The sequence below is a fragment of the Gossypium raimondii genome, chromosome 12 (assembly GCF_025698545.1).
Source record: "Gossypium raimondii isolate GPD5lz chromosome 12, ASM2569854v1, whole genome shotgun sequence".
NCBI lineage: Eukaryota > Viridiplantae > Streptophyta > Magnoliopsida > Malvales > Malvaceae > Gossypium > Gossypium raimondii.
In genome coordinates, this window is record NC_068576.1 from 8153699 (window position 1) to 8225787 (window position 72089).

General features: G+C 31.8%; 4 protein-coding genes and 2 long non-coding RNA genes across 11 annotated transcripts; 3 read left to right on the top strand and 3 right to left on the bottom strand.

The window, feature by feature from the left end:
• The first annotated feature begins 6289 nt into the window (after positions 1 to 6289).
• LOC105763135 (WAT1-related protein At3g02690, chloroplastic) lies at positions 6290 to 13479 on the top strand. 2 transcript variants are annotated; one of them, XR_008191952.1, is made up of 7 exons: positions 6290 to 6864; positions 6965 to 7012; positions 7091 to 7213; positions 11174 to 11323; positions 12402 to 12573; positions 12716 to 12864; positions 13004 to 13479. XR_008191952.1 is itself a non-coding variant. In XM_012581231.2 (7 exons), exons 1-7 carry the CDS (start codon positions 6328 to 6330, stop codon positions 13104 to 13106), a joined length of 1194 nt encoding a protein of 397 aa, XP_012436685.1. In that variant the 5' UTR covers positions 6290 to 6327; the 3' UTR covers positions 13107 to 13479. The 2 variants fall into 2 exon arrangements, 1 of the variants encoding a protein (XP_012436685.1); XM_012581231.2 differs by having other exon boundaries at positions 12716 to 12776.
• A 1037-nt stretch (positions 13480 to 14516) lies between these two features.
• On the bottom strand, positions 14517 to 15903 carry LOC128035589 (uncharacterized). The gene is made up of 2 exons (XR_008192073.1): positions 15317 to 15903; positions 14517 to 15104 (listed from the first exon to the last, which is right to left on the bottom strand). It is a non-coding gene; the product is annotated as an uncharacterized LOC128035589 (long non-coding RNA).
• A 4011-nt stretch (positions 15904 to 19914) lies between these two features.
• On the bottom strand, positions 19915 to 22528 carry LOC105763136 (pentatricopeptide repeat-containing protein At3g12770). The gene has a single exon (XM_012581232.2). It carries the CDS (start codon positions 22368 to 22370, stop codon positions 20172 to 20174), a length of 2199 nt encoding a protein of 732 aa, XP_012436686.1. The 5' UTR covers positions 22371 to 22528; the 3' UTR covers positions 19915 to 20171.
• A 993-nt stretch (positions 22529 to 23521) lies between these two features.
• LOC105763137 (elongator complex protein 5) lies at positions 23522 to 30960 on the bottom strand. 5 transcript variants are annotated; one of them, XM_052625066.1, is made up of 11 exons: positions 30679 to 30959; positions 30493 to 30585; positions 30180 to 30352; positions 30010 to 30056; positions 28470 to 28539; positions 27970 to 28196; positions 27799 to 27885; positions 27157 to 27232; positions 26779 to 27022; positions 25389 to 25525; positions 23522 to 24172 (listed from the first exon to the last, which is right to left on the bottom strand). In XM_052625066.1, the coding sequence occupies exons 1-9, from the start codon at positions 30843 to 30845 to the stop codon at positions 26829 to 26831; spliced, it is 1134 nt and encodes a 377-aa protein (XP_052481026.1). In that variant the 5' UTR covers positions 30846 to 30959; the 3' UTR covers positions 23522 to 24172; positions 25389 to 25525; positions 26779 to 26828. The 5 variants fall into 5 exon arrangements, with proteins under 5 accessions (XP_052481026.1, XP_052481028.1, XP_012436696.1 ...); XM_052625068.1 differs by lacking the exon at positions 23522 to 24172 and adding an exon at positions 24270 to 24576 and having other exon boundaries at positions 25389 to 26263; positions 30679 to 30960; XM_012581242.2 differs by lacking the exon at positions 23522 to 24172 and adding an exon at positions 24270 to 25034 and having other exon boundaries at positions 25389 to 26263; positions 30679 to 30960.
• A 7263-nt stretch (positions 30961 to 38223) lies between these two features.
• Positions 38224 to 42414, top strand: LOC128035632 (uncharacterized). The gene is made up of 4 exons (XR_008192183.1): positions 38224 to 38277; positions 38758 to 38840; positions 39547 to 39614; positions 42021 to 42414. It is a non-coding gene; the product is annotated as an uncharacterized LOC128035632 (long non-coding RNA).
• Positions 42415 to 52504: 10090 nt separating this feature from the next.
• LOC105763139 (mannose-6-phosphate isomerase 2) lies at positions 52505 to 56962 on the top strand. Its single transcript, XM_012581245.2, has 5 exons — positions 52505 to 53145; positions 53719 to 53886; positions 54602 to 54811; positions 55493 to 55759; positions 56404 to 56962. The coding sequence occupies exons 1-5, from the start codon at positions 52834 to 52836 to the stop codon at positions 56719 to 56721; spliced, it is 1275 nt and encodes a 424-aa protein (XP_012436699.1). The 5' UTR covers positions 52505 to 52833; the 3' UTR covers positions 56722 to 56962.
• Positions 56963 to 72089: the final 15127 nt, after the last annotated feature.

A 72089-nucleotide genomic window follows, 5' to 3' on the forward strand; every position in this document is an offset into this window, starting at 1 on the left:
GCCAATAAACCAAATTAAATGAGATATTGGAACTATGTAAGACATGCCACTGAATTGAAATTAAAATGGAAGCATGTAAAGCATGCCACCATATATAAATTGTAATGAAAGCATGTACTTAAGGTCATTATATGTCATAATGCATGTGCATGGGGTGGGATATTATGGATGACGGAGGAGTTCCGTAGAGTTCTGTGTTTTGGTTCAATTACTTCGAGCCCACACTCGAAGTAGTTCGTGATACGAGAATAGCAGGGAAAATCGTTTGGTTGAAAGCTAAAAAATATCAAGGATCCACTTATCAAAAAACACGGGTGCGTATTCGATTAAGGTTTATTGCTATAAATATGATAAAATCAGGTCAGTTTTTAAAATTTTAATTTTTCGTTGTCCAAGAAAACCATTTTCAAATCGATTTTTTTTCCAACATGCTCTCCTAGCCTTATTCTGAAGTTTTTGGAAATAACATTTAGTGTGGCTAGGCTCATGGCAATAGTAACATACTACTTCCCATGCCTCGTGATTATCACCACTTTTTTCACGACTAGTTGATCCCCGTGTCTTATTACCACGGCTCACCAATGTGTTACTCTAAGTTTGAGCAAAATAAGTGTTTTCAGTTTGCAGTATTCTCGTAAAAGCATCTTGTAGAAATGAAATTTCAAAACCCAAAAGAATCAGAGATTTGGCAGCCTTAAATTCCAGAGGAAAACTAGAAAAAAAAACTAATGATTGACATTTGTTCCCGCTGATATTGTTGCACTTTAACATTTGAACTGAATGGAAACAATACATTGAGTTCTTCATACACTTCTTGAAATCCATGAAGTATGACGTGAAGGATTTATCATGCTCATCTGGATGATAGAACATCTGGCACACTTCATACATGCGAGAAAAATTGTCTTTCCCAAGGCACAAAAAGTCCAAATACTCCATTAGTTCTTTAACAAATTCACAACGATTGATCAAGGAAGTTACCTCACTATTAATAGAATTGCGAATTTGCAAAAATAGTCTGACATCCTCCTTTAGCCATGTCTGTTTTTTAATCAATAGGTAGATCATCGGTCAAGTGATCGTCTTTGTCAATGCTCCTTTTATAGATCCAAACCATCTTACTCCAATCAAAATAATTGGTTCCATTAAGCTTATGTTTCGTAATTTTAGACATTATGAGAATTATCTCACTCACCATAACTTTTATCTCTGCCATTATATTTCTCAAACCAAATTGAACAATCCAAATCAAGCCAAAGGCTAGTAAAAACAACCTTGATACAAAAACAAAAAATAAATTGTATTGAAACAGTGTAAAAACTTTAAAAATCAACAAACGACATACAAACCTTCCACCGATCGAACACTCAACCACTAAGAAATGTTTAGAACAGAGAGATGACACATGCGACGAAAGTCGATAGAAAGAAAATATATCACGTGCCTACACATGTCGGTGCATGAAAGTTGGTTGGTTCCTTTTTGGCGACGCGTAAGTTCTACACGCAGTGTCTCTGATGGTCGAAACTTGCAGATCAACCGTGGAGATGGCAACACACCTCCCTATGTTGATGATGAACCCCAAAAATACTTTTAACAAGTGACCCACAAAAGTCCCAAATTATTTGCAATTAAAACAATAAAACAAGAATCCACTAATTGAGCCAAGAGGCTCTAATACCATGTATGAAATACTAAAAGATAAATAACAAGGCACAAGGAGAAAGAGAGAATGAAATTTTATATCTCATACACCATCAAATGATATGTATATATATACATACATGTGAGGATCTACTCTATAAGAAAAGTTGTAATAGTCTGTTTTTAGTGAAATCGGAATAGTGGTTTCAGAACTACAAATTTGAGGCCAAAAGAAAATTTATTTTAATATTATTTTATAGTCTGCAGTATGATAGAAATATCGTATAAAAATTTTGTTAAGAAATTTTTTCCGATTTCATGTTTAATTTGATAAAAGGACCAAATTGCATAGAGTGCAAAAGTTGAATTCTAGTAGCTAAAGGTACCAAATAGCTATGCAATTCAAAATTTGAGGTCCTTATATAGCAAATAGACCATTTAGAGGAGTTAGTAGATAAGGATGATTATTCATTATTGAAAATTTAAGAAAAGTAAATGGTTAAATTGGAAATATGATAAAATAATGATGATAAAAGAAATAAATAATTAAATTAAGTCATTTTCATCATCTTTCCTAAATCAAAATACATGAAAACCCTAGTTATAAAGCTTGAAGATAGACAAGCTTATTTTGCTTAATTAGGTGAGTAATCTTATCCCTTTTTTAATGATTTTTATGTTTCCGAGATCGTAATAGCTTAATCTAGCTATCTTAGGGATTAATTTGTAAAACTATCAAAGTATTAAGGCTTTTCCATGGATGAGTATGTATGAAATTTGAAGTTTTATGGTAGAAAATGAAAGGTTGATGATAGATAGACAACTTTTGTAAAGAGAATTTGGATGAAATTGTGATTTGGGGACTAAATTGAAAAGATGGAAAATTCAAAAAAATTCTGAATTTTATGAAATACATGGGCTGCTATTGTGACACATGAAAATCGGTTAAGCTTGGAATGAGGAATAAATTGTATGAATTTTATTTTCCGAGCCTAGGGTCAAAATTATAATTAATTAAAAGTATAGGGGAAAAATAGTAATTTTTCCAAAGATGTGTATTTGACTGAATTGAATATGAATTTTATTAAATTGAGTTAAATTCATTCGTATAGATCCGGATAGACACAATACGAAGTTAGATCGAGGAAAAGAGAAAGTATCAGATTAGTAGCTTTTGTGTATACGAACACTTGTCGAGGTAAGTTCGTGTAACTAAATTATATGTTTATATGTTAAATTAAATGTTATGTTTGTGAAAGGTATAATTATTGATCACATATCCAAAGATATCCGACAAGTATCGAATCACGTTTGAACCTTAGAAATTCGATGGATACAAATGACATTGTCACTAAGGGTTCCCAATTGGTTGTGGTCCTGCATGTGTTGCGGACGCACCACAGCTCGCAAGAGCGTCCCGTTATTTATCTCTTACGAGCATCCCGTTACATGACTCTCACGAGCTTCCTGATATGGCTTACATGAGCTTCCCGATTACGGTTCTTATGAATTTCCCCATTAATGGCTCTCCGGAGCTTCCCAATATTTGGCTCTCTTGTGCTTCCCATTTATGGCTCGTATGAGCCTCTCGATAATTAGCTCGCAAGAGCTTCCCGTTATATGACTCACATGAGGTTCCCGTTACATGGGTCGAAAGAGCTTCCTAATTACATGCTTGTATGGGCATACCTGTATATAAATTAACGGATTATAGATTTGTACACTTCATGTGTACTACCCGTGTATCCATCGATATTGTGAATGATTCAACGGACAAAGTTTTGACATGAGACAATCTGGATTAGAGACGAATTATTACAGAAATATACTTGAAATACATGGATATAATTGTACATGTTATATGGACACATGATAAGGAAAGTGTATGTATATGAAAATTTGATTATTGTTGAGTTTATACATGTTCCTTGATATTCATATGAAATACATATCTAACATGGTTGATGATGATATGTGCTAGGGCTTTTGGCCAATTTGCTTTGAGTATGCCTTGAATGTTTACTTTAATGTGATTAAATGGTAAGTAAAATTCCATGTTATACAAACTTACTAAGCATTAAATGCTTACTCTATTTTATTTTTCCTGTTTTATAGTACCTTTTCGGTATTTATATAGCAAACTAATTTTGGTTATAATAGCATGTATAGGTTAATTTGGCCAATGATGGCATGTAAATGTTTGGTTGAAACTAGTCATTGGTATGGCTTATGATTGGTGTATTTTAGTATGCATATATATATATGGCCTTGTTATGGTTGATATGTGTAAATAAGGTTAAATGATGATAAATTTATAGGTATGTGATGATAGGTTATGTTTAAGACACGATCATGGCTTATTTTAATTGCTTTGTTGTGGACTATTGATATGTTAAAGTGTTAATGTAGGTGGAAGACAAATTGGATCAGAAATGTGGCTAGAAAAATAGCCTATTTCATCCACAATGGTAGAGACACGGGCGTGTGTCTTAGCCGTGTGTGACACACGGCCAGGTAACACGGCCGTGTGTCCCTGTATTTAAAAATTTGCACAAGTCAATATACTTAAAATTGATCACACGGCCTAGCACACGGGTGTGTGGTTTGGCTGTGTGTCCCCTGCATCTTTTAAATTGTAAAACAGAATACTCAAATTATTCACACGGCCTAGCACAGGGGCGTGTGGCTTGGCCGTGTGACCCCTGCACCTTATTAAAACAAGTCAGTATGCTCACATGGCCTAGCACAGGGGCGTGTGGCTTGGCCGTGTGACCCAAGTCAAAGAGCTCCCAAGTTTGGACATGGGCTGGGACACGGCCCTGTGTCTCTATTTCGAAAGTCCACACAGCCTGAGACACGGGCATGTCTTTTGACCATGTGAGACACACGGCCTGGCCACAAGGACGTGTGTCCCCTGCACTTTTGAGAAATTTTAATATTTTTCGAAAAATTCTCTAAGAACCCGGTTTAGTCCCGACTTGTTCTTAATGTGTATTTTAGGCCTTAAGGGTTCATATAAGGGACATAAAAGACATCATGATTGATTTCAGATATAAATGCCATATGATATGATTTATCTGTTTATTTGATCTGTAAATTTCGGTAATACTCTGTAACCCTGTTCCGACAACAGATACGGGTTAGAGGTGTTACAAAAGTAAATAAAAACAAACCCTAGTAATCAACCATATCCCTGGTAAGTAGCTAATTACATATTTACATTTCTTAACAATTGAAAAGTAAAAATTGTCTGTTAATTGATGAATGATTTGTTAAAAAAATGTTTAATTTATTCAAAATATTATTATTTTATTTGTGATAAATATATGTTATAAAAATGTTTTAATGAGAGGAAAGCTATTTTGTACAAAAAGAATTTTGTTAGCTAATCAAAATAATTTAAAATAAAATCAGTTTTGCACATGTCAAAAATTAGGCCATCAATGTGTCAATAATTAATTAAAGATGTGATTTTTATACTAAAATTGTTATTAGATCAATTAAAGATATGCTACTTCAAGATTCTGTTAGCCATTTAAAGGCCAGGTGAGAGAAAATAACAATTTTCAAAACGAGTGAATTGTAAACTTTTTAATTGATTATGACCAGAATTTATCCCTAATTAATTGAATATTGGTGTAATGATGTACTTCAAAATTTACACAAGATTAGGTGATTTGAATTCATATCAATTGAGTGTTTGAGACAACTTTAACCACAACTCTAAATTTTTCCATAATATTTTTATGGCTAAACTATTAAAATAGTCATTTTTTTTACCTTAGGTTACATTTTAGTCGCTTATATTTGAAATGTTACGTTTTAGTCACTAACGTTATCGTGTTGTAACATTTTAGTCACTAAGTCGTTAATTATCGTTAACGGTGTAACGGTAAGCTGACGTGGCACGTTAAATCATCATTTCAAACGAAAATTTTAGGTTAAATTCTACAATTGGCCCCTATCTTTTTCATTTTGAGCAATTTAATTTTTTTTTCTTTTATGTTCTTTTAACTTTCCTTTTTTTTTCTTTATTTTCCATTCTGTTCTACTCCCCCCTCTGTTTTCCTCTCTTCTTCATTTCTTTTAACATAGTTTTTCTATATTTTTCATTTGTTAAAACTAGTCCACAAGCTTGTCTCACTCAAAAAATTAAATTATTCAAAAACTAAAAATATAGGGACTAGTTTTAACAAATGACAAACATAGAAAAACTATTTTAAAAGAAATGGAGAAGGGAGGAAAATAGAGGGAGAAGTAGAAGAGAATGCAAAATAAAGAAAAAAAAAGGAAAGTTAAAAAAACATAAAAGAAAAAAAATTAAATTACTCAAAATAAAAATATGGGGACCGATTGTATAATTAACCCAAATTTTTATTTGAAATGATGATTTAACGTGCCACGTCAGCTTACCGTTACACCGTTAACGACAATTAACGGCTCAGTGACTAAAATGTTACAACGCGATAACGCAAGTGACTAAATCGTAATATTTGAAACATAAGTGACTAAAATATAAACTGAGATAAACAAAAGTGACTATTCTAGTGGTTTAACCTATTTTTATTTGGTAATTTGTTGATGATAGTTAAGAAATTGGCAGCGAGTGTAACCGTGACGTGTCAGCAGCATATTAAAGCGTGAAGGCATAGCTCTTATCAGCAAGCAAGCACCGAGAAAAAAATGAGGGGCTGCACCTGCTTCTCCTTTCCTTCATCCCCTCCAATTTTCTCCTTTTACAGTAATAGCATTAATCGTTTCTCTTCTTCTTCTTCACTGTTATTCTCATCAGCCTCTCACAACTGCTCTGTGAAACTGTCCCCTCTCCTCTTCGCCAAGTCCACGCGCTTCAGAACAAATTGCAAAGCCAAAGATCCCGAAGTTGTGGACTGCGTAGGGACGGGCCTGGACGTGGAGTGCCTCGTCTCTCAAAACGAGAAACAAGATTTGGAAATAGAAGATGTTGAAAAGGCGGAAAGCAACATTTTGTTGGAGTGGGCAGTGCTCGTTTCTCCATTCTTCTTCTGGGGCACGGCAATGGTGGCAATGAAGGAGGTTTTGCCCAAGGCAGGGCCTTTCTTTGTGGCTTCCTTTCGTTTGATTCCGGCGGGGTTGTTATTGGTGGCGTTTGCCAACTCCAAGGGCAAGCCTTTGCCCTCTGGACTCACTGCTTGGCTTTCCATTGCGCTCTTCGCTCTTGTCGACGCCGCCTGTTTCCAGGTCTTTGTTTTTTTCTTTCCCTTAATTTATTATTTTTCTTCCAAAGCAGGGAAACCATTGTACCATTCTGTATGTTAATACTTGTTGAGGGAATGTCCAGGGTTTTCTTGCTCAAGGGTTACAGAGGACATCTGCAGGTTTGGGCAGTGTATGTTCTTTTTCATTTCTTTTCTTTCCATTGATTCTAATTTGTTAGTAACGGTGACAATATGTTTGATTGATGCAGGTGATAATTGACTCTCAGCCATTGACAGTGGCTGTTCTTGCTTCCTTTTTATTCAATGAGTCCATTGGTTTAGTTGGAGCTGCTGGGCTAGTTCTTGGTGTCGTTGGCCTTCTTCTTCTCGAGGTAAACCATAAACCCCATATTTATTATCACTCGCCAAGCTATGCTTTTTCTGATATTTATTAATATTCTTGTTAGAAATATATTTCTCAATGTGTACTGACCCTGTTAACTTAAATCAACCAAAGTATGTTATCTTTCAAAAGAAAAACCAAAGTATGTTAGAGACAAAATAGCACTTGAAGGGAATTCGATTATTTTGGCTTGCTCTTGGTGTGGTGTGCTTGATTCCAATTGGTTAACCTGTTACATATGCTTGGCATGCTAAGGATTTTGATCGGCAATTGTCATAAAATATTAGGTATTAGCAATTTTGCTATGGCAATTTGAGATGGTTGGTTTTTCAAAATTAAAACAATTTTCCATGGTTTGATTAAATTATTGCCATTCTTTCTTGATTGCACTTATGTTGTTTTCTAACTTTCAGTTTTATCCACATCTCATCTGTCAACTGCATCATATTTTTCGCTTAAAAATAAAAGAAAGTACTATCAAAACAATTTGTAGTCTTTTTTGGTTTATATACCATTTGTTACTTGAGTTTGGCTTCAATGTTGAATTTGGTACCCAGACCTAATGGCATCTTGTGGCTCAACGGATATTTGACACGTGTGGTCTTGTAAAAAAACATAGGTAAGTAGTTGGGACAAAAAAACTAAATTGATCATTGAAAACAAACTCAAATGCTAAATTACACATTGAAGCCAAACTTAACTACCAAACTGAATGCTAAAGTCTTACTTAGGTACCAAATAGTATATTAACCTTTTTTATCTTACAACATGGAGGTTCAACACAAAAAGTAAAATCAAACCAAGTACCGAAGAAAATATAAAAATTGTATACCTTATGTTATGAGGTTGATGGAGATGAAAACATGAGTCCCATTTAAAGATTGAAATAGTCACAGTTTTACATATTAAAAAACATTATAAAATATAACTGAACATATTCAAAGCGCTTGGTGGCTAATCAAATTTGATACATTTCATTTTGGTTCATGCTTCATATGTCAAATTCTGTTAAAATGGTTCAAAAAACACAAAGCTCTGTTGAAATGGCTCATACTTCATTGTAGATCTGCGTTATCAAAATGTCACCAACATTCTTTATCAAATGATTTTCTTGCATACCCAGATGAATCTCAATGCTTTGTTCTTGTCATCTGATTTACCTTGTAGATTACTGTTGACAGCTTCTCTTTGTTTAGATATAGATTTATGGTCCTAAAATATGTCCTAAAAAGTCCTAAAGAAAAGGTCCAAAGTCTGGTCAATGAGTCCTTCCCAAACTAGGCAAAAATAAGAAAGTTTTCAGTATAAAAATTGCACAAACGCCTTGGTTTTAAGTTCATGAGTTTTGGATCAAGTCATTGGACGTTTTATGGAAATACTTGCTTTGATTGATGAAGCCTTACCGTTGTTACGATTCCTATCTTGTGAAGAACCTTTGATTAATAATACATCTGAAACTCATCAAAAGGAGCTCCTAACCTTGGAACTAAACAAATGGAGCTCTTAAGCTTAGACTCGTAGGGAGAGAGAGCCTTAAACTTCTATAATTGGAATGTGATTCTATCTTATGTTATTATTAAGAATTGTCCCCTAAAATAGAGATTGCATAGGGATGTATTCTTGTTCAATAGGAAACCAAAATTAAGGACTTATAATTGAAATAAAATATTGCTAAATAAATTATTCTAATTGGGAATATCACTAAAATAAAGTTAGTCTTCTTCCTCCCTTTGCGGCCTTTGTCTACTTGTCTTACCCACAAAGGTATCAGTCACATTACTCTCCTCTTGGAGACAGAGCTTCGCAGGCTTATTAATTTTGCAGGCTTCTTGTAACGAAGCTCTTAACTCTTCTTTGGCGTTGGAATTGCCTATAATATCTGACTCTGATACCAAATTGTTAAGTTCATGAGTTATGAATTGAGTCAATGGACGATTCATGAGAATACCTGCTTCAATTGATGAAACCTTACCCTTGTTGTGATTCTTATCTCATGAATAACCTATGGTTAATAATGTATAAATGGAACTTGTCGAAGGGAGTTCCTAACCTATGAAGCACCGACACGGCTATTCTGCCGTCATATCAGTGTCATACGGGTGTTCAACATGAACATGTTGTGGATACGCCCGGATATGCATGGGACACGTGGGAACATGTAGAGAGAGAGAGAGAGAGAGAGAGGGACAAGGGACATGGTCTTGACACGGGTAAGACATTGGTGTTGGAAAATGGGCACAGGTAGACATAGACGACTGGCGAGCAGATGGAGAATAGATAGCCGGTTGATGAAGATTTGAAGGGAAGAAGTTGTAGCGACTGAAAGAATTAGGTGGTTTTGGTAGAGAAGAAAGTGTAGCTAGGGTTTCTTGGGGGTTATTTTTTTATATCATGTGTTTTTTTGGGCAGTTTTTAGTTGGTTGGAATTGGACCATTGGGTTATTTTATTTGTTTTAACAAGTAATTGGGTTATACTTTGAACCATGTTATATTTGGGTTATACTTTAAATAAATATATAAATTATAGTATTTTGGGTTACACTTTGTTCCAAATTATTAGTTAATTACATTAATCATGTAAGTAAAAATAATAATTTAAATGAAGTATTTTAACATAAAAATATACAATAAAAAACATTTTCTATTACCGAGTCTTACCGTACCTGTACCCTTATTTTTTAAAAAATTGTTATATCGTTGTGTCTGTATCATATCATACTCGTATTGCATGTCTGTGTCTGTGCTTTATAGCTCCTAACCTTAGACTTGTTTGGGAGAGAGCCTTAAACTTATGTAATTGGAATAAAATTCTGTCTCATTTTAATACTAAGAATCACCCCTTAAATAAAGGTTATGTCGGGACTTATTGATGTAGAATAAGAAACTGGAATTGAAGACTTTTGATTGCAATAAAATATTTGCTAAATAAATTATTCTAATTAGGAATATTACTAAAATAAATTTACTTATCTCCTTTCCATCTTTGACACCTTTGTTTTCTTGTCTCGCCCACAAAGGCATCCATAGCACTAGGCCTCGTGCATGGGTACCTAGGTACCATTGGCTCAGAAGGTTGGAGCTGCTTGGCAACAGGTGGGGTGCCTATGCCCTCTTTGGTGTGCTGCACTGCAGCGTATTCGATCCAATACACTTTTGTCATTCATTTCACATCCGATTTGTGTGCCATTTTCCAAAAGTTCTTTAATTGAATTTGCTTCAAAAACCTTGTCGACATCGAATTAAAATGTGATTTAGAACATGCAATGATTACTTAACTGAAAGCTAAAAAGTTGACTAAAAATGAATTAACTGTAGTAGAGTTGAAGGACTTAGCTATCTTTATTACATCAAATTAGAGTAAAATGACTATTTCATAGAGTTATCAGTACTTCAATGAGTGGCTTGTGCTACTCGTTTGTCCAAGCCTTTCAGAATGGGTTTATGTGAATGAATGATATCAAATAGTCTTGATTATTACCCCTCAAAGGGTGTTATTCTGGGTTGACATGAGTGCCCGCTATTTTGACATGTGGAGATTAGAATGCTGAAACTTTCGGGAAAGAACGACTTCAAATTTTCGCCTCCTACAAAATAAAAGGTGCAGAAGTTTGTAGGACATTTTAGAACTTTTGGAAGTCTTCTTATTGCCCTAAGTAACAATTTGTTTAGAGCAAACGGCCATTTTCATTATTGCTTGTGAACCCTGATTTGTTCAATTTGTTTAGAAGGGTGAGATCCAAGTTCATTTCTTTTAACAACTATTTCCATTGTTGCATTTTAGTGCAGTTCTCATGTATATGATGTATTATGAAAGATTTATTTGTTGTTAACTGCTGTAGATTATAATTAGTTTTGATCTAAGGATAACTTTGTGGTTTGAGACTTGGGTTAAGCAAATAATATTATGCTTTTATTTTGCTGTAGTATGAAATGAGCTGTATTTTGGCAGGTCCCTGCACTTTCTTTAGATGATAGTAATTTTTCACTATGGGGAAGTGGAGAGTGGTGGATGCTCCTTGCTGCTCAGAGCATGGCAGTTGGAACAGTAATGGTCCGCTGGGTTTCCAAATACTCTGACCCTATCATGGCAACCGGATGGGTAGGCCTCCCAATTTTCTCTATAATAAGCTTGTTGCTTATATCTGATTCTTACTAATGCTTCTCAAAGAAACAGAAAATATCTATTCCCCCCCCCCCCCCAACTATGCCTTCGGTTTTTACTTATATTATTTATTTGTTGTTTTCTTTCCAACTAGATGGTTGGCAGCATACTAGGCATAAGATGAGGAAGAGAGAGAGGCCTGGGAGATAATTAGTCGTCTAGGAAATCAAATAAGCAAGTTATTATCTAGGATCTCTAGTTTTGTTTGTACAAAAATAACTCCATCAACCTCTCAGCTTGTCATGCTGGCTTTTATCATATTCACACCTTCAAAAACCTTATCCTTCTTCCTTAGGGTTGTGTACTTGAGGATCGAGTCATCCTCAGTCATCCTACACTAGGAGGATGACTAATCTGTTTGTATGCCTATCCTCATATTTATTATCCTCTCCTGTTCACCATCCTGCATTTTCGCCCATTGATATCAGTGGTGGCAGAATATGCTGTAGCCAAAAACTATCCGACCAAAGACTGAAATCTGTATTTGAATGGAAAAAGTCAAAGACCTGAAACGAACAAATTCAGAAAAAGGTCTGACCAACAATTGTCCGAACCTGAGGCAAATTCTACCATGAAGTGGACTGAAACCTAAAGTATCTCAAGTCTGTCTAATTAGCACCTCTAGTTGATACTACAAAATATCACTTTTTTTCAGCTAAAGTTTATTCAACTAACCTAGAAAAAGAAGAGTCTGCCTCTCAATAGAGGGCAAATATGCCAACTTACTGACAATGTTGCTGATTGGATGATGATGTGGCAGACCAATGCCACACATTCAAATCATGATGTTATCTGCTCAAAATCTGGCTGCCGGTACCATTAGGTTCTTGAACAAGTGACTTGTGGTGTCAAATGGAGGAGAACTTTTCAGTCCGCTGGCTGCTAGTTTAATTGATTGCTGATGTTGGATTGTTGATTGCATGACTGGACCAGGAAATTTTTTTGTGGATGATAGCTGGACAACCTCTATGATAGGTGGAAATCGAAGACTAACATTCATGTAATCTTATTGCAGCATATGATAATTGGTGGTCTTCCACTTCTTGGAATTTCTATTCTCAACCATGATCCTGTTTTTAGTGGGAGTTTTCAGGAGCTTTCTGCCAGTGATTTGTTGGCACTCTTTTATACATCAATCTTTGGAAGTGCCATAAGCTATGGTGTATTCTTCTACAGTGCAACAAAAGGTGAGGTTTCTCTCAAACCCAAACATGTACTATATCTATTGTCTGTGCCTTTGTGTTTTCGATTGGTAGGGGGAAAGTTGTCCCTTGTTTTTTAGATTTAAACTTGTATGAAATTTGATTTGAATTTACCCACGGATTTCAGGTAGCTTGACGAAGCTCAGCTCCCTCACCTTCTTGACGCCTATGTTCGCTTCAATTTTTGGGTAAGATGTTGCACTGGGCACATGGTTCACTTCGTAAATGGTCATGTAGGATTCTACTGTTAAGGGTTAATATTTCTGACCTGAAAAGGTAACCACCCATAGATGCATCTTAATCCAATCTTTAGATAAAAATGGGAGCTAATTACTTGCATATTTTCTTACATAAAACAGAATTTTATGATATTTGTAATTTGGTTCACTGCTAACGTTAAGTTTCCAAACCACAGGTTTTTGTACTTTGGCGAGACCTTCTCACCCTTGCAACTGGTTGGTGCCATTGTCACCATAGTTGCCATATACATGGTTAACTTTCGAGGCAAACCTTCATAGCAAAGAACATGCTTGATAAAGATACATACCTACCTACGTAAGACATGTCAGAAAATGAGAATGAAATTAAGCTTTGACAGAATGAAGCATGTTTTGGAGTCAGACATCCTTTTAAAAGATTGGTTATGGTTGAAGAAGCATGATGTTTGAGATCCCTGGCTAAGATATTGAAGTAATCACGATCTGTATATATATATATGTGAGCTAGAAAAGTATATACCAATGGATAAATATAGTCGTGTTTTAGAATCTTGTAAATTGCCGAAATCTAAAGATCGTTTGGATAAAAATATTTAGTCCCGGCAATGCATTTGGACAAAAAACTCTCACATTAAAGGGTTCGACTTTTTTAAATCGACATTTTTTTTTATAATATTTGCTCTTTAAGTATCATATGGAAATTAGAGATATATAATTTTATAAAATAAATATGAGAAGTATGGGAAGTTGCTCATACTTACGATGAAAGTTAATGTTTTGATAATTCAATTTTAAAAGTTATAAAATAATTATTAAATTATTCAAAAGTTTTTATTTAAGTTGTTAAGCTATTAAAATTGTCATTGTATGATTTTTGTCTTTTTTTCTTTCTTTTTGACAGTTAAGTTTTCTTTTCTTTTCTTTTTGGCAGTTCAATTTTTTTTATAAATCAGTTTTTAGATCGTGAATTTGTGAATTAAAATTTAAATAACTTTTTTTTTTATTTTCGGCACTAACCATTAAATCAACTTGGATCTATGATATGTTCTACTCACTGTGCCAATTGTTGAATCATCGTTTGAAGCTTACGAGTTAGACTTTTAAAAATAAACTTGATAGCCCAATAATTTAAATAAAAGCTTTCAATAATTTAGGGACTTAAATGAAACTTTCAATTAGTTTAGTGATTTTTTATAATTTTTTAAAATTAAATGATTAAAATGTAAATTTACTAATAATGTAATGATTTTTGATAGGAGTATATTTATAAATTTATTAGATATTAAATAAAAATAACATTTTGCCAAGTTAAAATATCATCTAAGTGGGCTAAAAAGTCCAAGTTCAACATTTAAGTCCAAACACTCTAAAAGTTGTGGCCCACTTCTCTAACATACCCAAATGGTCCAAATAAAGTTTATATATCACTTGCGTCATCAAAATATTATTTTCATCGTAAAATTCTTGAGAAAATATCAAAATACCTTTTTATGATAAAATTATTATTTTTCTCCTTTTGTCTCTTTGTACAATTTATTCATAAAAATAAGTACTTATCCAATACAGAAATCATGATTCAAAATAGGAAAAATATTCGGTAGACTGTGAGTGGAATTTTTAGACTCCACAAGCAGGGTTTGAGGTTTGACAAGTGTCTTATAGGGGTATAATAAAATATTTAAGGGTTAAATATAAAGTTGGTACATGAACTTGTCAACTTTCCCCAAATTGGTTCTTATGAATTTTTTTATTCCAGATTGGTACCCAAGTTTTTTTTTGGTCAACTAAATTGGTACCCAAATCTAACGGCGTTAAATTCAAGACACGTGGTACTCTGAAATGAAGACATATGGCAATGGTGATATCATTATGACATCATCATTTAAAAAAATTTTAAAAATTCAAAAGAAAATAATAGTATAAAAAAATAAAAATATATAAAACTAAAAAAATCTTTCAAAAAAAAATCTAAATCCAAATGAGCTCTGCTCATTATGTTCATTTGGATCATCCTCCTCTCACCTTTTCTCATATCTACATTTGAACTCCCTTTCACAAGCTCAACCTAGGTGGATTTGGGGTGGTCTACAAAGGGCTGTTGTAAGAGAATATGAAAATTGCAGTGAATTTTTTCCAAAAACATTAAGGATAAAGATGACTCCTTAGTTGAACTTACCATCATCAATCAGTTACATCTTTTCCCCTTATTATGTAACCTTTATATTTCTTGGAGGAATCAAAATATGGGAAGAAGATGAATTTTCTGATGGTGCTATTCGTCGGAGAAGATGTCACAATCTAACCATGATGATAAAAACGAAAAGTTAGGGATTTTTTTTTTTGCAAAAAAAGAGGAAAATGAAAAAATTTTGTCATACTTTTTCAATTTAATTAAATTAAAATTTTGTAAAATATTTATTTATTTGCTTTCTTCCCTATTGAGAAAATTCCTATCTCAATAGTCTTTAGATAATAAAAGGTTTGTTTCCTTTTGGTAAAACTTATCTAACCTTAAATAATCAATCCCGGCCCACTCACGGCGCATGGTGAGAAGAAAAGTAGAGAAGTATTGGAGAGATAGACCGAGTTTGAGCGTCAGCAGAACCGGGAAAGCTTGTTGATGAGGTTGGTTTGAGCGGGTAGCTTGTTGGTGTGCCAAATGCAATAGATGGCAACATGCAAGTTTTAAACCCAAAAGAATTGCAAAAAATTTACCTTGAAAAACAGCTAGCAACCTTTGCAGAAGATGGGTTTCTTGTTTGAAGGGAACTTAAAAATTGAAGTACAAAATAGGCTTAAGCAGTGATTTTTGGACTTAAAAGAGAGAATTGAAATTAGATTAATGGAAAGGTCTAGAAAAGAAAAATTGGTGGGTGGGAGTTGTTCGCAAAGATTTAAAAATAAATAAATGAAGGGAAATAAGAGGAGAAGGGGAAGGGAATCCCGTTGTCGCCACTACTGTCGTATTAGTAGAACAGGAAAGAAGAGGAGAAAGTAATCTCCACCCAACTCTGGTGTCGTTGTTGGTCAGAGAGCTCGCCGGAGGAGGCCGGATGGTGGCCTAGCAACAGTGTAGAAGCAGGGCGGCTAAGGTAAGAAAAAGAAAAAGGAAAAAATAAAGGAAAAGAGGGAAAAGAAAAATAAAAATAAAAAAAAGAGGTACAAATAGCCATCCACATGGCACCGCACGATTGGCCAATGTTGCCACATCAGCAAAAGATTAACTTCGTTAGGTTGAGATACCAATATAGTGGACAAAAAAAAGTTTGGGTACCAATCTGGGAAAAAAATCATAAGTACTAACCTGAGAGAAGTGGACAAGTTCGAATACTAATTTTATATTTAACCCAATATTTAAAAAATAGATATTTAGAAAAAAGAGACATGTCAATTTTTTAAGGTTGCTTGTGGAATAAAAAATGTAACGACCCAATTTCTAGTGGTATCAGAAATTACGGTTTCTGGATCTCGTTTCCGTAAATAGAGTCCGTAAATATTAATTAAGGACATTTATGAAGTTAATGTATAGATTAATTGAAAATTGGTTAGGCAATTTAACCAAAATTATGGTTAGTTAAGGTTTAGGGACGAAATTATAAAGTCTAACCGTTATAATTTTTAATTAAGAAATGGTTTAGGGACTTAGACAGCAATTATCCAAAGGGCCAAAATGGTTAATAAACCATTTTTAAATATATGTTAGTGGACGGTAATGATGTATGCTAATTAACTTAAGTAATTAAAGACCAATTACCTAAAACATAATTAAAATTAACACTTAATCTAGGTATATATATATGAAGTTAGTGGTAGGAGAGATGTAATTTCATCTTCTCCAACCAGCCAATGCAAAGAAACAAAAGGGGGCGCCATTTTTGGGTTTTAAGTTATTCGACCATTTAATTCAAGTAAGTCCTTAGCCATTTTTCTTTGATTTTTATAGAAATTGAATCATGGAAACTTGATTTAGCTAGCTCATGTACCAATTTGTAAAACTGTTAAAGTTTTAGGTAGTTGTCATTGTTGGTTTCTTGAAAAACTAGATGTGAAATTGATAGAAATTAAGCTTAGTTTAAGAAAATGACTAAATTGTAAAGCTTAATTGTTGATTTTGTACATTAGGGACCAAATTGAATAAAATGTAAAACCATCATAAAATTTCGATAGGAACAAAAAGTAGAAGGTCCCTAAATTATATGTGAAATTGGATTTTAATCTAAAGCTCTAGATCGAAAGTTATGTTTGTCTCAGATTTAGAAACTAAATTGAGTAACTTGCAAAATATGATTGGCTTTATATTTGAATGTGATTTTGATAGAAATTGATAGTGCATTATTGTTAAATTATTATTCATAGCTAAAGATAACGTCAAGCCGTCGAGAGGGAAAGGAAAGACGAGAGCCGATAACGAGTGATGCAAACTTTTGGTTTGTATTTCTATGATTCGGGATCAATTTAATTATTGCATATTCATGACATTTTGCATTATATGGTGTTGAGGTGAGTTGTTAATGGTTATTTGAACTGGATTGCTATGGTTGAGATTGGATATCAAGACAATGACTAAATTGAATAAAATAAAAAATAGTATGATTTGACTGATATACGATATTTGGTATGAAACTGAGTTAAGCTATATTATATGATGAATTGATGAATTGATCATAAATTGAGAATGGAATATTGTGAATTGAACTATATATAATGAATCAGAAATGGGTTACCCTACTGTTGTTCGAATTGAGTCGGTTATAGTTAGCATTTCATAGGGTCAGGATATTAATTGAAAATCACCACTGTTAGGCAACCCGGGGTGGTAGATAATATATGTAATTCATCATTTTCGAGCAACATAGGGTGACAGAATAATTAGATTGTGAAAATCATCGTTGTCGAGCAACCCGGGGTGACGGATCCGTGTATCCGTTCTGAGTTCGTGCCTGGTTAATAGGGTTATAAAAATGTGAATTGGCCAAATAATATGTGAAATGACATGTGATATATAACAGCATGTGAAAGATCATACGAAATGATTTGAAAGCAAGCCCTGGGAGTCGATTGAATATGAATGAGCTAATAGGCTCAGAAATGATGAGATGAAAATTGAATGTGTGTGTATTTATATGTATGTATACAAGTTGATGATTGTGTATGAATAAGGAAATGCTTATGAATGATAATGTGAAATGAATGAAAGATGATATGACAAGTATATATCTATATCTATATATATATGACATGGTTCAATTACATGAATTGATCATTATGTTCATGCAATTAGTTTATATGCTACAAATGAAAGAAATGATACCTGAGTAGCATGAATGTTATGTGTAGGTACTTCTGTAATGAATTGAAATGTAAAATGGATTTGTGCAAGTTATATGGTAATGGAAGTTTTGGCACGAGTATGTATATGAATTGGTCATATACATGTCTATATAAAAATGGAAGTGTTTTGACATGAAATGGCATGAGATTAGGTTATGAATTGAACTTGATTTGTAAGTACGCATTTGTTTAAGCTTGTTTTATATGGACTTGAATCATGGAAATACCACTAAGCGTCTTCGCTCAACGTACGGTTTGTTTTCTTCGTGCACAGGTATAGCTAATCCCCGAGAAAGCAAGCAGTAGATCCAACATCTAGGAAGCGATCCCCGACTCAGCAAAGTTTGTATAATTTCGTTTTGTTTAAATATGGCTTATACCTAAGTTGAGTCAATTTTGCTCAATACATGTTCAAGTTATATTAGGACTTAGATTGATGAATTAAAAATGGTTACTAGTTGAATTGTATAAATGAATTTGGCAATTATTAGCTTAATAAGAGAGGTTGAAATACTTGAATTCATACTCAATAGTATATGTTCATTTGGTAATGTTTTGAAGTTGCATAGTTGTAAATTGTGAAATTGAATAATTATGGATTACAAATGATCATACGAATGATAAATCATGTTTGAAATAGCAATTTGGTTGACATGAGAATTGGTATTGATGGAACTGAAATTTTAGGTAATGCAGGTTGGTGTCAATTTGGCCATTTTTAAATCAGACGATCACATCACGACGTCGGCTGTTTGTCGTTGCAATGAGACGAAGTCAGTATGTTGCATCACGAGCAATGAGGAATCCCCGAAGTCGCGACGTCAACCCTAGATTTTGAAAACATTACAGTTTAGTACTAATTTAACCTCAAGTTAACAATAGAGCTTTTGTAAGCTCGCATAAGACCTAGAAATGAAGATGTATCATTTTATATACTTGTTTTACTTATAATTGAATGTTTAATGGTTTAAATCGAATGTAATTTAATCATAACTGCTCCAGTAACTAATGTGGCACCTTGTAGCTCGAACCAGACGATTGGATCGGATATGGAGTGTTACAAAAAAGAAAGTACACTACCAATGTACCAAATCTCACCCTTCAAAATATCCCTTAATATAAATCCATAAATTGTGAAAACTACACTTTTACTCATTTCTCGGTAAAAATAGAAAAATTACAATTTAATCATTATACAATCAAATCTTTCCAATTTGGTCCCAAATATCATTCACATCGTACCAATACATATTTTAACTTATCCTTCTGCCTAGTAATCAATACTAACTCACTTTCATATTTTGGTCAATTTACACTTTTAGTCCTCAAACTTTTTGAAATTGTGATTGGGTCCTTTCATCACATTTTCACTCCAAAAATTATTTTCATAAATTCCCACATTTAAAATCACTTTATTTTCATAATAATTCATTTATCTCACAAAATTTTGAATTTTCTCGTAATTTTACTATGTTCGCTACGAATAATGTCACGTGTCTAATAAAAATTTTAGGGTGTTATAAAAATCATTAACGAATGGCTTAATTGATTTTTTTTAAATTTCTTCATTAATGAATGGACTTAATTAATTTTTAGTTAACAAACAAGAGCTAAATTGAGTGTGAATTATATCAAGTGACTTAATTGATTTTTAAAAATTTCTCTCAAGAGTTTTTATACATATAAGCCTTTTTTTTTGGCCAATAATAAACTTCCATATATGAAAAAGAATTACAAGAAAAAAGAGTCAAACCTAAATAAAAGTAAACAAGAGAGCTACAAACATTGATCTTATATTAATCATATATAAATTTGAATTTTCATCCTTTTACTTTCCATAATCTAAGTGTTGGTGATACTTCTTCGGTATATCTGTAAGCTTTGGTTGAATGTTGGGAGTAAAATTATGACATGAATTGGTAAACCTCCCCCCCCACCACCCCGACCTAATTCACCTCAAATCGCACCAATCTAGAAATACTTGGCGAAGAGAGAGACCAGAATGGTGTTGCTAACAGTGAACAGCTTGGATTTCTACCAATAATCTCCACAAGAACAAACTCCATCCTTAAAATGATGAAAACGGTTTGCATCCCTCACAATTATTTCTCTGTTAACAAGCTTTGAGATAAGCTTGGTGGCTGAATGACAATTAATACATGCCCGCAGATTCTTTGTAATCCTAAGTGTAGTTCCTTGTGCAGTACTTATTAGCCCAAAGGCAATTGCTAGCCTTTCACTGTGATTGCATAGGGTTTCCTCCATCTCTTCCTCGTTCAAATCATGCAAGGAAGAATTCCTATCTGGAACAAATCCAGCTTGCTTCAACCTCCTTTCTAATGACTCAAGTTCCTCAAAAATCTCCTTCGATCGCGGGTGCGACTTGTCTCCTACACGGAATGCTTCAAGTTTCCCGTTGATCTCAATTAAGCTATATCCAAGGTCCTTGCTCAGTCCCTTCTCCCTCATCAAAACTCGTATCTTGGCGACACGATCCCACATTCTGGCAGATGCGTAGAGATTGGAGAGCTGCACGTAATGCCCTGTATTATAAGATTCTAGTGAGAAAAGCCATTCTGCAGCATATTCTCCGAGTGTGACATGGCGATGAATCTTGCAAGCACTTAGAAGAGCTCCCCATACCGATACACCTGGTTCTATTGGCATGTTCATAATAAAATCATAAGCTTGATCTAGATAACCAGAACGTCCGAGAAGATCAACCAGACATGAATAATGCTGGTGACGGGGCTCGATTCCATAGTCTTTCATGCAGTGGAAAAGTTGCCATCCATCCTCCACAAGACCTGAATGGTTGCAAGCTGTGAGAAGTCCAAGAAAAGTGACAGCATTAGGGGAGACACCAGATTGCTTCATCAACTGATAAAGGTCTAAGGCTTCTCGCCCCCTACCATGCAATCCGTATCCCACAATCATGGAGCTCCACACGACAACATCTTTATCAAGTGTTCTATTGAAGACCATACGGGACATATCAACATTTCCACATTTTGCAAACATATCAATGAGAGCAGAGTTGACAAAAACATCATCTTTGTGCTCACTTTTACTGATATAATTGTCCATCCATCTAGCTAAATCAAAAGAACCAACTTGTGCACAAGCTAAAACGGCAGACCTGGCTGTTATTGAATCAGTTTTGATATTATGGGAAATCATATCACGAAAAAGTTTGACAGCTTCCTCAGCGTAACCATTCTTTGCATAACCAGAGATCATGGCATTCCACAAAATTAAATTGGGAACCTTCACTAGATTAAAGAAGGATCTTGCAACCATTACTTGCCCACATTTTGCATACATAGCAGTCAATGCAATGAGCAAGTCAGGCTCCAATTCAAGACCCATCTTAATCACACAACTATGAATCGATTTCCCATGTTCCAAATCCTCTACATCCGTATGCGCCCTAATAACGCTAACAAGAGCAATCCAATCTGGCATTACACCCGTTGACCGCATTTCATCAAAAAATCTCAAAGCCTCTATAGGCTGTCCATTCTGAGCATACCCCGAAATCATTGAAGTCCAGGAAACGACATTCCTGATCTCTAACCTATCAAAAACAACCTTGGCACTCGCAATTTTTCCACATTTTGCGTAAAATGCAACAACCCCATTTTGCACAAATACGTCCTTTTCAAACCCAAGCCTAAATATCTGCCCATGAACTTGTTGCCCCATTCTGAAACTTGGTATTCCACCACAAGCTTTAAGAACATGAGGGAGTGTATAACCATCAGGACTAACCCATAAAACTTGCATTCTGGAGTACATTTCAACAGCACTAGCAAATAAATTATACTTAGAGTAACCTCTAATGATAGCATTCCATAAAAACACATCAGGGTCGGGAAATTTATCGAACACTTTACGTGCATAGCTGATTTCCCCAAGGTTTACAGCTGCATTTACTAATTTCGAGACTAAAAACCCGTTTTGTTGTATACCAAGGAGGAGTAACTTGGCATGAACTTGTGTTATGTTTATTTTGTGGGATGAATTGTCGATTAAATTGGCATAAAAGGAATCGAAATTGAAGTTGTGAAAGATGGTGGGATTATCATTTGAAGACAAGTGTTTGACAAAATTGAATGGGGTGGAGGGAAACTTAAATGACTGTTCGGTTGCCAAGTAAAACGGTGTGATCTTTGTGGGATAAAGAGAGGAAAAAGGGTGGGATATTCTTGTAAGGAGAGGACTTGACGCCATAGGTCGTCATTCTATTTGCCGGTAGACCATCTTCCTCTTCAAATAATAGTGTTTTAAAAATTGGTATACCTTTCTCGGCCGTTTGGCTAATATATATATTTAAAATGGCTTGGCTAATCTCTTGCAAGAAGTTCAAAATGCCCTTCCACAAAATATTTGCATTTTAAGTCTTCCTATTTTCTAATTTTCAATTCCATATTTCAGCATTCTCAATTCTCCTTTTAATAAATTTAATTCCAATAACTTAATATCATGTAAAATTATCAAAATGTTTTATATGGCAAAATTATCATCTTACTCAACCTTCATCACCATTGCTCGACACTTATCACATTTAAAGTTCATAAATCATAATTACACACCTATGCCCCTTTTCAATCACAATGGAAGATTACACTGTACTTTTCTCTTTCATTCAATTTAGTTCAGAACTGAGTTTCTTCAAGCACGCACACTCTCCAAATCACACTTATATCTGATGAATACTATTTAGCTGAGTCATGTATTTTTGGGCAATTTCCACTTCTAGTCCTTTTTATCTGCATCTCGTTTTCACAACCTTCACAGTTATTTCCTCTCAAAATACTTCCAAATTTATTTTCGACTTTATCAGGATTCTACTATGTCCAATCTCAGAGCAGCACCAGCTATTATATCGAAAATTTTCGAGTGTCACATTCTAATTTTGAACTTTGTTTCTTTACTTTATGAAAATCGATAGGTCAGTCCATCTACTATAATTCGAAAAAAAAAATTAAGCCTCATACTTTAAGAAAACTGAAAACTATTCTAATTGTCTGAAAAACTAGTCTAATTGTTGATAAGTATACAAACTTGAAATATTGATTTTGCTAATTTACTATGTATAATTTTTGATTTTTTTATTCCTTACATAAATTATTAAACTGCTAAATTTAAAGACAGTTACTTAATAGCCAGAATTTAGACTAGCTTCTTAAAAGGAAATGAAATTCGTAATTAAGCCATAAACAAATAATATTCTTAAAATGACTCAGGACAACCCAATATTCAGCCTCCTTAAAGACCTAAAATTATGGTTAATTAATAAACGCCCTGAATTCCATAATATACAAAATATTTTATTTTCGCGACCGAAGTGATTGATTGTGTAACTATTCCAAACACAGATATAATAAGTACATTAAACATATTTAACTTTTCTCGCATCTTATTTATTACACATAATTTTTGTGTTTATTACTTGATGTCTTACCATTACCGAAATTATCAAGTCTAATTTTTACCAACTATTTTCGAAGAGCTTAATAAATAAAGCTTAGTGTTAATTACTCACCCATGAGCTCTTCATCATCAAATTCTTCCTGCTAATGAAGCCATGATCGCAAGTGTTACTGCAATGTGATAGCGTGATATAGGCATTGTCATTTTAGTTGTCGCATGCCAAACACGTAAGCATCTCAACTTCATGTGCCCTTATCCTCTTGACCTTGCATCCCATAATTTGTTATTTGCAAATGGTACCAAAGTTGCGATAGTCTTTACACAGGGAATTTTGGATTTTAACCCACTCAATTTTTAAAAAGCAATCAGATTTGAATTTTGATATTATTATCAAATGTTACCAAGCTGAAGAAGTCGCTAGAAGCATTGGCCACTCAAAATTTTAAAAATTCTCATTAATCACCCCCAAACATTCGAAAATTTTAATCAACCCTAAACTTAATGTTAAGGTGATATCTTCCTCGGTTCTCTACTTCTATCACATGGTTTGCAAAGAATGGATTCTTCTTTCCTAGTGTGAGGTTGGAGCACCGTTTCTCCTGGAAGATTACTTTGGCAACATTAGCAGCAATTACAAAAGAAAAAGAATAGGAAAATTTTATTAAAAAATAGGAAAAAAACTAATGAACATAAATATAGAAACATAAACATCCATTTTATAAATTATAATAAAATTAAATATTTAAACCGATTCAAACAACTTTTTAACAGACATTTTACCCAGTTCAATCCTCTGGTTTTATGGTACTGGTTCAAGCGATTAAATCATCAATTTTCGATTCAACTGGCCGGTCCAACCTGATTCTGACAACCATGGTTGCTAATGTTGCCAACTGCAATCCTTTCCATTTCCTCATGAGAGGCTCACAAAGGGGAGTTGAAAACTTTTGCCAACTTCTCTATTTCCATGGACAAGAAAGCTTTATCCCACGAGTGATCTTTGCTGAAAGATAGACCAAAACCCCATTTGTTTTTCATGTATGCTAGCTATAGACACGGTCCATTACTTTCCTTATTAAAGGCATCTATAGTTCTCAAGGATATTCCATCACTAATTAAATGTTTGAACACCCCCAATAAGAATATGGTGAACTGTAAAAGAGAACATGCAAACTTAACTATAAAGTCCGTCCTCAAACTTGGCCTCCATTGTGGATGACAGACAACCCATGGCAAGAACTCCCACCCACCTTACAACATTTCCAAACTCCACATAGATTCTTCCTCGTAATATTATTGAATTCAACCTCAAGTGTGCCTAAGGAAAACCTAGGAAGAGGTCAACATTACAAGCCTCGAGACAACAATCCTTTCATTCTAAATTGCAAAATTTTTCAAGCTCCTCCATTTAGAGACAGCACGAATGACTCTAGTTAGCTTGTGGTGATTGACATAGTAGAACTGCAATATTACAGTGTAGTTCCAATTAGTTCATATTAGTTCTCTATACACTAATTAATACTCCAATAAAATCTTTTTAACAATTTAGAATAACCTTTTATTTGAAGCTAATTTTGTAAAATATTTGAGTTTCTAAGTTATACCATAATATGAAAGGAAAGGGAAAATACAATGTAAATTTTTTGGTTTAAAAGAAACTAAGTTAATCTGAGTCATTTATCTCCCTCCGGAGGTTTCTAGTCTTTTGAGACAGGATGACCAATTCTATAATATGATTTAACAAATGCAATACTAGGTAACAGATGAAATGGTTTACAAGGGTTTTCCGTTGAGGTGGATGACAATGATACTTACTTGGCAATGGCATGTGCTAACGAGGTGGTCTCATGAAAATTTTGACTTTTGGGCTCCCTGCTCTTTTACTAAGACTAAAACAGTAATCATATTGGGAACAAATTTCTGAGCCTCTATGTACTTCCAAGGAATGTAACCTGCAGCATTGACAGTTCAAAACAAGTTACTATAGTGGCAATCCAACTGTAATTATGAAACAGAGGTAGAAAACAAGAGTCATTTATATCAATAATGATGTGGTAAAGCAGAAAAATAATTCCTTCAAACTAGGAAAAAACAAACTCATCATCTTTTCCACCCATGGTACCATCAAACATGTCATATTGTCTCATACTAAACCTCCTTCAAACTATGAAAAAACAAACTCATCATATTCTCCACCCCAAGGTACCGTCAAATATGACCCATTGACAGTTCAAAACAAGTTACTATAGTGGCAATCCAACTGTAATTATGAAACAGAGGTAGAAAACAAGAGTCATTTATATCAATAATGATGTGGTAAAGCAGAAAAATAATTCCTTCAAACTAGGAAAAAACAAACTCATCATCTTTTCCACCCATGGTACCATCAAACATGTCATATTGTCTCATACTAAACCTCCTTCAAACTATGAAAAAACAAACTCATCATATTCTCCACCCCAAGGTACCGTCAAATATGTCATACTGTCTCATACTGAACCTATTTCAATCCAGAAGTCGGAGTCGTCTATTCCCGAGCACCATGCTTCCCATTATTTTGGCTATACTTTCTATTTTCACCATTTCAAAATCCTCAAGTTCAGAGGTAAATCATTCGGTGGCTTCTATAGAGTGCTAACACTGTGGTGTGTTACCAATGCCTACCCATGTAGACCATCCGTTTTTTGCAGCTATATCAACATTAAATGTTCGTTAGTTGAGGTGGACAGAGATGCAATAAATTACTAGTAATTGACTCAGGTGATAGAGAGAGAATTCTAGAGGAGCATAAAAAATGGAGTCAAATGAGATTTGCCAAAGCCTTGAAATCAGCTGCTAAAGTCAAAAGATTTTGGTAATAGGAATAGTGAATACAGCAACAAAATTGTAAGAGTTTATTTAAAACTGCAACATGAAAAAGATATGTCTACAAGATAGGATAGTTCTATGAGCTAAAACATGGACGAGAAAAGTTTTGAAGAAGGCAACTCTATTTGATCAATAATAAGTAATGTATAGTGGGTGTCAAGTTAAAAGGAAAGAGCAAAACCAATGTTTTTTTTCAGTCAAAATGAAGTTTTCTACCCCATTCTTCTGCCTTAGCTAGTAAAAGATTTACACCTTTAAAAGAAAAATATTTCTTTATGTAGATGGTAATGCCTGAGAGATTTAACTCGTTCATAGTTAAAGGAAGAGAAAGAATTACCAATTTGCAATGCGGTGCATAAACCAAATCAGCAAATTGGACAAGCATAATCAGATATCCAAATCATCATCTGGGTCCTCATCAGAATCAGGCATCTCATCATCTGAATCACGGTAATAAATAATCTCACCACTGCCGCAGTTCTCGTTTGTCTGCACATTTTCCACTGCAGAAACTGGTCTCTCATGTTTGCTATCCACCAGAGATCTCCGGCCATCATAAATTTGTATGGGTTTACCATTACCTAAAGCAAGCAAAGTGAGCATGAGAGATTCCAATGCTATTGAAGGCATCAAATGATGTAAAATGGAACCTAAGACAAGGCAAACAAAAGCTAAAGTTTAATAGCACAAATTATAACCCCTTCATATTTTCTACCTTGGTGTTCAAAAGGAAGTACAACATTAGCCTTATCAATTCTCTCTTTCTCTGACAACTGAAGACTGAACTGGACCTGTACAAGAAACATTAATTCATCCTCAAATGACAGCTCCAGACTGAACTGGACCTATAAAATTGAAACTTGATAAATTGTGCTCTGAATTCTAGTTTTGCCAGAGCATGAAATTAGAAAATAGGTAAGCATTTTTTACTCATAAGCTTTATTTTTATTATAATATTTTATTATTTCAGTTTATTTCATAATATTTATTTTAAGTATTAGATATTTTATAGAAGGATAGGGTCCTCAGTTATCTTTAGGGTTTAAAGTTAGGGTTAGGAATAAAACTTTATTTGCAAGAAACAAATCCTATATAAATAAGTTGTAGGCTTTACAGCCATAATTATTATTCTTAATTTTTTCTTTGAATTAATATTTTCTACAGTCACCTTTCCAATTCGTTTGTTCAGTCCTAGTTCTTTTAATTGCTGCTGTTTTATTCCCCAATCCACATCAATTTTTCTTTATCGGTGTACACTAATTTTTTGAGCAAAGAAAAGATTTCTTGCAGGTAATAGTGTACTATAAGATAAAAAGAATAAGATGAAAAGGCAGAGAGAGAGAGATTAAGCTATGACCTTTGGCACAAGACCCTGATTAATTGCTCCTTCAGATGGCAAAGATGCAAAGTTGATGCCTGACTGCTCAATGTGAACTTCCTCTGACTACATATAGGTTTAAAAACTATCATGTCAGTCTGCCGCTATCTTAACCAGGAGAGAAAGAGAGAGAGAGAGAGAGAGAGTTACCATCACACGGACCCGTCCATTTCTCTTCTTAAATCTAACATGAAACTTTCCTTTCTTGGAGTTATGCTTGATCAAAGAGAAATTTTCCAAATCACCTCTCTGTCCATTTGCAAGTTGATGTGATGGTTCTAAACTTGCCACTATAGATGACAAATATTCCAGAACAGCTGTAACCCTAGCCTCATGAAGGTCTGAATGTAATAACCAAAAGATACTGGAAATCTGATCTGCAAACATCAACAAATACCACTGAGAAAGCACCCAAAAGGACTCATTACAGGTATCACTTATACCACCCATCAATTTCAGAAGTATCCACTAAAAGCCAGGAACATTCCCTTTTAAAATCAAGAAAGGAATGTGTTAAAAACATAGAATTTTGCATACAGAACTGAAACTATTCCAAGAGAACTAAAGACAAACCACGTCTATGAAAGTTGAGAAATTTCAAACCGAACAATTCCAGGGAGAAGGATTGTAGCAGAAAAGTATAAACAAACCATGGCTACGAAGATTGCTTAACAGGCGTGCAACTGATGACACAGGTGCATGTCTCAACATTTCATCGGCCTAGTAGAAATAGAAGAATGCAATACAATCAGAAAAAGAAGAATACCACATAAGGTAGAAAATTGGAGGCGGAAATTCTAATAGCATGCATTCGGCGTAAACTGGACTGAAAGCTAATTTCATAATAGTAGGTTTCTAGAGTTACAAAAATCTCTTCTATTTAACCCAGTGTAGAGGGGGGGTTAATTTCTTAACCCTTTTCTAACAAGAATTTCCATATTTAAATTTAAATTTATCATTATTAAAGACTTAAAGTCCCGTAAAGCTAGCAATTGAGCAAAGGGGAATCTTCTCAAGTAGAAAAGTTAATCAATCTTCCTATTAACAACTTTCAAGTCTACTTCAATCCAAATTGCATTCAGTGATTAAACATTTTGCACTATAATAAAAAACCATGCAAAATCAACTTAATAACAAGTATGCAGAAATAAATGAACATAGGCTTTACTATTTTTAAGCTCTGGGCCATCCTATCTGCATAAGTGGCAACTCAAAATTCAATACAATTTAGAACATAGTAATGAGCATCAACCAAGACATTGCAACCTTCAATGTCAAGGTGTATGCCTAGCAATTGCACCTTAGCGCCAAATGATAAAAGCACCCTAGAGCCTTTAGGGAAAAGTACATCCGATCACACATGCACACCTGGTGCATCTAGATACACTTTTCTGTACAGCAATAGGTGCAAAACAAAAACCCAACTAATTCAAGTTCTATTAGGTTTCTTTTTCCTTTTAATTAATGTACCTTTACTAGTAGGAGGGGATAATTTACTTCATAATATTTGAATATCCAACAACAGGCAAGAACGACATGGGATCATTCGTAAATCATGCAGATTGGTCTATTAATGAAAAAAAAAATTTTGCACGTTTTGTAGATAAGCTGGATCACAATTTAGAGTTTATTATCATAATTATATATGTTAACCTTGGTATATAAATGGATAGACACATAAATCTTGTGCCTTACTGCACTTAGGCAAACTCTTTTTTTTTTTTTTTTTTTTTGCCCCTTGCACCTCAGGAAAGAAAAGAATTTTAGCACCTAGAATGCGCCTTGTGCCCTTGACCTTACAAATTCTACCTATCAGTCATAATATTTTCTGGTACTTTGTTGTTATTAGAGGAAACTCCCTTGCACCTTCTTAAGAAATAAGACATGTTAAAAGAAATTTTCTAGACAAAATTTCGTGTTCTTGAGCATATTAGAATAGCATATTAAACAAAATCATATGAAGCTCCAAACTTCTTGATTGTACTCCATTCCAAGCTACAGACAATTCCCAGCTAGACATCCAACAAAAATATTTTGTAAGAAATATTAATCATACAACGCCAGTATGCTTACTTGGATTTTGTCTATACTTCAATATTTTTTTTCCGTCCATTGAAATTTTACTAGTTAAAAAAGTTCAAATTTCATTAAAAACAATCAAAAATTAGCAAACAGGATAGAGAGGATTACCGAGTCTATGGCAATAGAAAACCGGATTTTTCCACCTCCTACCAGTCCTACAAACAATCAAAAGCAACAATAGAAAATACCCAACAAAAACCATAAATGAATTTACTCAACAAACAATCAAAAGCTTATGTTGATCTTTCAAACTTGAAAAGGATTTGCAAAAGATTTACCTTTGCCAAGTTCAATAATTGAATTGTACAACTTATCCATATGTTTCACTTCCCTAAAAACAATAGCATTACTCGAAACCATAGCTTCATTGGAAAGAGCCGTGAAGTTTCTACTCCCTGCTAATTGATCCTTCCAACCAAGTGGATCACTGTAACAATCTAAAATTTGAATCCTGAAATGTCACCCAAAAAGATCTAATTAAAGGAAATAAAACAAAACCCGTGCAATTTTATAGCTTTAATTTATCAGGAAATTGATTAAATTTCGTTTCTTCATTTAGAAAAAAAAAATTAGAGCAAAAAGGAAGTTCACTGTTTATTCGATGAAGCGACGTCAGTTCCTTTGTTTTTCAGCAAATCCAAATAAAACGATGGGCTCCGGGAAAATGAAACCACGACAAGGCCTCTGCAACAGATGATAACTAAATATTACCCTAATTTCAAGTTAATAAAGGTTAACAAAACGGTTTTCCGAGAAGGAAATAAAAGGAAAGCGAACCGTGACTGCGATTTTCCTGCCAAAATGGAGGAGAAGAGCTGAGAAATCACGTGAGAAAACACTTGTAAGGCAAAGGGAGAAGCGACGGAGTCCTTGATGGTGAGAGCAGGCGCCAGCTCGCCTTCTAGAGCTCCGTCTCTTAGTGCTCTGTAAATTGATTCCGCCATAGCTACTGGCTTTGGTGCTACTGAGTTGGGTTATTTTAGTGTGTCAAAAAACCCTAGAGGAAAATATCTGAGGGGGTTTTACAAGGGATGAGGAAAGGTAAACAATGCAAATTGATAAAGACGGTTTACAAAGATGTTAGTATAGTAAGTGTTGAAAAATAAAGAGTAGTAATTTTATTAAAATGTTTCAAAAATTATTTAAAAATTTAAATGTTTTAAAATTTTTAAAATTATTTCTTTTTATAAAAATTATTATTCTTATAATTTTGAAAATTTTATATAATCCCTGAAATTAATTAAATCCTTCTAAAATAATTAAAAATTAATTAAATCCTCATAAAATAAATAATAATAATTAAGTCCTTCATTAACATTTTTCAAGGTCAGATCAACACTAACGATCTGTGAGGAGTTTTAACAGAAATGGCAATTTAAAGGATACAATTGATTATTATTTTTGGATCAACATCTAATTTATTGCACATTTCAATCGGGGACCTAATTTATTTTCAAATTATTTTCAAGGACTTTTTAGTACTTTAGCCAAAATATTAATTAATTTAAATTATGAATAAACCACGTGGCAATAAGTTAAGCTATATATCCACATCAGTGGGAGCATGAAACCTTATAATATATATGATATGATATATAAGATACATATTTAATATCTACGTTATAATATATTATATTTCATATGATTATAATTTCATATTATAAATTTAAAATAAATTGAAGTGCGAAGCTCATACTTCAAATATTAAAATCTAAATTAACTTATATTTTAAATATAATTTTTTTATCCGTACTCATTTTTTTTATCTAATATGCTTTTTCTACACACATCTAAATATTAGAAGGTTGTTGGGCTTCCACGAATGGTCAAACCGTTGAAGAGGTCCAATTATATCTCAATGGCTCTTAGAATGATTGTGCTTTGTTTCTATGATCATTTATATCTATTTTACTATATTTAAATTTATAATTAATTCCGTGAATTAATCAAATATCAAACTAATTAAGAAGATGTTTAAAATTTATTTTTTAAAATAATCAATATTACTATAAACATGATTTCGTGTTGTAATATCTTTTAAATAAAAATTTTAAATAAAACAATTTAAATTACTACTTAAAATAACCCATATTATTTTTAAAAACCACTCTTTAGAAAAAAAACTTTGTCCTTTTGAAGATCTATTATATATAATTTTTTATAATATGTCATTGTCATAAAATTTAGTACTAATAAAATATTTTTTTATTTAAGAATAATTCAATACGATTTGTAATAACGGTTTAATATTTTATTGATAGTGAATACAATTATTTTTCTATTTTAAAATTATTTTTCTTATCACTCTATTAGTATAGATATTGTTGCCAATATAAGAGGATGTGAGTTTAGATGCGTGAAAGGGTATTATCTTCCTATTTATAGATTGAGTAAAGATTATAAGTAATTCTAAATATTGTATAGAAAAAACAGATATAATTAAAACATGAAATTGTTAAAAATATTTTTTATTAAGAAAGATACCGGAATCAAACTCAATAGGAATGTACCCATTCCATCTGGTTTAAGAATTAAGAACTATTTTGGCTAAAAAATAAATTAAGAATTATTTATTGAAAGATGAAGAGGAAAAGAATTATTCCCAAGGTTCCTACCCACCACCATAACCACACGTTTCTTTTAGATGCAACCATTACCTCACTTCTTTCTTTTCTTTTGCTAAATAACAAAACCCACGCAATTCTTCTTTCGCTTTCAAATAACTTTCAATTTCGATATTAAATAAATTAATCTCTTTCAAAAAAATTAAAATAATTTATGTTAAAATCATAAATAATATCTAATATAAAATTAAAATTGTAAATCAGGATCTATCATATCAAATTATCAAGAAAATTAGATGCGAAGCGTACAAAAGTTAATTAGTCCATAATTTCTAAAGACGGGATACTATAAAAGTTAGCTTGTATGTAATTTAGGACTATAACCCGATATATATAACATTGGCACATTAGCCCTAATTCCTAATTAGTCCATCATTAATTAGAAATTGATTAGAACTTAATTACTAGAGTATCTACACGTATTTGACCCATACTTTATTTAATAATTAAAGTTCAATAAACATTAACCAAATTAGATTTGGGCTAACCTATCATGATAGTAAATAATAACATGTAATTACCCTTATTGTATATGTGGTGTCCATATTTTCCAACAATCTAATCCTTTCAATTTTGAAAGTGAACAATTAAGTAGAATTAATCACGATGTTAATATTTTCTATCAATTTTACATAAATTAATTGGTATAAATACAAATTTAACTCTCATAATTTACACATCATATCAATTTGATCATTATTTAATAATTTGAACCCATAATTTTTTATAAATGTGTAAATGTTCGAGTTAAATTTGTTGAATTTTTAGAATCAATGACAAATTAACAAAATATTTAAACATGGAGGCTAAGTTTATTATTATAACAATCAAAGTTATAAACACTTGATAAAAGATATTAACATCGAATAATTGTCCTTAATAACTCACTTTCAAAATTGATAAAGATTAAATTAGAATATAAAATATATTTATAAAAAATTTATGTAGGAAGCAATAGTTGAAATAAAAAAATTAATGCTTAAACTTTTGATGTCTTAGATTCAAGTCCCCATTTTATTTAGAATTTAAATTGTTTTTATAAATTTTATACAAAAATATAAAAGACAAAAGAGAAACCTTTATAATGATATTTTTACTTTTAAAATATAAAAGATTTTTTAGACATTTACTAAGTGAGTTTGATGTCTTGATTTGTGACACCAACTCAGTCAAACATTTTATATTAGTAAAGATTTGTGTTTGTACTGGTTGGTTTTTTTTAATGTTAACTATGGGTAATGAAGTTTTGATCCAAAAGACAAAACATAGACCATGGAAACTTTGATATCTCAAGTACAAGTCCTACCAAATACAAATATTATGCGGAAATTCTCTTTTAGATTTATTTTGCATGTTAATGTTTTATTATTTGTCGGGCATGTTCAAATTTATTTTGGTTTAGGTCGGTATGTATTTTGAATTTTTTAAATTTGGTTATGCTTTGTACTGATTTAATTATAGCTTTAGTTATTCAAACATGTTTATTTTGTAATTATAATTGTATTTGTGATTGCAGTTGTATTTGTAATCTCCTTAAAAATGTCAAATAAATTTTGAAACCTATATCTATCTATACTATTATTTAAGTGTGTGATTGAACTGGGGTAATGAATCAACTCGACACCAACTCAATCAATAAAATTATTAAAATAACATTACATATTTTAAATAAATTATATTATTACTAGGGTTCTTTTATCTTCTTCTTATTTTAAAAAAAATAAAATATTATAAAATATTGATATTTGAGCTCATATCACCAACATTTATAAAATAGTTTTATACCAATTCAATCGAAGCTTTATTTTAGCATTTTATTGTAATTACGCAAATTATTTCACTCACATTATTTGTATATCTATACTATTATTTAAGTGTGTGACTGAGTTGGTATCTTGTTAGAATTGTAAAATAATATCTTATATCAAACTTAACAAACCATAAACTAGGATCTATCATGTCAATTCATCAAGAACAAATCAATAAAAACTAGATGCGGAAGCGTACCTGAATCCATGGATTTCTTGAAATCTTCTTATCTTATGGTTTTGATCTTCCAAATTAGCACACAAATAATTTTGAGAATGTGGCTCTCTTTTTTCTAAAGATGGGATATTAGAAAAGTCACATTATGTGTAATTTGGGGATCATAACCCTAATATATAACTTTTGCACATTAAAAATTAGTTACTAGAGTATCTACAAATATTTGGCTTATACTTTATTAATAACTAAAGTCAAATAAAATTTAACCAAATTAGATTATTTTTAGTTTGGACTAAAGGTGTTCATGGGCCGGGCCGGGCCGGGCCCATAAAAAATTTCGACCCGCATACTCGGCCCGGGCCCAGCCCGACCCGAAATATGGGCCTAAAATTTTGTCCATGCCCGGCCCGGGAAAAATTCTTAGGCCCGAGCCCGGCCCGGCCCGGCCCGTTTTTTAAAAATAAACACTATTTTTTTAAAAAAATTTTAAAAAAGTATTTTAAAAATATTTTAAAATTTAAAAAATATAAAAAAATATTTTTTATTATATATTTGGGCTGGGTCGAGCCGGGCTCGGGCCAAAAAAGTCATGCCCGAGGCCCAGCCCATTTTTTAACCCATATTTCGGGCCTATATTTTTACCCGAACCCTCCCATATTTCGGGCGGGCCATCGGGCCAGGCTGGGCCGCCCGGCCCATGAACATCTCTAGTTTGGACTAGCCTTTTATGATAGTAAAAAATAACATATAATTACTCTTATTATATATGCGATGTCCATATTTTTCAACAATCATGAGTCAACTCAACACCGAATTAGTCAAGAAAATTGCTAAAATAAATTATATTATTTATGAGGGTACTTTTGTCGTTTTCTTATTTTAAAAAATGAATAAAATTTACAAATGTTGAGATTTAAACCTATGCTAACACCATTAAAAATATATTTCTTTATCACTTCAACCAAAATTTTATATTAATAATTTTATACATTTTAATGCTATTAGATATATTGTTTCACAAACAAATCTATACTTATTATTTAAGTATATAACTAAGTTAGTGTTACAAATCATCTCAAACCAACTTAATCAAATAAATTATTAAAATAACCTTAAATATTTTTAAATAAATTATACTATTATGAGGGTACTTTTGTCTATTTCTTATTTTTAAAAAAATTTACAAATGTTGAGATTTAAACCTATGTCACCATCATCATATATAAAATATTTTATTTACCATTTCAACCAAAACTTTATTTAGATTTTTATACATTTCAATGTTATTAGACAAATTGTTCCACCACATTGTTTGTATATCTATACTATTATTTAAGCGTGCGATTGAGTTGGAGTCATGAGTCACACTACACCAAAACAGGCTTTTAGCGGCGTTTTAACTAAAAACGCAGCCAAAATTCGAGTAATAGCAGCGAGTTTAAATAAACGCCGCAAATTATAAGCAATAGCGGCGATTTCCCAAAAGCACCGCAAAAGAGTTAAGTAAACGGTGTCGTTTTCTTGGTGAGCTTCAAAGACATTAGTGGCGCTTCAAACAAAACGCCGCAAAAGTCAAACATTAGCGGCGCTTTTACAAAAGCGCCTAAAAACTGTTAAACAGACGACGACGTTTTATTTTAGGTTTAGAGACATTAGTGGCGTTTATAAGGAAACGCCGCAAAAGATCATGTATTAGCGGCGCTTTCTCCGAAGCGCCACAAAAGTTTTATCAAACGACGTCGTTTCCATGTTGAGGTTTAGACACATTAGTGGCGCTTTACATAAAACGCCGCGTAAGTCAAACATTAGCGGCGCTTAAGGAAAGCGCCGCAAAAAGTTTTAAGCAAAAGGCGTCGTTTTTCTGTTGAGCATTAGAGACATTAGTGGCGCTTTGCAAAAAAAGCCGCAAAAGTCAAAGCATTACCGGCGCTTTCTCGAAAGTGCCACAATAGTTTTAGGCAAACGACGACGTTTTCTTTTTAAGATTTAGAGACATTAGTGGAGCATTCCTCAAAACGTCGCAAAAGTCAAGAATTAGCGGTGCTTTCGCAAAAGCGCCGTAAAAGTTTTTAAGCAAACGACAATGTTTTGTTGTTAAGGTTTAGGCACATTAGCGGCGCAATTATAAAAACGCCGAAGGAGTCAAGCAACAGCGGCGTTTTCCCAAAAGCGCCGCAAAAAGATTTAAGCAAACGGCATCGTTTTGGAGTGGATGTTTAGAGACATTAGTGGCGCTTTACAAAAAAACGCCGCAAAAAGTTAAGCAAAACAACCTTGTTTTATTGAGCTTTAAATGCGTTGGCGATTTAGGGATTATGGGTTTAGGCCTTACGATTTATTGTTTATTGTTTAAGTGTTAAAGTTTATAGTTTATATATGTTTTATGATTCAGGGTTTAAGGTTTATAGTTTATATATGTTCTATGATTCAGGGTTTAAGGAATACGAGTTAGAGGTTTAGGGATTATGGTGTAAGAGTTGGGATTTAAGGTTTAGGTGTTTGGGGTTAAGGGTTAGGGGTTTAGGGGTTTATAGTTAATGTTTTATGATTCAAGGTTTAGGGAATATGGGTTAAGGGTTTATGTATTATGGTTTGTGTTTTATCATTTGAGATTGGGGCTTAGGGTGTAGGTGTTAGGGGTTAAGGGTCATGGTTTATGATTTACAAGTTTAAGATTTAAGGTTGAAGGGATAAGAGGGCTCAGAGTTTAGGGTTTAAAGTTTATAAGTTATTGTTTGGGGTCTGGAGGTTTAAAGTTTAAGGGTTTAGGGTCTATGATCTAGTGTCTAAGGAATAGAGTTTACAGTTTATGGTTTTCAGGATAGGGGTTATGGTTTAGAGTTTAGGTTAATTACTATTTTTGAAAAATACAACCTGACTTCACCGAATTAAAATTCTAAATTGAAGTTTTAGAAAAATACAAACACTATACGGATTAAGTTCGTAGTATAAATTTTAAGAAAAATACAAGCACTATAAATCAAATTTCTCATTTAATAGAATTAAAAATAATGTCATATTATTGTATAATATTTTAATTTTTTAAAATAATTAAATATTTGGAAATTTTTAACAATAGTGGCGTTTGGATCAGAAACGCTGCAAAAATGTGTTTAAAATTATATAAAACGGCGCCGTTAGGTTACATAAATTTGATTTTTAGTGGCGTTTTGTAACAGCCTAATTTTCAGTGGTGTCAGAAATAGTGATTCGAGATCACTAAATCTGACAAGTGAGTCTTAAAAATTTAATAAATTAATAATTATGGGTCAAGTGTGAATTTAGAAGAATTTTTGAATTAGTGAATTTTGTGTTTTAAAAAGAATTTAATAGGTAAATTGGGTCTAAAACGATGTATCGAGACCTCGAGTTCATAAGCCGAACCATAAATATTTTTATGAATATTTATGGTGTGTCATTGAGTTGGTATTAAAGTTTCATTAGAAAATTTTAACGTTTGGATAGTCAATTAACTAAAGAGGACTAAATTGAAAATAGTGCAAAATTTGTTAACTTTTGATTAAATAGCTTAAGTGACTAATGAGGAGGGATTTAAAAGGCAAATATGCCCAAATTATATGAGCTGGACGGTTGGTAAGAAAAATCAGCAGAATGTAAGGAGAAACAGGGGCAAAATTGGAAACTTAACATATTAAGCATTTAAAACAAAGATAAAAGTGAAAATCTAGAGATCTCTTCACAACTTATCAGCAAAAAACGCCATAGGAGGTCTGAAACAAGCTGGTTTTTCATATATTTGAATCCTGTAAGTTTAAATCTTGATTATTTCTTCTAATTTTGTGATTTTAATACTTTTACAATTAGGTCCAACTAATTGTTTCATTAGTTATTGATCTTATGGCTGATTTTGAAAATTACCATTGATGAGTACTGAATTTTTATGATGAATAAACATGGAATTAAAGCTTTGATTTTGTTATATGATGATTCTATTAAAGTAATTTTGATAGAAATTGATTTTAGGGACCTAATTGTGAAAAAGTTGGGAATTAGGGTTTGGTGTTGCGGTTTTGAATATGAAAGGTTATGTAGTAGTCTAAAATAGTTGGAAAAGGTGTTGATTGAGAAAAATTAGATCAATTGAGGGGTTAATTGAGTAGGGACCAAATTGTAAAAACTGTAAAGTTTGGGGTAAAAAGTGTAATTTCGAGAAATTAAGGGCAGAAACTGTGAAATGAATTAGAATTGAATTATATGCTGATGAATGAATAAATTTGTATTTTAGATCGAGAACCCGAAGCAAGCCGAGGAAAAGAAAAAGTAGTTGATTAGTCCCTGAACTTTTACAAATTCTGTAAATCGGCCCAGGTAAGTTCATATGGCTGAATTTTTATGATTAATTGTTAATGTGGAAATGATATATTGTATAAATTCGTATATTGTTACTGAATTATGGTTATGGTAAAAATGAGAAGAAGATGAGATTGTTAGTTCAAATTAAGGGATACGCAGGATTGAGTACACATGTTTGGCAACCAACGAAGAATTGACGGATAAGTCCATGGTGCATCCATGGCAAAGTGTGAAAAGTAGGTATGGTGTTTGGGTGAAGAAAACCATACTGAGTTGTGAAAAGTAGGTATGGTGTTTCGGTGAAGAAAACCATACTGAGTTGTGAAAAGTAGGTATGGTGTTTCAGTGAAGAAAACCATACTGAGTTGTGAAAAGTAGGTATGGTATTTCCGTGAAGAAAGCCATACTGAGTTATAGCAATGAGAAATATTCAAGCAAATTGTGACACCGGGCAAACGATGTACTCAATTCCGTAAGACTATCCTTAATTTGACAGGTATTTGTAAGTGCAATTGAAGCTAAATGTCGGAATAGAAGTTGACTACTGATATTGAGCTCGATTGGACATAATTATTATTTGCGATTGTGGTTGGCAGGAAATGTTGAATTTTTATTTGTTTGTTAATGTTGTTAGTGAAATTCTGGTAAGATTTTATTATGAGCCTGTGAACTTACTAAGCTTTCTGTAAGCTTACTGGTGTGTGTTTACTGTTTCTTGTAGATTGACGTGTATATATATTTCGGAGGATCGGATCTACAACAACGATCACACTATCCAGATTTACTCCGGTAGATTTTGTTAAACAACTTTTTGGATTTATATGGCATGTATAGGGAATTGAAGTAAAAAGTATTAGTATGAATGACTAAGTATGAAAAATAAATTTGAATGTTATGGTTGTGTTAGATATCGAAATATATACATGTTTTTAGTTTGAAATGGTTGATTGGTTGAACTTCATTAGTATTTAAATGAAGTAGTTGAAATACTGGAATTGGTTGTGATTTAAATTTGCGGGAAGGTTAGATAATTATATAGGGTTATATTGAATTTTTTTAAATTTTGCAATGGAACAGTTTTTGGATATATGCATTAAGGTAACTTTGAAAAATCATCAAAAATATTGGAAATTGAATTAGAAGCTGAGTGAGATGCCAAATTAAATCTAAATGAGTCTACTTTCACATGAAAGAAATAGAGTAAGAAAAATGGTTATATATTTTTAGATATTTGAATTTTAGTGAAACAGGGCAAGAATGTTTTTGAAGTCCCCTGTTCTGACTTTAGAAATTCATTAAAAATTTTACAGAAGGAATTATGAGTTATAATTTATATGTATAGATTCCTTAATAAGTCTATTTTCAGTAGAAATAAGTGGAATCATCATATGAAGTCTGTACAAAGAGATAATTGAATTTTTGTGACAAGAGGTCAGGATGGTCAACCAGTGAAACAGGGGAGACTTTAACTAATAAACTGTACTAATTGGCTGAACCAAAAATTCTAAAAATTTTATGGTAAAAATATATATGAGTCTAGTTTCAGGGAAAATTTACGGATCTAAATTTCAAGTTTCGTAGCTTGACTTATAATTATTTTAGTGAATGCTGCGCAGGTGGACAACTTTATTGTGAATAGTGAAATTGATTTTGAAAATAAATTTTTATGCCCCGAACTTTTAAGTTAAGTCAAGTAACACCTCATGCTCGACTCCGGAAACGGTCTCGGGTATAGGGTGTTACACGTTTTTATCAAAAACACCACAGATGGTATGCAAATAGCGGCGTTTTTTTTATAGAAACGCCGGAAATATATATCAAAATGTGTACGAAAATGGCGTTGTTTGCTTAAATGATTTTAACTTTTTAGTGGCGTTTTTAGCTCAAACGTCGCAAATTGGAAGCTTTAGCGGCTTTTTTTTGAAAACGTCGCAACTGTGTATTAGAAAATGTTCAGAACGTCGTTGTTTCGTTTGAGGTCAATTATTAAGAACGTCGTCATTTGGTTACATGAATTTGATCTTTAGTGGCGTTTTTATCAAAAACGCCACAGTAGGTATGCAATAGTGGCATTTTTTATAGAAGCGCCGCAAAAATATATCAAAATGTGTACGAAAATGGCGTCGTTTTCTTAAATGATTTTCACTCTTTAGTGGCGTTTTTACCTAAAACGCCGCAAATTGTAAGCTTTAGGGCGTTTTGTCTAAAAACGCCGCAACTGTGTTTTAGAAAATGTCCAGAACGTCGCCGTTTCGTTTGAGGAACAGTGCAATTAATCAAAACATCGTCATTCTGCTTAGCGTCACTTTTTTATCCCCTTTCCCGCGCCCAGCCCTTAAAATCAGTTTTCTTCCCCTTCCAAATCCCTAATTCCCTTTCGAAATCTCTTCTACATCCCTAAATCCAGTTTTTCAAATCTTCATCTCGTCGGTTTAGTTATTCATTTCTTCATCTCATAGGTTTAGTTATTCAATTCTTCACAGCATTTAGACGAAGACAGACCAGTTGGGATTATGTTTTTGGGTAAGCATGAACCGGTTTCATTTCCCCTTTTATTTTTGTGTTTAGGGTTTGGGTTATTGATGTTTGAGTGAGCTTTTTCGTGGAATTTAATTGTTTGTATCGTTAACATTGATGTTCGTCCATGGTTTTAGGGTTTCCGAACACATAAAACAATCTCATTGAGAATATCGTGGAATCTGATCCGAAGCGATTTACTTTCTCTCCGTCTTCCTAAAGTTGTGATATTATTTTCTCTTAATTCTAGCTTTACCAATTTAGTTTGTTTAGGGTTTTAAGCAGTTACGGTCTTACATTTTGAGCATAAATTGTATGCTTTCGAATGCCTAAATCTTTTTTTATTGATATATTTTTTAAATATATTTGTGGTTAAAATTTTTCGAAATTAAAAACTATTTCAATGGCTTTGTTCGGAACCTTGTTTTATATTTCTAATTGTTTTTGTTTAAAGGAATCGGACGTTTGTTTTGTCTTTCTATTTAGTGTTTAATCAAGATAATATATTATATAGTTAGTACTCAAATAATTTAAGAAAATTTTATATATAAAATACGCTATTATAATATTTTGATTTAGATACTTTGACAGTTGATTATTCATTTTTTTCTTAGTATAATATTTGTTTTAGTGATCAAGTTGAACAAGTTTAATTTTTTCTTTCCATTTTGGTTGCAGCAATTTAGTTTTAGCAATCTAGTCTACAAATTTGGTACCTCTCACTGGTTTGAAGCAATACATAGAAAGGCTAGATAACCAAAAGGTTAGATTATCCTTTACTCTTTTTTTTTGTTTTATAAATTTGCATTTGATTTTGGACTGTTTTTAAATTTGGTATATTTGTAGTTGGGACTGTTTTAATTTGGTTTTTGCTTAATGCTGCTGCAAGTTATTTTTTGCTGGAAGTTCTGCTTAATGTTGCTGGTTAATGTTAGGGGTTAATGTTGCTGCAAGTTCTTTTTTGCTGCACATTGTGGTTAATGTTGCTGCTTAGTGTATTTATTCCTGGTTATTGTTCTGGTCTTCAAGTTGTTTTTTGCTCCATCTTTCTACTAATTAGTGTTTGAATTAATTTCGGTTATGGAATATAATTGCCAATATTATATAGTATTTTTGGTTTGTAAAGATCCAAATTGAAATCAATTTTAACCAAACCAGTTCCGAATGTAAACTGAATTGATTTAAAGTTGTCTTATGATTCGAATTTGTTTCAGGTTCAGATTTGATTTGGGTTCATTATAATTATATATTTCAAATGATTAAATAATGCATAAGTTTACAAAACATAATTTAGGTTTTCGATTATAATTGGTTTTGGATTTAAGATATAAAGGATTTTAATTGGTTTTTGCAGCTAATTAGATAGTACCTTTTATTGGTTTTTGCTACTAAGATGGTACCTTTTATTGTTTTTTGCTGCTAAATCAATATACATACGGAGACCAAATTTATTTTTTGCTTAAATCACAAATTGTACCTCATGTCTTCGGTTTTCTTTGCTGAAAATATTTTCTTTTACTTGAAAATCAACCATGTATGCAACCTTTCGTGCAAAAAACGCAATCAATTTGGGACATAAATATTATAACTCAAATATTTTAAGACAAAAACTTTTTAATATATAACATCTATTAATATGGATATATAACCTATATTTCAATTTTATTAATAATAAATTTTATAATTTTAAAATAAATGTAAATTGGATATATAACCTATATTCCAAATTTATTAGTAAACAATTTTAATTTTAAAATGGTTATAAATAAGAAGTATAAAAGTGATATATAATACATAATACATAATACATAAATTTATCAATCATATAATACATTATATACAAACTTACATAATACATAACTTAAATAATATACAATATATAAACTTATATATAAACTTGCATAACTTATATAATAACATAATAACTAACATAAAACATAGCCTACATAACTTACATAACTTACATAAATTAAATAACTTACATAACGTACGTACATAATACATAACCTTACTAACTTACATAACTTACATAAATTAAATAACTTACATAACTTACATACATAATACATAACCTTCCTAACTTACATTATACACAACTTTGCCCTACTTAATTAATATTATACACAACTTACATAATACATTACTTACAGTACTTACATAATACATAACTTACGTAACTTACATAATTTTATTTTACAAAAATCCCAAATTTAGTGGCATTTTTAGAAAAAGCGCCGCTAAAGGACACCAAACAACAGCGGCGTTTGTGGAGAAAGCGCCGGTAAAGAACATGACCTTTAGTGACGTTTTCGAAAAAAGCGCCACTAAAGAACATGACCTTTAGCGGCGTGTGTTGGATAAGCGCTGCTAAATAACATGATCTTTAGCAATAAACGCAGCAAATGTTAGCGACGTTGTCTTTAGCGGCGTTTTTTGCGGCGCTGCAAACACTTTTAGTGGCGCTGAAAAGCGCTGCTAAAGGCCTAAAAAACGCTGCTAAAAGTCTGCTTTGGTGTAGTGTCAAGTCTATACCAATTCAATCAAACATTATATTTTATTATTTATTGTATGTTATTTTTAAATGCGCACATGTGTTCTAAATATGTGGTTTCCATATGTATAGCGTGCGATAAAATTTATAGTTATTATTAAGTTCTTAACTGAGTTTGTGCCACAAATTAACCCAACACCAACTCAATGTAAGACTTAAAAACTATCTTTTTTTTTTAAGTGACAAATATTATTACGAGAGTGTTTTTATATTTTTATAAAAAAGTATATAATAACAGTTGTAAAAATTATTAAAAATTGTAAATAATAAAACATTATTAAAGTTATGATAATTATAAAAAATTGTGTTATATATATTTGTAATCGCAAGCTCAAATATCCTAAAAGGATTCGGGTCTCCGACCCTTGACTCAGATGGACCTAACTCGGAAGAGGCATGCTTGTCAAGACAGCCTGCAAGAAGAGTTCATGGGCACACTTCGCAAGATGGGCTCGCGAACAGTGTTCGCAAGAAGGATTGCGAGGCCTACAAGTTATCCGAACTCGTGACCAATGGGTACGGAGCTCACTGAAGATGTTAGCTCCAAGATCAGAAAGGGTTGCGTGCTATGTAGGCACGCGTCCAACAAGCTGGGGGGCGCGCAGAGAATGTTAGCACCAAAGGCAGAAAATGTCAGCACCAGAGGCCCCAAGACCAAGGCAAGATAGTAGGCCTAGTTATGAGGTGTAATAGTAACAATAGAAATTTGTATAAATACTCAAATATTCCTCTCAAAGCGACATGAGAAAAATACGTGAACAAATTGGTAAGAAAAAAATTAAAATTATCAAGATTTCAAGTTGAAATCTCACTAATCTAAATATATTTAATTTTGTTGTCTAAAGTTGAATGCAAATATACAAGTATTGTCGGTAAAAAGAACATGTTAACCAATAATTAAAAAGAAAATAACATTAAACAAGAAACATGGTAACAGGCCTTCAAAAAAACAAGCAAACATGGTAACAGGAAACTCGTAAATTACATGATTAATTATTGTTTAACATTAATTTTTATAAACCAAACATTAATGCTCCTGAATTTTTCTTATTATATTCAGATATGGGTACCAAGGCAATCGTTCTTTTGCAATTTTCAAATTATATTTTAATTCGCCTTTTGACATCGAATTTATATATCATTTATGGGAGGGTAACTTTTAATTACATTAAATTCCAAATGTTAATATTTTTTTATCAAACAATATTGGGGAAAGGAGATAACAAAATATAAACTCGTGTTATTTTAGTGTTAAATGAAAGTTTTAAGCATTTCTAACTAAGTCTAGGAGTGTAATCATAATTTTTTGAAGAGAGTTGAAATTAAATTATAATTTTTACGATAATAAAAATATAATTTTATCATTTAATAGCTTATACCTTTATAATTTTTAGAGAATTTAATTAAATCTTTATTATTTTTAAAAGGCGAAAGCTTAATTCACCAGTTACTAAATCTTAGCAAAAATACTAGTATTAGCGTAAATGGTTTGGCCCCACCGTCCTCTTTCTCCACCCAAAAAACAGAAAAGTAAGGATATTAAATTATTTTTATCAGGGAATTATATTTACATTTCGCTCCTTTAGAATAAAAATTTAAATCCATTCCTGAATATATTAATAAAGTTAAATAATTAATTTAATTGTAAAAATCTGAAAAATAAATCTACCTTGTTTAACTGCTATCTTTTTTCATCAATACTATTCCTATTTTATTTATTTATCAGTAATATTTTTCGTTTTATTTTTATTTTTCACTTTAATATTTAAATTTAGAAAATACTAAAATTACATTTTGTTAATTAAACAACTTAAACTCCCTTATTTTATTATAATCAAAATTAAGTAATTATTTAATACAGTTAATTTCTTAGGCTTTATAAATGAATTGATAATATAAATGTGGGGTTTTTTTATCAAAATATTACAAAAAATAAAAAAAATACCAAAATATTATAAACTTTTTTTATTTACCAAAATAATACCTAAAAAAAGGAGGTTGATGGAGGGGAATAAAAAGGTGGCACCAATGGTGCCTTTCCCATTGGTGATTTTTGTGTACTAAATGTGGCTAATTGCCTTCTAAGCTCTCCTTATTTATTATTTTCTTTTTATTCCCCTTCAACTTTCTTTTTTATTTAATAAACAAACCCTCAACCTATTTTTGTAGTTAAATAGGCTCTTAATCTATGATTTTAACTCATAAAAGCCCTTTATTTTATTATTAAAGTAAATATATTTTACCTAAAGTAAAGCTATTTAAAAAGTATAAATTAAATCGCATTTTATGTTTATGTGAATTTGATGAGAATAGTTTATTAAATAAAACAAATTATGTTTATCAAAGGCTTATAGCTATAATAGTCCCTTAAGAAAAACCAAAAAAGTTACTAAGCCCTTGACTTAATTTGAACCCAATTGAGCCCTTATCATTAACTCTGAAAAATTAATTAAGCTCTTACATTAATAATTTTCACATTTCGTTACATTAACCATTAAAATCAATTAACGGACCAATTAGATGAAGAAATATGATGATTGTGATTTAATCTTTCATATCTCCGATAAAAATCATAAAAATATCTATCTATAATATATATAAAAGCACGAGTCTTGAAAAACTTTTGAATTGACAAAATATCCTTTATTGTTAATTATATTACTAAACTACATTAGAATAATAATTTATTAATATTATTATATAATAATAAAAAGTAAGATTAATTAAAATAATAATATATTAATGGGAAATTAATTAATTTGGTCATATATTATAAAGGCTCTACTTAAAAAACATAATATATTATTAATTAATAAAACTATAAATCTATAAAATCATTGAATATAATTGGATGAATTTAAAATAATAAGAATTCAAGTTTTTTAATTAAATAAAATATTTTTATGTATAAATACTCTTTATAAATTTAAAAATAATTATAATTTAATAGAAGTTGTGAGAATTGTATATTTCAAAATAATTATAATTTAAATTGTAATTATTATTAAAAATATTGTGCTAATTTTAAAATAGAATTGTTATTTAAATAGAACTCTAAGCATAAAATATAGGAAAAAGATAAAAAATTGTGATAATTGTTGTTAGTTAAAAATTTGAATGCTACTTTTATTAAAGTAAAGTAGAGTTATTTCTTAATTAGAATTCTAAGTATCTTAATTATCGGTTAACTAATATTAGATTTAATTAAAAAATTAATAGAAATACCAAGAATGCTTTATTGAAAAACCAAAAGTAATAATAAAACCGATCACCTATAAATGTAACCCAAACAGAAAAAATAAATTATAATTATAAACTATTCTCATCAAATTTAGTAAATTTTTTATTTAATAAATTATTCTCATCAAATTCACATAAACATAAAATATATTTACTTTAATAATAAAATAAAGGGCTTTTATGAGTAAAAATCATAGATTAAGAGCTTATTTAACTACAAAAATAGGTTGAGGGCTTGTTTATTAAATAAAAAAGTGAGTTGAAAGGGAATAAAAAGAAAATAATAAATAATGAGGGCTTAGAAGTCAATTAGCCACATTTAGTACACAAAAATCACCAATGGGAAAAGCACCATTGGTGCCGCCTATAAGAAAGGCATCATTGGTGCTGCCTTTTTATTCCCCTCCATCAACCTCTTTTTTTTTGTATTATTTTGGTAAATAAAAAAGTTTATAATATTTTGATATTTTTTTATTTTTTTGTAATATTTTGATAAAAAACCCTATAAACGTGACATTTATTTATATATCTATTTTTTTATTATATCTTATAAATTTAATAAAAAAATAGTTTTAATAGTTGAGGACGTATGATTGGTGATATTAGATTCAGATCATTGGTAGCGGTATATAAGTTAACTTGAAAAGAAAAAGAAATCTTGAAATAACAGAAAAGAAAAAAGCATGGGCGATCGGAGTGGTGCAGAACGTGGAAATCCCCATGCTTCACGTGCGCCTCAATTTTTTCCACTTCAAATCTGCCCCTTTTTTTAAAAGGAAAGTCTAACTGCCACGTAAAATACTCAAAACCTGCCACATGTAATGATTGCAAAATCTCAAATCAAAAATTAATCTTTAGACCACATGAAACTGTGGGCCCCGACTGTCAATTGTAGGAACAGTAACACCTGATCTCCACCGACACGTCGTTCAAATGTCGGTTTTAGGAAAAAGGTAAAATTTAAACATTCAACTTTTAATTTAAATTAATTAAATTGGTTATTTTAAATATTAAAATATAAAACTGGTATAACAGAATCATTTCTATTATGAGTTAAAATATTATTTTTATACATAAGAATAAATCATAAGTTTCTTTAAAAAACAGTTGAAGATCCTCTTATTTTATTTTATTAAATTAAAAGATGCCTTAATTAAAGTTTGACTTAAAAATAAAGAAAATAAAATAAAATTATTTGATATTGTCAACTTTAGTTTTGAAATAGAAGAATCATTCCAATTTTTTATTCAATCTTCGATTTTTCATTTTAATATGAATTTGATTTTTCTTTTACTTTTTAACTTCCGAGGATGATTTGAGTTATTAATTGATTTTGTTGTGTACTTCTCCGTAACAAATAATGCCATAATGGAAGAGATCAGTTAGCCTGCAACAACAAAGGTTAAAATATATTTATTTTTGAATTTTTAGTATTATTATTTTTAGATTTTAGATTTTAAATTTAATAAATAAATAAATTTACTTAATAGCTATTAATTAAAATAATAATAAATATAGTAGCTTAATAATTTTAAATTAAAAACAAAATTCTTATATAAAAACTAAAAATAAATATTTTTAATTTATTATTTTAAATAAATATAGCATTAGTTGTTAAATAAACCTACTTATGAGTTCACGCGCCAATTTCCAAAAAAAAAAACTTAAATTTGGCTCAACTTATCGGTCACTTTTATTGTTCTTATCAATAAAATATTTAAATATATAAATTTATATGTTTATAATTAAATTGAAATTAATTTAAATAAAATTTGAACCAAATCAAGATATATAAAAATTGCTCAATATTGGCCTCGCGGGCCATTTGGTCCATGCACAAGTTCCATAATAAAGATGTAAAGTATTTATATTTAAATGTATAAATCTACATCCAGATAGTGTTACTATAGTATCTAATTAACTACTAAATTAAATCAAATGAAACTTGAGGCGAAATGATAAATTTGAAGGTTGAAAAGCATTTGAAGTTCAAATTCCATCATGAATGGATTTTATTGCTTTTATTTAAAAGATAAACTTTTAGTCATTTCTCAACTAAATTGATATCTAACCGATTCATAATATTGATGAAAATAAATATAAAAATAATAAAAATAAGCCCTTTAAACTATTATTTAAAATATCATAAAATTATCCTTTTATGAAAATTTTGCATTTAATTAGAATTAGATACACCATATAGTGGTGTATCTAATTCTAATTAGATTCAAATTTGTGTTATTTCAGTAATTGAATTAATATCTCTCAATTACTATTATTAATCGAATTTATATCACATTGTTGAGGGGAGGGCAACTCTTTCAATAGAAGTATTTGAAAAATCATTTGTACGAATTAGATAGGCTTGCCACACATTAGTATTGTAGGTACAATGCTTAGTACTACCCAAAACTCATCCCAACCCTAAATAGGAGGATAAACGCGCTTCAATACGCTTGAACCCACGTCCTCCTGGCAACAATGCCAATGCCAATCGAGTTAGGAATTAATCGGTAGTTCTAGACATTGTATAAAAATTATATAAATAATTGGCCAAATTGATAATATGAATCAAAATTATATTAATGTATCATCGTTTATATTTATATATAAATACCAAATTAATTATAACAGAATCAATTATCTATATAATTATTTAAAGGGTTAATTAAGTTGGTATTACCTATCAATCGGATTTCAATTTAATTGTGAAATTACTAAAATCTATTTCTATAAATAACAAACATTACTATAAATATATATTTATTATTTTATATTTTATGTAAAATTTTAACAAAAATACACTTGATAAAATTGAAAGAAGCAAAAAGCAAATTGTGTGTGGTTTTCTAAATGAAAGTTTTCTTTTATTGAACACTACTAATTTCTTTCCCTATGACTTTTTTTTTTACTTAATATATTTTACTATTTATAAACCAAAAATTATAAAATCTTTAAAACCGATCATTTTAACTTTTTTTTTTTGTATATACTAGTATGGTTCACTTAGCTTCGCGTTGAATTGATTATTTATTTGTAATAAATTATAGAGTTAAAATTTGAATATTAAAGCATATTCTAAGCAAGGCTTTTAGAATCGGACCGGTGGTCAAATTGTTCGTGTCACTGATTTGTACTATTTGATTAAATAAATCATAAAAAAACCCCTACTTAATCTATTTTTAGCCTGGTTCAATCGATTCGTACTAGTTCACAACTCGATTGATTTGATACCTCTCTCTGGGCTGATACCCCGGCCAATCCGGTCTGGTTCAGACAACCATGACTCTAAGTCTCTACACTTTATACATTTGGAATTTAGTCATCCTACTTTTATTTTCAATAATTTAATCCCTCTACTTTTTGAATTTAAAATCTGCTTTCAAATTATCTATAACCACATGACATTTTAATTGAAAAGGTAACTATATTAACTATTTGAATTAATCAATAACATTACAAATATATAAAGATTGAATTATATTAAAATTAAAGTATAAGGATTAAATCTTAATTTAAAGTATATTAGAAGGACCAAAATTAAAATTTACCATTATTATAAAATGAAAAATAAGAAGAATTGTGGGTGAGCCACGTGTCACATGAGGCATATAGATAGATATATATTTAAAATTTTAGCATATTTTAAGGACCGAAGTTATCTCACTATTTTAAAATCTTACAAAAAAAAAAGTTTGATTGTTATTTATAGGTGTAGAGGCACAACTTTAGCATATAGTTACAGATATACTTTAGATGGGTGAGGTAGGATAGTCAATATAACTAAGTTGTATTCTCAATCTCTCTAGGTATTTTAAGTTGTTTCATAATCATATTAACTAAAAATTCTATCATACGTATATACGTGTAAAAATTCTATACTTAAAATATAGAGGTGTGTTGAAAAACATAAATAAATAATAAAATGTATAATTCAAATTAATTAATAACAATACGTGAAATATATACGATATTAAAATAAAAAGAATAGATTAAATTACGAGTAAAATAAAATTTAAACAATAAATATTTCATATTAAGAATACTAAATGTGTAACGCCACTCAATCAACAACATTATTAATATATATAATCGATGAATGTAATAAAGTGCATACTAAGATTAAAATGTATAAAAATATTAAAACAAAACTTTAGTTGAGTGATAAATTTAATGTTTTACTAATACAATTGATATAAGTTCAACTCCTACAAGATACATATTTTTGTTGGTATTTTAAAATAAAAGGCTAAAATACCCGTTGAATAATATAATTTATTTTAAATATGAAAGGAGATTTTGTTATAAAATAAATAGACAAAGAGTAAAGAACAAATAAAATGCGGAAGCAATAAAGAATGTATTTTATTGATCAATTGAGATATTTATAAAACTTTTCCAAAGTCTCTATTTATAGACATAAGAAGTATAAATGAAGTATATATATACTTTTAATGACTATTAGAATTTAAAGTACATCAAAATTTATCTTAATATTATATTAATAACAAATTTAATATTTTTAAAAGAGTCTTTTAACGTAAGGAAAAAAACACTAAAATTTAGCACACCTACTAGTGGGGAAACAAATTTTAGAATTATAAGAGAAGTAATAGCTGATATTTTTAACGATTAAAATTAATTACAAATATTTAAATTTCATAGTAAATACCATTTTCACCCTTTTATATAAATGGTAGTATAGTATAGTATAGATATGAAAAATCATAAGTGTATATGTATAGAAATCATATATTTAGAATAAACATTTGCGTTTCAATTATACTTACATAAATCATGGATCAACTAAGCCCTCTCGGTATTTGCTTAAGAATAAGAAAGAGGAATCTCATATAAATATCATGGAATAATGTTTGATCCTATTCATGAAGATTTTGTAAATATTCTCATTCCAAAATTAGAAAGTTCAAACAATTGAGAAATTCATGATCGATATATACAAAATAAAAACTTCATTGTCGATTCTACAAGAATTTTTATAAAAGTCTTTCATTTGCTTCTCTTTGATGAAAGTTTTATTTTCCCGAATGTCTCCTAATTTTTGGCTTAATTCAAATTTTAAATAAAATTAAAAATTATTTTAGTTCAAACAGTAAATAAAATTTCTATCCGAGTTAAGAGATCAATTCATGAATGATATAGTAAAAGACTCAAAAATAGCAAAAATAATAAAGATATTATTTTTAACTTTTAATTTTGTGTGGTAGAATATGAATTTGAGAATCTTAAATATACTGACTTCTATTTTGTAAAAACAAGTAAAATGTGAGCATATAATTGCTATTTTGCCAAGCAAAATTTATTAGAGATTTTAATATGAAAAATAAAAAGAAAAAGGAAAAGAAAAAAAAATAAGAGAAAAGGGGCATGGAAATTTCGTGCAGAAGTGGGAAGATAAGATCGTAAGAAACTGCAAAAGAAAAGAGAAAGGGAAGCAAAGCAGAGTCATAGTTGAAGAGACCCCACAAAATTCAAATCGTGGTTCTTCCAAGCTTTCTCTATCTGAAATCTTCATTTTCAATTTTTCTTTCACTCTCTTTTCCCAACTTGTTTCCCTCTCTCTTCTTACCCTTTCAAACTCTTCAAATACCAGCAAACGATGCCCATTCCCTTCTGCATTATCCTTCTCTTCTAGCCTTCTTTTCTTTCCCTTTTCTTTTCTGGGGGGGTATTTCAACAATGGCGAAGGCTGCTAATGTTGACAAGGTGAAGCGGTTAAGAGGTTGGGTGCAAAACTACGATTGGGGAAGATGTGGGGCGGAGGCACAGGTGGCAAGGCTATTGGCTTTGAATTCCGGGGCTGAGGTTAAGCCCGATAGGCCTTATGCTGAGTTTTGGATGGGAACTCATGACTCGGGGCCAAGTTTTTTGGCTGATGGCTATGGAGAAGGTCAAAATGTGGGTTTAAAAGAGTGGATTCGAAAGAATCCGAATGTGCTTGGTCATAAGGTTTTGGAAAAATGGGGGCCCGATCTTCCTTTTCTCTTCAAGGTTTGTTCTTTTCTTTTACACGATTTATCTGCTTCCTTTCTGGTTTTCGTTTTCCTCTCCTTTTGATTAGTTGGAAATTGAATATTGATTTCTGTTTTTTTGTTTTTTTTTTCTATTTTTAATTGGGTTAGTGGGTTTTCTTTTTAAAGGGGTTTTCTTTTGCATTTTAATAGGAATTACTGCAACTTTTGCTTCAATATTAATGGAAGTTGAATTCTCACCATTCATCTTAAATTTCCATTTTTTACCATTATATATATTTTTTATTAAGTTGAATATGACTGAATTTTGCTTTGATGTGGTGTCCATTGTATTTTTTTTCCCTTTCTCGGGGGTATTTACAAAGTGTAAAGATTTGTTTTTTTGGCTGTTTTGATCTCAATTTTAATTTAGATCAAAGCTATCAATATAGCAATTGGGAAATTGGAGTGGATCTTGAATGGTTAATGGAAAAGAATTAAGCTTGAGAGTTTAAAGTGGAAATCAACATAACTTTTAACTACAATATGAACTTTTCTTTTATCTTCTGTGAATCGTCTAATTTGATTCTGTGGTTCATTTGCTGTAAAATAGGTACTTTCAGTGGCAAAAGCCCTTTCAATACAGGCTCATCCGGATAAAGAATTGGCCAAAGAATTGCTTAAGTTGAAGCCAAATCTCTATAAGGATGGGAATCACAAACCTGAGATGGCTTTGGCAATTACAGAGTTCAGGGCCCTTTGTGGATTCATTACTCTCGAGGTAATACATGAATCATGCTTGGTTTTTGGTGGAACTTTCCTTTTGCCGGTTCTTTTTGAGTGAATAAATCTTGCATTTATGTTTGATAAAATTCTGGTAATCACGTTTTGCACTTAAATTTATAATTATGGTGTCAAGTTGTGGTTGTGCTGAATAAAGATTCTGGAAATGATATGCATGACAAAACTTTGAGGCCGAATCACATCTGAGTTAGAGGCAGAAGATAATCTATCTTGACTTTCCTAGAATTCACTGCCAGTGTTTCTGGTCTAAATAGTAGGGTAAAATTTAATATCACTGTGCCAGAACCTTTTTCATGTCTGTTGATATTAGAGGGGTTATTGATATTTTAAAACTTTTTTTTGGTATATATTGTAATGCTCTAGGGCAGGTAAGATCACATTCCGAGAAGTTTAATACCTAGTCTAGCATTTTCATGGAGCTTCTGCATGTTGGGAATATAATTCTTTAATGTCAAAGAAGATGAATGTTAAAGTGTTAGGCCCCTTTTTTTTTCTACTGCTTATTTTTGATATTTCCAAATCATGTCTGCAATATCTTGAGGATTGCAGGGTTGTCTTTATGTGATTTTTCCTAAACATGCATGTTATTTGGTTTTAGGAAAAGGATGCTTCTTGTTTGTGTACTTAACATTTTCTGGTGATACTGGCTACATTAGTCGTATATTTGAAGCAAGCATCTATCTTCTTTGCAGGAGCTTAAGGGTGTGCTAGATATTCCAGAGATTGTAGAATTGGTTGGCAATGCATCGGCAAAGCAAGTCCTAGACATTGACAAGCAAGATGGGGCAGAGAAAGTAAAATATGCTCTGCGGTCGGTTTTTACCCAACTCATGTCAGCTAGCAAGGAGATGGCAACCAAATCAATAGCAAAACTGAAAAGTCGGCTGCACGTAGAAAGTCAGGTTTATAGAATTTTTTCTTTACTGCGTAGAGGCATTAAATGGAGAAAGGGTCAAGGGTCATCACCTTGTTATGTTCCTTAGAAACATGACTATACAGGAAATGCGGTCCTTCCCTGTAGAGTTCATAAAATGGCTGCTCTGAAGATACGGAAATATGCTATGTATTAGTCTGGTTAGACTTCTGTCAGCATATGAAAAAATGGCTCCTACCCAAGTTTTTATTTATTTAAAGCAAAACCTTTAATCTTATGCTGACAGTAACATACTAATTTTCCTTCTAGGCATAAAATGTCACTTCAATACCTCACTGCATTGACATGAAAAAGTTCATCTAATTATGTTGTCATGTGGCAAAATATCTATTCTGATTCTTCAGGCAGCTATTTTATGGGCCTAAATGTAGTTCATGTTGCATATTCCGCTATAAATTTGGCTTCTAAGAGTGCATGGTAGACGTTGGTTTTCTCTTTTCCACTGTTGGCCTGGATTTCAGATTTTTCTAGTGAAAAACTTGTTTACTATTATAGTACTAATATATTTAATATATCATGTTCTCTTTTCTTTCCAGCTTGTAAAGCTGTTAAATAGTAGCTGTTTTTTTATAGTTTTTCCTCCATTCTTTCTATTCTAGCTTTATTATTGACCTTTACCCTTCATTTCCTTTCTATTTTTTGGCATCAGTTGAGGTGTCTAACTGAGAAGGAACAGTTGGTGTTACACTTGGAAAAGCAATACCCGGGTGACATAGGTGTTATATCGGCCTTCTTTTTCAATTATGTGAAACTTAATCCGGGTGAAGCATTGTATCTTGGGGCAAATGAGCCCCATGCATACTTGAGTGGAGAGTGCATTGAATGCATGGCAACGTCAGACAATGTTGTCCGGGCGGGTCTTACTCCCAAGCACCGTGATATCCAAACTCTTTGCTCCATGCTAACATATAAGCAGGTACAGTTATTTGATCAAGGGTTTGATAATTTTCTATTTGAGAGTAAAATAATTTGTTAAGAGTGATACCACATATAGGCTTTTCTTTTTCTGTTTTAGCTGAACTTTTGCTCTATGAACTTCAATTACACGATGACACAGGCTACTGCGTTATTTATTTATTTGTTAAGCACTAATACTTTATTTCTATGTGACTTGATTCGGTATATTTCTTTGTCTTTTCCCAACGGGGTAGTTTCCTTGATAACATAAGGTGAAATATTATGCACATTTTTGCTTGGATTTAGAGAAAGGAATCTCATTATTGACAAAAGGTTACCCCGAGGCTTGTTCTCGTGTATTTATTTACTTTTATTAATAAAAAAGTCCTTTGGTCTCTCGCATCACCTATTTTTCTTCACATTCAGCTTCATATACGAGATTAAATTTCCCCAGAAATCTTGTTGACTTTGAATGCTTCTGTCTGGGACACTTATAAGATGAAAATTTCTTTGAGCTGTAGAATTATGACTTCAGCAGAGGTTGCTATTTGTGGTTGACACTGAACCTCGGCTTACCTACTTCATGACAATTTAGTTTGTCCTATTGACTTCATATCGAAGCTCTGCAACTTCAAATTTTGATTCTTGTTGGTTCCATTCCAGGGCTACCCCGACATCCTGAAAGGATTTCCATTGAGTCCATACATCACAAGGTATCTCCCACCCTTCGAGGAGTTCGAGGTTGATTGTTGCATTCTTCCAAAAGGGGCATCAACGGTCTTTCCAGCCATTCCAGGCCCTTCTATTTTCCTTGTATTTCTCGGGAAGGGAACATTTCACATTGGATCACGGGAGGACATAGTGACTGAAGGAGATGTGCTCTTCGCACCATCCAACACGGAGATTACCATTACTACGTCGTCTGAACTGCAGCTATACAGGGCAGGGGTCAACAGCAGGTTCTTTCATACTTCCTTGTGAGTTTAGAATAGAACCTCAGCCATCGTCAGCCATAGGGAGTAAATAGTTTATTAATTAATTATTTTTGCATGTATTTATGCTATATATATATATATATATTTCTTTTTTCCTGCCATTTATAGTTCTCCATTCCTGCATTATATTGTAATTTAGGACTTGCATATAATGTAATACAGTATAATTTAATACCATTCATGTCTATCAGAATATATAAATAAATTGAATTCATTTCCTATTACAAGCTGCTTTCTCTATTTATCTGTACATGAAATTTGATTCCCCTGAAATCATGTATTCAAATCTTATGCGTTGCAATTTTTTGGCTAAACTAATAAAAAGGACCCTGAAATAAGGCCTTGACAGTTTCACTTGTATTCAAATAACATCTTAACCTTTAACTAAGGCTCCCTTTGTATTACCTCTGGTTGTGGATGGAAACAGCGCTCTTTATAATAGTCTCATTTGCCTCTCTATGATAGTCATTGCCTATCAAGATTTTACCTGTGATAGAGAGGTGGTTGTCGTACATCTATGTAAGCTATAACAACGTGTTATAGAGAGAGAATTGTTACAAACTTACTATAGAATTCATATTATAAATTTTCATCAAAAGAACAAAAAAATGGTTGTCGCTACTGGACGACGAAATGGATTTTGGAATTTATTAACATTTTCCAAAAACGGTACTGTTAATAATCCCGCAGGTACTGAAACCATTAAAAGAACACCCAATAACTTGTTAGGTACTGTACGAAGTATTTGAAATACAGAAAAAGTAAAAATTATGTTCAAAAAAGAAAGAAAATGAGGATAAAATTAACAAAACTGGAAGACTTATAATAGGTGCATGCATTATTGTTTTAATGCATATTTTATTTACATTCTTTCATATGACTAATTATTAAAATCATAAATTTGACAAGTTCAATTAATCAATATGAGTTTTCAACTTAAATTATTTAACTTATCATGAGTTATTAAATTCAAGTAACCAATTTATAAGTTATATGATGTTCTAAATTCATATTCACAAGAGAATATTTAATTATGGAACTTTTATCCCATATTTTTCACGTGAATTTTAAACATTTTGTTGAAATAGTATTTTAACTAAGATAATTCTTATGTAATAAATTATAATTGATATGCTTGCTTATATGAAATAGCTATAATTTTACTTAATATTTTAGACAATATGCTGTTATAGAGAACCAATTTAATAAAAAATGTACTTTATAACTATGGTTGTTGCTTTTATAAGTGAAAAATTGTTATAGTGAATTAAAATAAAATATAAAAAATCAGTTTTGCTAGAAATTTGACTGTTATAACGAAATGCTGTAATTGTATAATGTTTTATCATTTGAGATTTTTTTGGTGTTTAAAACACCAATGGCTAGGCACATTTAAAGAATTTAAGCACGTGGTAGCTTCAAATTTCCTAACCACCTAGGTAAGACATAGTGTGGTTAGAAATGGTGATATAAATTTTTAGGGTTCAACAATTGGTTGTAGACTTGGTATTGTTGACATATGCTTATTGTAGATTTGGTTATGTCAATGAAACTTGGATAGCCAAGTTACGTAAACAAAGCTATGATTATGAATTATGTGAAATTATTTGGAACATGTGAATATTGTCTCATTGATAAAATGATTGACCCCTTTACTGGAAAATGTGAAAAGGGTTGGAGATTTAGTAAGGGCCAGTTCTTCATTGCTTAAAAAAAGTACTTCTGATTCCAAAAGCACTTTTGAAAGAAAAGTCATGAAGAATAAGTCGCTTTTTTGAAATTTTAGCTTTTTAAGTGCTTTTCAAAAGCACTTCTGAAAAGGAGTTGAAAAGGAGAAGCTAAAAATTTTAAACACGTGGTAGCTTCAAATTTCCTAACCACCTAGGTAAGAGACAGTGCGGTTAGAAATGGTGATAGAAATTTTTAGGGTTCAACAATCGGTTGTAGACTTGGTATTGTAGACATATGCATCTTGTAGATTTGGTTATGTCAATGAAACTTGGATAGCCAAGTTACATAAACAAAGCTATGACTATGAATTATGTGAAATCATTTGGAACATGTGAATATTGTCTCATTGATAAAATGACTGACCCCTTTACTGGAAAAGGTGAAAAGGGTTGGAGATTTATTAAGGGCCAGTTCTTCATTGCTTAAAAAAAGTACTTCTGACTCCAAAAGCACTTTTGAAAGAAAAGTTGTGAAGAACAAGCTGCTTTTGGCTGAAATTTTTAGCTTTTCAGAAGTGCTTTTCAAAAGCACTTCTGAAAAGGAGTTGAAAAGGAGAAGCTAAAAATTTTAGCTTTTCCTCTCCCAAAAGCACTTTTGGTACTTAATTACTTTTTCACGCATCCAAAAACATAGAATTTTTCTTTTTTTTCTTGGTGTTTAATTACAATTGTGTTAAAATCATTAATTAAAAATAAAAAAAATATTTTTAAAAATACTAATTACAAATATTTAATGTTTATATTTAAATATTTAAAATATAGTTTATATATTCTAATTAAATTTTATAAATAATTAATATTTATTGCTTAAAAATATTTACAATTTATATTTTATATATTAAAATATTAACAACAAGTTATAATAATTTTTTATATTATTACTAAAATATAATAATATTAACTAATTTAAATATTATTTAAATGCATATGTGTTACTTGATAATAACATGTCTAAAATGGACATTTTATTTCTCAAAAGCACTTTTTGACAAAGAATGCTAAACACTCCAATTTTAAACCAAAATTTTCAAAAGCACTTTTAAAAGCACTTTTCCACAGATATAAATTAAAAATTTGACTAAGACAAGAGCATATATCAATTAATAGTATAGTTACGGTGAGTAAAGATATTGTTTCTACGAAGATTAAAAGTACTAGTAATTACCATCTTTCTATTATTTAACTGATAAATTCGAGTGATTGATTAAAACTAAAAATGAACTAAATTAACTACGAATGAGACAAAAAACAAATCACGAAAATAATCGAATAATAACCAAGAAGCGAAACAATAACCAGAAAAGAATTCACCTAGATTTCATTTGTCATTATCAATTTGAATTACGCAATTTCTTCACTTAGTATCTTGATCCGTAGAAATTCCTAAATTATGCTAATATCTCTCTTCAAGAATAAGAGCAACTGACTCTAGGTTGATTAATTAAAATTTATTTCTAATTAAAACCCCTATTATTGTATTAACTCGGTATATGAATTCTCCTATTAGATTTGACTCTAATTCGGTAGATTTATGTCATCCTATTTCTAGGATTGCATGCAACTGCACTCAATTACGCTAGATATACTCTTAAATAGGGTCTATTCCTCCTCTGATTTAAGCACATCAAACATGGAACAATAGTCTAGAAATATTAAACCAAGAATTAATCGTACATAATTGAGAACAAAATCTAAGTATTTATTGCGCAAAATAGAAATCAAATGACATAATTCATCATAGGGTTCATCTCCCCTAGGTATTTAGAAAATTAGTTTATGCTTTCAAATAAAAACATCCAAAATATAATATAACCACAAGAAACAAAGAAACTCATAATTATCTCCAAAGAAATCAAAAGGGAATATTCAATCTTGATGGAAAATTGCTTCAGAATTAACTTTAATTGTGCTTTTCGAGTTGTTTTCTTGAGTATTCTATGACGACTCCCTCCTATTTTCATATTTTTTTCATATATATATATGTATTTGAATGCTCAAAAACCCTAAAGATTACATTTATTTGTTGTTTGGAGTGCAATTATCGAAATCGGCACGACTTGCCACATGGCTGTGTGGCAGCCCTTGTGGTTCACACGGTCATGTGTCCAGGCCATGTGGAATGGTCCAGTCTGTGTGGCTCCTGTAACTCGCTCTGATTTTTTGATTTTCACTCCTTTTTCTACCAAATTCTCTCCTAAGTATAAACACATGAATTTAAAGGATTAGGAGCATACAATTCACAATTTACATCGAATAATCACCCAAAAATGCATTAAGAACGAAATTAAAACATATTACTTTTAGCACTTATCAATAACCTTTACCGACAATCATTCTAGTTATGATTATGTATACCTTATGAGTATAAGTTTGAAGCCCTTGAAAAGTTTAAAAAATTGAGGGCTGAAGTAGAGATATAAACTAGTAAGAATATTCTTGCATTTTGATTAGATCGAGGAGGAGAATATCTTAACTGAGAATTTTTGGATCATTTGACAGAAAATGGAATTCTGTCACAATAGACTCTACCTGGAACTGCATAACACAATGGAGTGCTTTGAAGGAGAAATCAAGCCTTATTGGACATGGTTCATCTGTGATGTTTAAGGCAAGCCTTCCAACATCCTTTTGGGGATATGCCTTAAAAATCGTGGCCTTTCTTTTAAACAGGGTTCCAACCAAATCGATAGATAAAACACCATATGAGATATGTTGTGACAAGAGACTGAACTTATTGTATCTTAAGGTTTGAAGATGCATTGCTTATGTAAAATGTGCAGAGTATAATAAGCTTGGAGCTAGATTAGACAAATATATGTTTGTGGGATACCCAAAGAAAACTATCGGGTATTACTTCTATAACCTTACTGAACAAAAGGTGATTGTTTCGAACACACAAATTTTCCAAAGAAATAATTTCTACTAGATGAGGTCAATGAGAGTAAATTAGAACTTGCAAAAGTTCAAGGAACATAAACTAACTTTCCACTAGAACCTAAACTTGAAGCATGTGATGCCCAACAAAAAGTTTAAGAAGCACTACCACTCCGAAGGTCAAGTAGGATACCTTAGGAATTGGAGAGATATAGATTCCTTTTAGATAGGAATGAATCGTCTTTGGATTTTGAATTGACTACCTATAAGGAAGCAATTTGTGACATTGATTCTGACAAATGGCTTGAAGCTATGAAATCCAAGATGGAGGTCATGGAGATCAACCAAGTATGAACTTTGGTTGATCCACTTGAAGGGATAAAACCCATTAGGTGTATATAAGTCTTTAAGATCAAGATCGATATGAATGACAATATGCAAACATATAAGGCCAGACTAGTAGCAAAAAGGTTATAATCAAGTTGAAGGCATTGATTATGAGGAAACTTTTTGTAACACCCTTCACCCATCCCATTGACTGATATAAATGGAAGATGCCAACAGATAATGTATAAGTAAGAAACCTTAAAATTATTAAAGAGTTTAAGCTTAAAACAATTTTTATAAAATTATTGAAACAAGTTTTAAACTAGAGGTGATCATGAGTTGGGCTACCCGGCCTGGCCCGATGGCCCGCCCAAAAAATGGGAGGGTTCGGGTAAAAATATAGGCCCGAAATATGGGTTTGGGCAAAAAATGAGGCCCGTTTAGAAAACGAGCTGAGCGTCGAGTAAAACTTTTTTGGCTCGAGCTTGGCTCGACTCGGCCCGAATTATATATCAAATATATATATTTTATTTTTAATCAAATATATATTTTTATTTTTAAGCAAATATATATTTAATATGGGCCGGGCCAGGCCGGGCTCAGGCTTAGCAATTTTCTTTTGGGCTGGGCTTGGACAAATTTTTAGGCCCATATTTTGGCCCGGGCCTAAAAGAAAGACCTAAAATTTTGTCTGGGCCCGACCCAAACCCAGCCCGGCCCAACCCATGATCACCTCTATTTTAAACTAATTGAAGGATTTAAAAACATTTTTATGACAAGTCCTTGCTCAAGTTGTACCCATGAAAGAGGCCATGAACCTTCGGATTAGTTTTGGAGTTTATGCTGAAACTAAATGTAAGGTTGCGACATTGAAACATGTGAGGTTGCGACACCACTTGTTGTTTGGCGATGTCGTGACGTGAAAATGCAAGGTCGCATTGCAAAGTCGTGGGTGAATGTCACGATGTCACTTACTAAGCAGCCTCAAATCGTCACAAGATGTACATACACTCCTCCTACATATAGATTATATAAAATTCATTTTATAATCATCCAAACACAAACCAAATCGATCCCAAATCATGATCAACTACACTTCAAGAATCATGTAACCAAGTTTAAAAACCATTCTAGTTGTTGTCTTGATGAAATCATGGGACTAAAATAGCATACTTGGCTAGAATTTCTAACTTAGCATAACTAGACAAAATCCATTAGAACCATTACTTAACATCACCATATCAAATTCCAAATAGGTAATGAACTAAATTATTTTCACAAATTGACACCCTCGGTACATGCCACAAATAAAAGATATACAAAGTTCATACTTTTATGGCCTTTTTGATAGTGTGTTGCTTCAAGGTTGGCTTGGGCTTCAAGGATCTGAAAGTGAAAATTTGCACGCATGAACAACGATGCTTAAGCATATAATGCTTAGTAAGCTCAATTGGTAAGTACCATATTCACCTTGCTAGGAAGGACTTACAAATACATAGCTCAACAAACTTCACATATCTTGTTAGTTAAATGGCATATAGATAAGGAAAATACATAAATAACCATGTGAATTTAGGGCCACACAAGCATGTTATAACATGTTCAATAAGTGTTCACTATATTCTCTTTTGCTCTTATGTACACTTGGTTCAATTGGTTACAACCTTTCATTTCCAGTTCTTAAGTTAATTATGACCAACAAGTTCATACATTTCACAATTTGAATTATTTTCATTAACCATTTCTTGTCTGGTTTTAGATTTGTGTCCTATGTAATCTTAGATTTGTGGCCTGCAACAAATACTCGACCAAAGGTAACATACTAGAACTCTAGAAATAACATATCATACAAACTTTGAACCCCACAAAACTCTAGAGAAACAAATACATAAGTCCCTAATTAACATGCCAACCGTATCCTAAGCTTTCTACCATGTTTACATAGGCTAGCATTAACACATCATGATTTCACATTAGGTCCATCAAGGCAACCTTGTACATGTATCATTACATTTTCATATCATATATCACTTTGCCTACATGAGTTGAGATTCTCAACTAAGGTCCTTAGACTACTTGAATTTAAATCATGGTTCATTCCCACTACTATGACAATTTGTCTCATAATCACATTTTCATATAACTTGATATGGTCATTTACAAATTTTAACATATTTTTTCACATTCAATTCTAACATAACATTACATAGCCACTTAACACATTAATTAACATATATTACCAATGTTCAATAAGAATGTTGTTAGAAGTTGTGTGACCCAAATTCTTATTAAAATAAATACAAGTGGCAAGATAGGGGGATCTATGAGAGTGAAGGTCGCAGCCCATCGTAGATCTCCAATAAGCAAAATACTGGATTGGGGTCGCAACTAGGGGTCTTTGAAATTTGGAGGCCCTTCTTGATGCAAGACAAAGTTGCACAAGTGGAATCCGTATAGAAGTTTATTTCCTCTACCTGTGTTGATTAGAATAAGGTGTTTTAACCTTATTGCATTACTTCTATTTGGATTTAATTAGAACAATGCTTTAAACCTATAATAGATGCAATCGTCTCTCTTCTTGTATCATTCGAATTTGACATAGTGAATTTTCTTCTCCACTTCTCATGGTTTTTTCCCGAAAGGGTTTTCACATAAAATTTCGTGTGTTCTATTTTGTCTCTTTTCTTTGTGATACACTACCATTATCATCGCCCTATTTTCACAAATGTCCTTTAACCATTCATTCCATTATAGTATTAACACATCAAATTTATTATGCATAAATTTTCACATGTTGTTGAGCCATTTCATATTTATGGACAACAAACTAAAGACACAAATTAAGTAAGTACAGTAAGTTCCAAGTGAACTTACTCTCTAATGACAAGCAAAATGATGAATGTCCTTTTTAATGCTTTAACTTTAGAATCTCTTTCTTTTCCTTTGTTAAGCTTCATTGATTCACTCTTTCTCTACTCAAACATATAGACATATATAAACATATAATCAAAATGTGCGCTTAACTTTAAATCAAATGGCTAATCAACTAAATGAATAACCATGAATACATAGCTTATTTAACGCTTGGTCCTTAACATTCAAATTACACATAACTTGTAATCCTCCTGTTTGAATTCAATTATGACTTTAGAATTATTTTCTAAGAACCTTAAGCTATACAAAAACATGTTTAAACTCCAAAGTTCTTTTTATTTTCTCATAAGCTTCACAAGGACTTAACAATGCTGGCATGAACGTTTCTCAACAAACTTATTCCAATTTCATCCTTAGCTTACTTACATCGTTCCAAACTCATTTATATTAAGAATCAAGTCTAAATGCCACTAAACATACATTATCAAGCTTTGTCTCTATAATATTCTAAGCAATTTTCTCTTCAATTTCTACAATCACTTGAATGGGTTCAATTTTAATTATCATCTTATGTTATCAATTAAACCAAAATTGAAAGGAGACTCACCAATTTTTGGAGGATGACCCACGGCACCATGAGAACTTATGAAAGTTTTCTTTTCCTTATTTTGCTTGATAAATGGCTTGACGGAGAAGATGATATGACTTTCTTCACTTTCTTCTTATCTCTTTAATATATATATATTACTTAATCAAAATTAATAAAATGAATCCAATGACAATAGTTGTTTCTCAAATCAATTGGTGGAGATCTATAGCTTAAATCATGTCCATCCACTATCTTAAGTTAAATCATGGTCTAATAGCCTTTAAGGACCTTGGTTAATCACTTCTTGAATTCCTCAAGCTTTTATCCTTTTACATTTAAGTACTTATGCACCAATACTAATTTCTCACGTCATGGTTAGACTGCTCTTTAAGGCCACAATTTGATATTTATCAAGCCCTTCTCCACTAATTCCATCAAATTTTTATATTGAACATGTCAGTTCTTTTTCTCTTGTAACTTAGTCCATAAATTATTTTACTATTAATACATTGATTTAAATTTCGATGTCTTTCCCAATGTTGTATTTAATTAATAAATAATCCACATTTAATACACTCTCATACTCAAAATTCTATTTACTTGATCACTGGTTCAAGACAAATTCTAACATAAATTTTTTGGGATGTTACACCTTTTCACTTGTCGCTATGGTTAAATCTATTTAGATTATGCTTGTTATTGCAACATTCTATGATTATGAAATTTGATATATGAATGTAAATATTTCTTTCCTTAACGAGAATTTACAAGAATAAGTATATATTATACAACCTAAAGACTTTAAATCCACTTCAAATCCTAATCAAGTATGCAATCTACAAAAATCATATATGGATTAAAGCAGACATCTTAGAGTTGGAATATCTAATTTGATGAAATAATTAGAGATTTTTTCCATTAAAATTCTTGATGACTCGCGTGTTTACAAGAAGAAATATGGTGATGAATTTGTTTTTTATATTATTATATGTCCATGACATAATAATTATGTGAAACATGCCAATGCTATAGGCCACTAAGATTTGACTTTTCAAGAAGTTTTCCATGAAGGATTTGGGAGATGAAGTATATATACTGGGAATTAGGATATCTAGGGATAGAGCAAAAAGGTTGCTTGGACTTTCTTAATCAATTTACATAGACATATGTTAAAAGGGTTTAGCATGGCTTTTTCCAAAAGAGGAAACTTACCTATGGTGCATGTTGTACATCTCTTGAAAGAAATGAATCCTAAAACTTTGGAAGATATGACAAGAATGAATAAGGTTGCATATGCTTTAGTGGTGGGATCGATCATGTACACCATGTTAAGCATAATATGACTCGCACGTGCTTGTGCATAGAAAAACAAACAATTTTATGAAACAATTTAAAGAGCGAGTTTTAACTGCAACTGTATAGTGCCAGTTGTAATATTTGTAGTGTCAATGGGATACTCGAGTATCCCAAGGATCGAACCCAAAGGGTTGCCAAGTGAGTAAATGTGTTTATCAAGTTAATTACAAGTTAAGAAATTACTAATCTAGTCGAGTTGAAAATTATTAATGCAAGTCCAAACAAAATTGTTTATAAACTAAATTTAAATGATTAATTAAACTAACTAAGCTAAAATTTCTTCCTAATATTTTAGATAATTTAAATGATTAAACGGTAGTCCATTGATTAGTTGAGTGCTAATTAAACTAATAAACCTATACCGATTATATTGCTTGCCACTCTTAGTTCTGAATCTCCTCTCGATCTCATCCTAGACTAAAAGATACCACCTAAGATTACCTATCGATCTCACTTAGGCATATAGACTACCTCTCAGTCTCACTACTCGGCAATATCAAACTATCTAAGTATAAACTCTCCTCTCGGTTTCATTTATCTAGGTATTCTACTAGTGTAACGACCCGAAAGTCAGTGGTGTTGGAAAATGCGATTTTAGGACCCCGTTTCTGTAAACCAGACCTGTAAATATTTTTATTGTACTAGGTTTTATTATAGGTTAATTGAATTATGGATAGGTAATTTTATTGAATTAGTGATAAATTAAGGTAAAATGACTAAATTATAAAAATGGTAAAAGTTCAATTACTATAGATTTCTTAATTAAAAAAACTTAGCTTTAGGACGAAAGTGGTAATTATACCACAATGGAAACATAGTGGGCGACAAGTGAATTGTTTTATCTATATATGTTATAAAATGTTAATAAAAATAATAATTAAAATAAAACATAACATTAAAACTATATTTGGTTTAGTGAAAAGAGAGAGAAATGTATGTTCTTTCTTTTCTTCATTCAAGCCGTAGGAAGAAAGAGAATAAGAAAGGGCGTCGACCTTAGAGGGTTTAATTTTCTATCACAAAATTGGTTAGTTCAATCAGGTCTTTTTCTTGTAATTTTTATGTTTTTTTAAATCCTAGGAGCTTAATCTAAATGACCCATGTGTTATTTTTTTGTAACTATCAAAGTTTTCGAATGATGCTATTGATGAATCCTTGAAGTTGAGGGTACTAAATTGATAGATTTTAAACTTAGAAGTGAAAATGATTAAATTATAAAGTCAATTTATAGTTTTGTTTAATAGGAATAAAATGTATAAATTTTGAAATTAGTAGTATAAATGAAAAATATGAGGTCCTAAATGGACTATAGTGATCAGATTAAAAATTTGAGTTATAAATTGAAAGTTATGTTAGTCACGGTTTTATGGACTAAATTGAATAAACTGTAAAATATGTGTGAACTTATAATTAATTTTGAATTTACCTGGAAATTAATGTTATACATTTTCGAATTATTAATCGTAGCTAAAGACGACGCAAGAGCATCTAAAGGAATGGGGAAAGCGAAAATCGATGAAGAGTAGTTTGAGCTTCCCGTAACTATTTCTATGATTTTACACTTATTTAATTTCTATATTTTCATGATATTATATGTACATTGCTAAAGTAAATTTTTGTGGTGAATTGAAATGATGGGGAATATTTGAACTTGAATACCAAGATAAGTACCAAAATGAATAGAATTATAATTACGAGATTGAATTATATCTGTCATTGGGTGTGAAATTTTATAGAAGCATTTCAAGTATATTATTGAATGATATTTGTCATTGGGTATGAAATTGTACAGAAGCATTTTGAGTATATTAGTCGAGATTTGAAGATGTATTGACTTTTGGCCATATGATAATTGGCGTAGGTGATTGATGTGCCAGTGGGCTAGATTCGACAAACCATCATTTCTGGGCAATCTAAGGTGGTAAGCCATTTTTGTCGGGAAATTCGGGTTGGCAGGTCATCATTGCCGGGCAACCCAGGAAGACATAAATGAATTAATGAACCATTATTTCTGGGCAATTCGAGGTGATGAGCCATTGTTTCTGGGCATTTGGGATAGCAAGTCATCGTAGACGGGAAATTCGGGATGACAAAATTGAAGTGAGGTATAATGAGTTCACGAGTTCGAAATTCCAGTGGTAGCATAATACGAAAAGATGTTTTTAAATATGGAAGTGGATAATCAGTGACAAAAGATTCATGTTTAAACTTAATGGCATGAATTTTAAACATTAATTCAAATGAATATGGATTAAGTTGATTTCACTATACCATCTCAATTTAGAGAAATACATTGAATTATCTACTCATCGTGAAATTCGCTTTTTGTGTGCAAGTTAGGTTTATAGCTACGTTTTGAGTTTCACTTCAGCATCCAACTAAGACTTTAGACTCCTTAAAGTTTGGGCTCATTTTGGCTATACAAATTGGCATGTACCTAGGGTTTTCGTTTTGAATTTTAGGTGGTTTATGTATGTTTGAAATTGTTAATATGTGTTCTAGTGAATGATTAATATCTAGTTTATGTAGTTATGGACAATTTGCACTTTATGCTGTTGTGAGATTAGAAGGATGTTGATTTTATATGGTATTGAGTTTAATTGAAAGTTGTAAATGGTATGATTATTGTATAATTTTATGGTAAGTTTGGTAGGAGATTGAATGTATAGATGTTGAGAAATGGCATATTTCATGTTTTGCTTGAAAAATGGTACCAATTTGTGGCATATTGATATATTGTTTGCATGTGGTATAAATATGACAAATTACTATATGTTCTATTGATTTTATGTGGATTTTGAGTAGGTATAATTGTGCAATTGAACATAGGTTATGCTTTGGATATAGTTTGGCATGAAGTAAGCCCTAAATGACATATTTTGTGCCGCATGGTTTGGTCACATGACTGTGTGTTAGACATGGGTTAGTGACACAACCATTTGCCACTAAAATATAAGGTGCATTAGAAGCACGCTGTTCCCGATTGTCAGACGGGCTGGCTACACGCTCGTGTGGATATTATAGATTTGGTCATTTGGATTTCACACGGTTTTAATTTGTTACACGACCTAGCCATATGGTCATGCGACTTTTGAAGAAATTTTGCATTTTGATCCACAAGGCTTTAGAGAGTTACAAGGCCTGGACACACAACCGTGTGACCATTGTTTTACATGTTTGCCTTTATCTTTTGAAAATGTTACAATTTAATCATTGTTTGTTCATGGGTCAACTCTAAATCTTAAGTAAGCTCATATAATATTTTGGAAAAGTTTTAAATGGTATTACATGATTGAAATGATTAAAGTTATTGAATTGTGATTGTTAATTGTCTGTAATTGTTTTGTTTCGTACTATAGCATTTTGTAACTCGAACCTGGCGACGAGGACGGGCAATTGGTGTTACATTTAGTGGTATCAAAACTATAGGTTTAGCCTATTCTTGAACTAAATCAAGCTTGAAAATGAGTCTATAAGGTACATGCCAAGGTCGAGTCGAGTCTAGGCCGAAAATTGGATGCTAATTATAAAATGTTCTTGTTTGTAGCTAAATATGTCAGGTGAATCAAAAAATGATGTTGAGTATGATATCAATAATAGCAGCCAATCCATCGAGAATGAAAATTGATTTGAAATCAAGAGACTGAGTGTGGACTCAACTAGTACTTGTCAGCCTAGTGTTGCCAGACAGAGACCTGAGGGTAAGGGAGATGAGAATTTACTCCGTTCTATTGCAGAAGCTCTTTAATGATTGGCGGGGACTACCCCTTCGATTGCGCCAACTTCAACAATCTGACAAGCTTCTATAAAAGAATTATGAAAGTATGGTGCCATTGAATTCATAGGAGTAAGAAGAGTTGATCCTTGACAGTTAAAATGTGGTTATAGGCAATGAATTGAGTCGTACAACAACTTGAATGCACTTCTCGAGAATGTGTCACATGCGTCGTTTCTCTTTCTCAAGGATAGGCATATACATGGTCGCAAATTATTACCCGACATGTATCTGCTGATTAGATTGGTTGGGATTTCTTCCAGTTAGAATTCAAGAAAAAATATGTTGGTGAACTATATTTAGAGGACCAAAAACAAGAATTTCTGTTGTTGAAAGAAGGTGAGTCGACTGTAGTTGATTATGAATGAGAATTTCTGAGGCTCAGTAAATATGCCTTGGAATTATTACTGATGGAAGAAGAAAGTTGCAAACGTTTTCTTTGAGGACTATGTGATGAGCTCAGGGTTCAGTTGGTCTCGCACAAGATAAAAGAATTTGTGAACTTGATTGATCGAGCGAAGATGGTTAAATAGGGAATGGGGCTTGATTAGAAACCTGAAACCTCAGAGTCTCTGAGAAGTGAATCGGGACCTCCAGGTTGCATCCGTTGCCTACACGAGCTAGAGAGTCTCGGGAATGTTGGAGACCAGCTTCAGTATTTGCCATTTCAGAGAGGAGTCGAGATGGACATCTGATAGTATCTGTGGGATGTGTGGGACATCGAGAGGTGGCTCTTGAAAGGGAAATGGGCATCTGTTCATCAGTTATAGGCCAAAACCTTGACACGAGCTTTTGTTGTTTGGACCCGTGAGGAGGGCGATGCTACTGATGTTGTAGTAGGTATATTTCTTTTATTTTTTGATCTGATTTATGCCTTAATAGACCTTAGTTCTTCTCATTCATATATAAATGTTGGACTAGTTAAATATGGGAGTCTGAAACCTGAAACATTGAAAGTAGCTATATCTGTATTGAGTCCTTTAAGACAGACGCTGTTAGTTGATCAAGTGTGCTAACAGTGCCCATTAGAAATTCAGAATGTATTATTTCCTATAGACCTACTGATTATGCCATTCGACAATTTTGATTTGATTTTGGGAATGGATTGGATGACCGAGCATGGAGTGATTTTGGACTACCGTAAAAAGAAGTTTTTCGTTCAGGAACCAAATGACGATATCGTGGAAGTGGATGGTGTCAGAACGAAAGGTTTGACTCAGATCATTTCTCCAGTTCAAGTTGATAAGATCTTAAATCAAGGTTGTGAAACTTTTCTAGCCTATGTTATTAACTCGAGAACGAATGATAATCAGAGAAAAAATATTCAAACTATGTGTGAATTTTTTTATGTGTTTCTCGAGGAATTGTCGAGATTACCAATAGATTGAGAAATTGAGTTCGTATTCGAAGTATTTCCCGGTATGGCTCCAGTATATATTGCCCCTATTGAGTGACTCGAATAGAGTTGAAGGAATTGAAAGTTCAATTGCAAGACTTACTAGACCGTAGCTTTATACGTCCTAGTATATTGCCCTGGGGAGCTCCAGTTTTATTTGTAAAAATGAAAGATGGTTCCATGCGGCTCTGTATAGATTACTGGAGATTGAATAAGTTGACGATCAAGAATCGGTACCCCTTACCTCGTATCAATAATTTATTTGATCAATTGAAATGAACTTCAGTTTTTTCTAAAATCGACCTAGATTGAGATATTATCAGTTGAAGGTAAATGATAGTGATGTGCCAAAAATAGCGTTCTGCACGCGATACGGTCACATGAATTATTGGTGATGCCTTTTGGATTGATGAACGCTCCTGCAGCATTCATG

What these genes read in the sequence shown, in the direction of transcription:
- LOC105763136 (XM_012581232.2), bottom strand. Translation starts at nt 22,370, where the DNA reads ATGGCGTCAAGTCCTCTCCTTACAAGAATATCCCACCCTTTTTCCTCT.
- LOC105763135 (XM_012581231.2), top strand. Translation starts at nt 6,328, where the DNA reads ATGAGGGGCTGCACCTGCTTCTCCTTTCCTTCATCCCCTCCAATTTTC. An exon ending in CATCTGCAGGTTTGGGCAGT is followed by an intron (nt 7,013 to 7,090) that starts GTATGTTCTTTT and finishes TGATTGATGCAG; the next exon opens with GTGATAATTGACTCTCAGCC. An exon ending in TTGGCCTTCTTCTTCTCGAG is followed by an intron (nt 7,214 to 11,173) that starts GTAAACCATAAA and finishes GTATTTTGGCAG; the next exon opens with GTCCCTGCACTTTCTTTAGA.
- LOC105763137 (XM_052625066.1), bottom strand. Translation starts at nt 30,845, where the DNA reads ATGGCGGAATCAATTTACAGAGCACTAAGAGACGGAGCTCTAGAAGGC. An exon ending in GTCGCTTCATCGAATAAACA is followed by an intron (nt 30,353 to 30,492) that starts GTGAACTTCCTT and finishes GTGACATTTCAG; the next exon opens with GATTCAAATTTTAGATTGTT. An exon ending in AAGCAATCTTCGTAGCCATG is followed by an intron (nt 28,197 to 28,469) that starts GTTTGTTTATAC and finishes TGATGTTTGCAG; the next exon opens with ATCAGATTTCCAGTATCTTT.
- LOC105763139 (XM_012581245.2), top strand. Translation starts at nt 52,834, where the DNA reads ATGGCGAAGGCTGCTAATGTTGACAAGGTGAAGCGGTTAAGAGGTTGG. An exon ending in ATCTTCCTTTTCTCTTCAAG is followed by an intron (nt 53,146 to 53,718) that starts GTTTGTTCTTTT and finishes GCTGTAAAATAG; the next exon opens with GTACTTTCAGTGGCAAAAGC. An exon ending in GGCTGCACGTAGAAAGTCAG is followed by an intron (nt 54,812 to 55,492) that starts GTTTATAGAATT and finishes TTTTGGCATCAG; the next exon opens with TTGAGGTGTCTAACTGAGAA.